The sequence below is a fragment of the Mustela lutreola genome, chromosome 12 (assembly GCF_030435805.1).
Source record: "Mustela lutreola isolate mMusLut2 chromosome 12, mMusLut2.pri, whole genome shotgun sequence".
NCBI lineage: Eukaryota > Metazoa > Chordata > Mammalia > Carnivora > Mustelidae > Mustela > Mustela lutreola.
This window is the reverse complement of record NC_081301.1, coordinates 96,897,963-96,959,499: the sequence shown is the minus strand read 5'-3', so window position 1 is coordinate 96,959,499 and position 61,537 is coordinate 96,897,963. Positions and strand designations below refer to the sequence as shown.

Genomic DNA, 61,537 nt, shown 5'->3' with positions numbered 1-61,537 from the left:
TGCCTTTGGCTTAGGTCATGATCCCAGGGTCCTGGGATCGAGCCCCATGTCAGGCTTCTTGCTCAGTGGGGAGTCTGCCCCTGCCCCACTGACCTACCCCTGCTCATGATCTCTCTCTTTCTCACTCAAATAAATAAAATCTTTAAAAAATATGAAAACCGCTTATTGCATAGCATCATCTCCAGTTATGTTCTTCTGAAGTATATACTGTACTCACTGCTTCCCCGCCTCTCTGCACCCCCCCAGTGCAATGGGGGAAGATGAAGGGACAATCACTCTTGAACAGACACAGGGCTTGTATTGAAGCAGATGACCGTTAGCTCAGCTCCAATGTCCTCTTTTAGGTGGAATGAATGTCCTGGCACAGCAGTCATCCAAGCGGTGATTTCGTTTCCTTATAGTCATTGCAATTGTGTTTGAAATAGCCATAACGCAATTTCCTCAATTTAATATGAGCAATTTTTAGCAGTGCAAAAGCTCTGATTGCAATTTTTTTCATTTTATTTCTTTATAGACGATGGGCATTCATGTTGAACTCTATCGACAGACTACCTTAACGAACACAAATATGTCACATTATCTTTAAATACATGAATGTCAATATGTTCCAAGGCAAAATAAAAAAAAAAAAAAGTTATATCATCATGACACAAAAATGACACCATAATAGGTAAACTCTGCTCCAAGCTCTTGAATATAGTTTTTCTTTAAAAGTAGGAATACATCTATCTTCAATTATAAAATACATGTTCCTTGAAAAAAACAAATGTGGGGGCATCTGAGTGGCCCAGCCAGTTAAGCGTCTGACTCTTGATTTAGGCTTGGGTCATGATCTTGGGGGTCCTGGGACGGAGCCCCATGTTGGGCTCTGCACTCAGTGAGGAGTCTGCTTCTCCCTCTGCCCTTCCCCCTCTACTCCTTCCCCCACGCACCCCCCCGCCTGCTTGCACTGTGTGTCCTCAAGAGTGTTTTTTTCCTCTCTCTCATAAATTAAATCTTTATTAAGTAAATAAAGAAATTTCAAGAAAGGCAGAAGAGCATGGGGAATACACATAGAAGTTTATATCATCCAAGACGTTTTTTCCATGAACTGACTCAAACTTAAGTGCAATTTTAAAAATAAATAAAATTTCTTTATATTTAGAAAATAGCCATCCAGAAAGTTAATCCCATTATATTTCCCCTAAGAATGGGCGAGAGTACAGGTTTGTGCACATACTTGCCAACAGTGGCCTTATCCATAAATGTAAGCTTTGCCATTTTAATGGTAAAAAATTATATCTCATCATTTTCGTTTGTATTTCTTTGATTGGTGAGGTCAAACATGTTTATGCTTATTGGACATTGCTTTATGAACTGTCCTTAAATGACTTGTTCATTTTGCAATTGTGAAAGCACTTTGTTTATTTCCTAATTTACGTCACTATTTTGGGGAATCATTGGTCATAGAAAAGTTTTAAGCTTGGGACGCCTGGGGGGGCTCAGTCAGTGAAGCCTCTGCCTTTGGCTTGGGTCGTGATCCCAGGGTCCTGGGATCGAGCCCTGCATTGCACCCCCTGCTCAGCGGGGAGCCTGCTTCCTCCTCTCTCTCTGCTGCTCCCCCTGCTTGTGCTCTATCTCCAATAAATAAAATCTTTTTTTAAAGTTTTAAGATTTTCTTAGAAACCAGTTCTATTGGTCATTTTCTTAATGCTTTTTGCCATTGACGTCATGCTTAGAAATACCTTTTCCACATCAGAAGTGTAAAAATCTTCACACCTTGTGATTCTAAAATTCTTCTGGTTTCATGTCACATTTTAAGTTTTAACTGTCCTGGGATGATTGTGCCGTAAGATCGATTGCTTCAGTGATGACCATGACAAGGTTTGGGTTTTTTTTTTTCTCGAGTTATTCCAGATGAGCAACTCCAGAGCTGTTCTGAAGATGAGTCACTCGTGGCTGCAGATTTGTGGGAAAACAGAACAAATTAGCGCGGTGGAATGTCTCCAACATGTGGTCTCTGAGTAATTTGATTTCCAGTAATATGCACTTTTCCCTGAAATTTTATGTGTGTCACTTCTGCTGTAATAACATGAGGCATGAGGACACACTTGTTGACAGGACTGACAACAGGAATAAACCAACATGACAGATCAGGACGACCGGGGACAAGTACCAAACCACAACAGCCTTTCCGTAAGAGGCCAGGATGATCTTGCCACAGCACTACCGTTTTCGGTACTACTGAGACTGTCCGCGAACACGGTTATTTCTCGCTGCAGGGGGGAGCACTCTGCTGAGAACCCTGATTCTATAAGAAATTCTGGAGACCAGAAAGCAGCAAGAGCTCCTGTGAGCCTTGCTGCCTCTTAGATGCATGAATGTGTGAAAAGAAGGAGGAAAAGTGAATACAAAAGTCTGATGCTGGGGCTTATCTTCCAGGGACCCTCAGCACTTAGCGCCGTGTGCGGTCCCCCCGCCCCATCCTCCTGCCGGTCTCAGCCCCTGGCTCGCAGCTCCGCGACTGGCGTGTTCTTAGGCACTTAGTGAATGTTTATGGAATAAGTGATTGATGGGTTGAGGAAATCAATGTGTAGGTATTTCAAGAGGGAGCTTAGTGGCATTCCAACAATCAAAGGAGCCCATTTGTGGAGTGCCTGCTCCTTGACTAAGTGCTCTGCACACTTCATCCGTTCAGCCTCCACGAGGCCCCACAAGATAAGAATACTAGGATCGCTCCCTTTTACACAGACAGATGAAGCTTCCAGAGGAACCGAGTTATCCGATTAAGTGGAGGAATCAAGGTCTAAAACCCGGGATGGTCTGACTACAAAGCCCACTCGGTTTCCCGACGCTCCCTTACAGCCTCTGAAAAGTTCACAAATCACTGTGGCCGGGAAACTCCGGCCATCATTCAGCCGTGGGCACACCTGAGGCATTTCAGGAGGGTGTTCACGTTCCAGAATGGACAAGACCCACACCCACAGATGGTGCGAGACCCCGTGAGCCAGCAAGAGCCCCTTACTCTTCCGCGTTCCTTCAGCTCGGCGGCTGGCGAGGGTGGACCGCACAGGGTCGGTGGGCTGCTTCCTTCTCGGCCCCGTGGCTGTTTCCAGACACGGCGTGAACTTGACAGGCTAGCTTGGGATTCCGAGTGGCTGTGGGTGCTGGCACTCTCGAATTTAGCCAGAGCCTGATCCTTATTAAATCTGTTCAAAAGGCCACCAGCCAATACGGGGGAAACAGAATGTACTAGAAAGAGCAGTGGATGGGGAGTGGGAGGTCTGGGTGGGGCTCACTGGTTTTCTTACTAATGTGAGTGATCGCGGGGAGGCTGGGGGTGTCTCCAGGTCAAAGGATTCACCACACGCATGTAAGCTCGTCCTAATACAGAGAACGACCAAGACTGAAGTTTTTAAAGGAAATGAGCACTCTGAGTGAAGGCAGGAGCACAGGAGCACTGAGGGCCGTGACCATGGTATGTGCACACTGCGTGCGGGTTTTCTTCGAGTTCAGTATTTCCTGAGCTTCCTCCACTGGCTTCCATCTTCAGCAGAAGAATGTGCACCGGTGTCCACCTCCCGGGATGGGCTATGTGTTGAAAGGTATCTGTAAGGCCAGAGTACACTTCTTTTTCCTTTCTCGGCCCTGTTGCCTGGATGATCCGGTCACATTATTAAATCAACAGAATTCCATTTAAAAGCAGAGAAACATGGCTTTGGTTCTATTCGGCCTCGCAGAACCCCAGCTCTGCTTGTAGAACCCCATCTCACGTCTGTGGACAATTTCTCCTTCTGAACGTGGAAATGGCCTAACAGGTAGAGTAGCCGCTCCTTCAGGTGTAACTAAGGAAACGCGAGCCTGGGGCGCAGGGCAAGTCCCTCCCCCGGCTGTGCTGTGTGCCGTTTGCCAACTGCTCCCATCTCCGAGGCTCCCTGGGAATCCCGGATCCCGATCTTGGGGCCCAACTCCAGTCCAGTCCAGCGTTGTGGACAGAGGAACCAAGACCCGAGAGAAAGGTTGGGACCCCACTTCTGCCCTGGATCTTAAAATGGATGTCAGCTTATTTGTTGTCATTATACAGAAGCAGTTCACAGAAATCAGGCCCCACGCCCCCCAGAAATGCAGCGCAGCCCGGGGTGCGAGGGAGGGTAGCGAGGAGTGGCTGAGGGGAGGCGGGAGCACAAGGCTGGACCTGCTGGGCCACTCCAAGTACTCGGTCCCTCATTGAGTGGCAGGGGAAACCCATAAAGAAGGGCGTTGTTGGCTGAGATTTGGAAACACCTTCACAACTACACTTTAAATTTTGTATTGATGTCTGAAAGAGTCCAACACACTTTAAAGCTATGAACTATTATTATGTCATCTTATGGCAAGAAATTCATCGGTTGCTAATCAAGACAAGAACCAGAAGCAACAGGCTTCGCCAGACTAAAGAGACGGCGGGTTCGATGTGGATGGAAATCCTGGCCTGCAAGCCTTGTGGGGCGTGGGACACGTGACCGAGCCGGGAAAAGCATACGGGGGCAGTAGAATCCTTGGGACGGATGGTTGGGAATCAGAGTTTTCAAACTGAACCATGCAAGATGAAGATTTAAACTGTCTAAAGAACATTTAAAAATGTGCTTTTAATGTTGATGTTCCTCTTTCGTTTTCTTTTATAAAGAAATCCTGAGACATGAGGGTGGGCAGTTTGGGGAGCCCTGGATGGAGAGCCTCGCCGCACCAGCTGGAAGGCAGTGATCCCAGTAGTTGACCAGGGTGTCTTGTGAGGGCCGAGGAGGAGGGACCAGAGCAGGGAAAGAACGGGTCTGCTCTGCAGAACGAGCAGCTCCCAGGGAGACACAAGGCCAAGTGTTCCCCCAGACACGCCCGTGCATGAGCGATTTGAGCCAGACTGAAGCTGGGGGCCTGCACAGAAGTCCCCTGACCTGCCCTCCAGTTACTTTAGTGCATTACAACACTGGGACCTCCTCCTGGGGGCAGGGTTTTCCAGCCACTTTCTGATGTGGTCCTTGCCTTCTTCAGATGCGTGGATCACATCTCCAAGTCCTTGCTGCTCCCAGGCAACACGAGAAGGGCTTCGTGGCCTTGGCCTGCTCATGCCAGCACCCTCTCCCCTCCTGCCCATTCCCTTGTGCCCTCAGACCTGGCCGTGCCAACTCCAGGCAGTCTTCCAGGTGCGCGCTGCCCCTCCTCACCTTCGTCGTGCTGCTCTCCAAGCCAAAGACGTCCCCTCTCCTTTCCTGCTTCGTGATTCAGCTCCGTGACTGGACCTCTGCACTTGTGCGCGTGCTCCAGCCTCTGAAAAGGAAGGTATCGTTGTAGTGCGTTGCAGCTGACTGTATACTTTTACTTCTTTGCAAAGGCAAGATCGGGTGGATTTGTACCCACCGTGTGGGCAAGCTCAGGGAGTTGACCTGCCCACGGTTCCACAGCTCATTAGTGACAGGTCTCCCAGCGCAGACTTGTCCCCTCCCTGCTGTGAAACAGACCCCATCAAGGAAATGGGGCCGTAAGAGACAGCTTCTTTCTTGACCGGCTCTCACCCCGGTCTGTCCAATTTACTCTCACCTGGCCCAGCAGGAAATCTTTTTTTTTTTTTTTTTTTTAAAGATTTTATTTATTTGACAGAGAGCGAGCGAGAGAGGGAGCACAAATGGGTGAGAGGAAGAAGCAGGCTTGGCCCACCAGACAGCCTGATGCGGGGCTCGATCCCAGGACACTGGGATCATGACATGAGCCAAAGGCAGACACTCAATGACAGCCACCAGGTGACCCCAGCAGAAAAACCCTTCTGTGGCCCAGACCCAGATTTCATTCCCCATTTGAGGAATGCATTTGATGCTCTGAAAAATGTCATTTCTCCTGACATTTCTGGAAGAAATGAAAGCCAATTAACCAGTGACTTTGTTGATTACGTTGCTCACAACGTAATTAGTGTTAACAGATGAAAAAGGCAGCAAACAGAGTCTTTTCCTGATGTTCCAAAGTGGGAGCTTGGGTCAAAGTGTGTTCAGGACAGAAAATGGGGTGATGGGGAGAAAACCTTGCTAGATGCTGGAGCTCTGACCCGGTGGGTGATGGAGGGCAGAGGGGGAAGGCCAGGAAGAACCCGCCCCTCCCTGAAGGTTTCCCAACCACCTTGACTCTGGCCGCTTGAGAACAGAAGCACTGGACGGATTTCTTCCTGACCACGAAGCCCTTCCTCCCTGTACTTTGCTGCCACATTTATGGGAGAAAACAGGAGGATTTAATCTTTTTTGCCAGTGGATGGCCTTCTGTTGGCTTTGTGCTGTGTTCTCACATCTCCTACTTTAGCTACCGATCCGCGCTGCTTCCTAGAGCATCAGGCATTGCTGGGGACGCTGGGCCACGTAGCACATGCAAGCCACTCGAGGGCCAGGCACCACTCGCCTGGCTGCTCCTGCTCCCCGGTCCACCCAACACCGATCTGCCTCAACCACCAAGCATGACAGAGAGGGCTCGAGGGGAGAAGCGAAGACGCTGGATCTGCCCAAACCTTCACCGTTTGTGTCTCTCTGGCTCCTTCCCGCGTTTCCAAGATCCTTCTTTGTCATTTCAGTCTCGAGAAGATCTTTCAGAGCAATCTGCTGGGGACTGACTTGGGTCTTCCTTGTTTTGGAGCCCGTCTCACTGTCCTCTTGGTTCCTGACAGGTGTCCCCACAAGGGGGGTGGGCAGGATTCCGGGCCCCCAGCTGTCTTCTGTCCCCGCTCACGGGGAGACGCGCCGCATCCCCCAGTGGCCGCTGTTTCTGGCAGCAAGTCAGCCGGCAGGCGGCCTGTTCACTCTGCAGACGAGGCCTCGTTTCTCCGGCCGCCTGAGATTTCTGCTTCTGTTTTCCGTCTGATGGTGGTGGGTTCTGGTGTGGGTTTCACTGAGGTTATCATGTATTATCCTCAACTTCCCCCATTGCAGGTTAACGTTTTTTGCTAAATTGGGGGAATTTTAGCAAGGATTTCCTTGAGCATCTTTCAGCCCACCTTCTTTCTCCAGGTGAGATGCCAGTATGTCCCTGGGCGACTTTTGTCATCGTTCCGCTGGGGGCTCTGTTCATGTGTTTCTCCGATCCATTTTCTCATCGTTGAAGCCACGTAATTTGTCCTTCCACCTCTGACCTCACTGACCCTTTCCTCCGTGCTCTCCTGTCCACCTGCCACTGTCCGTCCGCTGAGTCGTTCATTTGTAGGTTTCACGCCTAAATGTCTCCTCTGTTTCTTCTTTACACCTTCTACCTCTTTACTTAGACTTTCTGTTTTTTCATTGGTCGCTAGCAGGTTCCTACTTGCTCCCTGGAGCATTTCTGCAATGGCTCCTTTAAAACCCTTGCTGGAGGGCGCCTGGGTGGCTCAGTGGGTTGGGCCGCTGCCTTCGGCTCGGGTCATGATCTCGGGGTCCTGGGATCGAGTCCCGCATCGGGCTTTCTGCTCAGCAGGGAGCCTGCTTCCGTCTCTCTCTCTCTGCCTGCCTCTCCGACTACTTGTGATTTCTCTCTGTCAGATAAATAAATAAAATCTTTAAAAAAAATAAATAAAACCCTTGCTGGATAATTCCAGCATCTGTGTCCGCTCAGTGTTGGATTCTGTTCACTGTCTTTTCTCAATGACGTCGAGATTTGCCTGGCTCTTGGTTGAACTGGTGGTTTTCTATTATACTCTGAACAAATGAATATGTTCCAAGACGCTGGGTTCTTATTCAAATCCTTTGTTTCCGCTCTTTTCCAACTTCTGTGTGCCTTCTGTGTCACGGCCTAAATGGTTACGATGGGGACGTCTGGGGCGGGGGGTCAGGAGTGGTGTGAGGGACATGCAGGGCCAAGCCACCCCTTTCAGGAGCACCCGAGCACTTAGGAAAAACCACGTTTCCTTTTAGCCAGGGCAGAGCAGCCCAAGTCAGGGAAGGCAGCAGCAAGGCAGAGACAGCATCTTTTCCAGATCTGCCCTCAGGGGAGAGCAGGGGAGGAGAAGGTCACCTCCAGAGAGGGTGCTGCCCTTCCTCGCAGGGCTTTCTTTACTAAGGAGAGACTGCAGATTCGGGGCCAGAAATGAATTCTCTGGAGGCGGGGACAGGCTGGAGGGGCCCCACCTGGAGCCTTTCTTCCTTCTGGGTCCTGCCTTCATTTAGTTAGCATGCTCAGCCTTCCTGCTAAGTAAGTGTTGAACAAATACTTTAAAACCACCCATTTAAATGGTATCAGGTCATCAGCGCATCTCCACCCGGCCCTGTAATGTAGGACCACTGTTTTTGACGCTGTATTTGCCACAGTCTTATCAAGAAAACAGAAACCCCAGCAGGAATTTACACAGAAACATTCATACAGAGAATTGGTTACCAGTGAGGTAGAAGGTCTAGAAGAGCAAAAAGAAATGCTAACCAGGACCCCAGGGGTCGCCCTCACTCCTGCTCTGGGACCACCATCCACTCTCCGGACAGGTGCTGGGATGCAGAGTCTCCCTGCCCTCCCTGGGGTCCTGGGAGCACGGCGATGCCCCTCGCCCTGCAGAGCAACCTCCGTCAGGATGCAGGGGTGGGCCACAGTGACAGCAGCAGGAATCTAGCATCGTGACCACCCACCACCTGTGTCCAAATTGTGATCCACAAAGAATAGAAGCCTCACACTTTTCCAACAGGACATGGTCACGCTTTGTGGGGGACTGTCCCTTCTCACGCCCAGGAGGGGACGCACAAAGCCCCATTACTCCCCATAATAACGTCTGGAGGCTCATTCCTGTTCTAGCTCAAAGTCCTACCTGGAAATTTTGTGACTCCCCTCCAAAAGTCATGGAAATTCATCACAGCCGAAATTGCCGAGTAAACAGTAGGAGGAGGACAACTCGGTTTACACACCCCGCCCCAGAAGGAAAGCCACCAAGAGGTGTGCGTTGACGGTGCTGGTGCTCGTTTGAACGGCTGGTCCCGAAGCCAGAGTCAGCATCTGTCAGCTCCCGCCGCCCCGGGCATGTTCTCTGCTGTCAGCCGGCCCTCGGGGTGGGATCCGTGCCCCCTTATCGGATAGTTTGCATTCCTAGGAGTCTTGCTTTTCCTGAGGCCATCCTTTCCCGCTAACTTTTTAAAAAGAGCCTTATTGTGGCATAACTTACAGGAATCATATGCGCTCGTCAAAGTGTAGAACTTGGAGTCTTGAACCGGCAGGACTCTACGGCCCCGTCGCTCATCCGCTCCCCCGCCGGCCCGCACCGGCGCGGCTCCTGGGCTGGCGCACGCGTCGGGGCTCCTCGCTGCGCTGCCTCCGAGCCGCAGACTCACCCCGAAGCAGCTTCGCCGACCGCCTGGGCTCCGAGCGCACGTCCCCGGCCTGGGTGTGAGGTCAAGCCTGGTCAGCAGAGGGCGCCAGAGGGCCGGCGCTGGCCCCTGGGCGGCCGCGGCTGTATCCGCTTCTCGCTCCCGCCACAGGCTCCGGGAACCGCTACGGGGGCTCCGTCCGCCCCAGGCACACGCTCGGAGCCCCAGAACGCATGTCCCCGAAATCTCACGGCCCGCGGAACGGGCTTGGTGGCTCTGCAGCTGCAATTCACCCCGCATGAACGCCTTGCTCCTGAGACCATGTGCTGTGCCGGCAACGAGAAGGCGAACCCAGACCGCTGTTTCCTGCGGCCCAGAGACAGCAGGTGACCGCTGGCGGGGCAGCAAGCAAAACCCTGGGCCCTCCTGGGGGTGGGGAGGGGGTGCAGCCACACCTCCCCTGATGACTCTGAGCCCCAGGCTTGAGGAAGGAACCAGGACTCCCTCCGAGTCCGCGCTCCCCTGTGCGCCCCGTCCGAGAACAACGTGGCCTGTGTGTTCTTCCTGTGAGAACGGTGGTCTGTTTATCCAGCCATCCGGTTCCCTTTAGAGATCGCTTTTCATCTTTGCATTACGCCCTAATCACAGCTTACCAATTCCTCAGACTAAACTTCCCCTTTAAATCGCTATGTGGTTTCTGTGCCTCGCTCTGATCCAAACTGACAGAGGACTGGTGCTGGGACCGTACAGATGGAATCTGGAGGTCGCTGGGTGCCCTCGGGCTCCTGTGCAGTGCTGAGCTCCTCGCCCAGGGGAGGTGAGAGGCTGGGAACCATGATACACTGTGGACCACAGCACTGGACTCCGATCCCAGTGGCTGCTGGGTTTGACTGTTACAGCAGAAGTGGGTGCGCTTGAGCTCTTTCGGAGAGAAAACGGGAGCTGGGGAGGTGTTAATCTTGGCCCGAGCCATTTCTGAGAAGCACAGAAGTCCCATGTAAGACCCATAGAGCATCATTTCTTAGATGGAAATCGAGCACAGTATTTAGCGATGCAGGTTGCTCAATGTCGACAGTGGAATTCAGTCTTGTCAAGTTTCTCATGTAAGTTAGGGTATTGATCAGGAAGGAACAGGATCTTGAAACTTGACAGTGGAGGAAACTCAGAATGGAGAAATCTGGCTGGACCCGGAAGAAACTGGTGACATGGAGCCCACAGTTCCCTCTCAGCCTCCACCAGCAGCGGAAGTGACGCCTTCTGCTGTCCAAGGAGAGGCTCTTCTGCTTTATGTCCCTCTGCTAACTTTGCCGGGGCAAACGCCTCCAAGAGGGAGCCTCGTTCCGTTCAAGACACAGCACAGCCCCTCCCAGTTTCCTGTAAGCCCACAGTCAGGTCAGAGGTCAGCATGATCTCTGGGAACAGATACACACCGTGACCCGGAAGGGTACAGGTTCAGCATCATGGCAGGAAAGGCCAAGTGGTCCACCCGCACCCTCTGCTCCCCCAGGCTGGTGCACAGGAAGCAGACCCCCTCCCAGGAGACTGAAGAAACCAATGCTGCCCTCAGAGCCCCAAAGGAAGCCAGTGACACCCGCAGTGTTCCCATTGCCCTCGATGATCAGACGCATGTGGGAGCTCCTGAAGGACAGTGGGCTGCCGCAGACCCAAGTGGCTGGTGGCTCCAGTTCCGGCCACTGCCCCAGCCATGGTGGCTGTACTGGGCAGGTCCCTGAGGTTGCTGGCACCCTCTCTACCCGTCTGCGGGGCATCAGACACCGTCTGCGTTGCTGTATGGACACCTCGCATATTTCAATATTTTTTTCAGTTCAAAGTATTTCTGAGTCGAAGCCCTAAGCTCTGGTGACTTCTCTGGAAGTGGGGTCTTTACAGATGTGACTGCTTCTAATGGGGTCGTTAGGGTGGACCCTCACCCAGCAGGACCGAGGAGAGGTCAGGGCGCAGACACACATGGAGGGATGACTGTGTGAAGACACAGGGAAGACGGCCTAGGGAGAAGAAAGGCCTAAGGGGAAACCGACCTGCCGGCGCTGGACCTCAGACGTCCCCTCTGGAACCGGGAGACCACGGTCTCTGATGCTAAAGCCTCCTGGCGTACAGCGCGTTGTTACCACCACCCGAGAAAACCAACACAGCAGGGACAGAAAGAGAGGAGCGCACTTCTGCTCCCATTCCCTTGGCCACATCTACTCATGGGGTCACACAGGGACACAAAAGAGGCTGCAGGGTGGCTGTGTTCCAGTTTTGGTGGACAGCTGGTCAAGCCCGCCACCCGCCTCGCTCTCGGCTGAGGAATCAGGTGGAACCTGTGTCAGGAGAGTCGGGGGTAGACAGTGAGCTACAATCCATCACCATCGTCTGTCTGTCCTCTCTCAGCTCATACAAGCTCACTCTTCCCACGTCTCCCCGCTGCGGACACGAGTGTTGCGACCAGACAGTCTGGGATGGGCAGCCTTCTCCGAGGCATGCTGCCTGACTGGAACCTGGCTTTACCAAACCAGCTACACAGGGCATTTGGGGACCACTGGACTTTGAACCTGGGCTGGTGCACTTGTAGTCTGCTTGCCCATCAGATCCACTCTCCCTCCCTCGTGCCAGCTGTGCCCAGAGGGTGATACCCATTCATCATTTAAATTTGTTTTCAAGACTGGAGAGAGCAAAAGCTACAAAGCAAAAGCAGCCCCCCCCCCACCTTCTGTTCTTCTCTGGTCCCACAGTTAAACTCCCCAGATGTGGCCCCTATTAAAGTAGTATCATCAGTGTCCTTTCAGAAGTTTTTCTCTGAAAAAAAGGGATCTGGGGGAAAGACAGTTTAGCCTTGAGCCTGAGGTACTCTTGGACATCAAGGTGTGTGTGTGGGGGGAGTTCTCCTGGAGGCAACTGAGGAAAGAGGTTCAGAGCTTAATGCAAGCATCTGGACTAGATTTTTATGATATACCCTCAGAAAACTGACTTAGATTTGCTAGCAACGGTCCCTTGAGTGAATATTAATATCTAGTTCCTGGATATTAATAGGATAACCGTGTCCCTAAGCTTAGGATGCCTAGCAGGCCACACCCTTTCTAACAAGGCATTTGCATGTGTCATAGCGGTAAATCTCTTCTGTACAAAGTTGTTGGAGTTCAAGGATCCTGCTGCCTGGCTTCATTACAGGGTGGGGAGGGTCCTGTTCACGTTTCCAGCCTCGGCGTTCAGGAACTCCAAGTCAGCCTCGACTACAGGATGTTTTCAGGGATGTTTCATCACTGGGCACAGCCTCTGCCATCTCAGGCTCAAAAGATATTACTAGGAAGAAATCAGGGCTGAGTTTTATTTCCTGTAACAGTGAACCAGATTGTCTCGAACCAAGAACGACTATAAAAAGACAGACCCAGTACAAATAAGTGTCTTTGGACAGCATTGCAAAGAGCCCAGGGAGGGGAGTCCAACGACTGGTACATTTCCCCCTCAAGGTAAGTATCTGCCAGTTACAAACGCTGCTGCTGCTGCTGCAGAGGCTGTGAAGCTCACTGTTGGTGACTCCATGAGCCTGGGGACAATTGTCATTCGGAGGTCGCCAAGGAGGGGAGGATGTCCAATGCCCCAGGCTCTCTACTGGGTCCCTGGAGGGGTACACTCTAACCAAAAGGGTAGACAGGAAGCGGATCATCAATCACAAGGACAAAAGGCAGCTTCAAGGCAGCCCAGTGTCTCATATAATAAGGTAGCCTGTCCCTTCCTAATGGCCCGCTAGAAGCAAAAGTAAATCTCTGTGTAAGAAAGAATCCAAAGTCTCAAGCTGTCTTCATAGTTTGTAAACCACAAAGGTCTGGCACTTAGCCAGATTTAGGAAGGCACACAAAAAGACAACAATTGACCAAAAATTAAGAGAAAAAACCAAGACTGAAGACAAACCCACAGAACGCCCTGATACTGGGATTATCAGACATGAAATTTAAAATACTTAAGTTTTGTATTTCATGTCTTCAATACATCCCATAAAAACACGGAAAGTTCTTCTCAGAGAACTGGAAACCATTAACAACAATCAAACAGAAATTCTAGAATTGAAAGCCGTAATAACTGAAATTAAGAACTCAGTGGATGACATCTACTCCTGTCCATGAAGGATTAAACGTTATGGGAGTTGCCCTCTGGCCATACAAAAATAGAACACTTGGGAAAATGTCTGGAGCAAGAGTTTCCAGGCTTTATAAAGCAGGTAGCACAGGACTGAGAAGTGAAAAGTTGGGCGAGCCCCACAGGTGTCCCAAATCACTGCCTGGGGTGATGTCTGTGCAGCAGAGCAGGACTCAGAGGTCCCACTGCACTCAGAACACAGATGTCAAGAAAGTTAGACAATTCAAGACAGAGTGCAGAAGTGCTATAGACAGAGTTCCAGGCATCTACAGAGGCATTCCACCAAGTCTTTGTCAAGAGTCCTCGTGTGTATAGGGGAGGAAACTCTCTGAGAGCAATGGAAGAGATTCAGAAAGCAGTAGACAACAATTCTTGGGAGTTTAGATCAGGCTGGGAATAGTATTTGTTCCCATAGTCCTCATACTGCCTGGGACGCTGGGCAATGTGTTCTCAAGGGCCATCCCTAGTAGCAGGGCTAAATTATCCCTAGACCCAGAGCTGCTCTGAAATCCCTGTAGTAAATCTTTTTTTTTTTTTTTAAGATTATATTATTTATGTATTTATTTGACAGAGATCACAAGTAGGCAGAGAGGGAGAGGAAGGGAAGCAGGCTCCCCGCTGAGCAGGGAGCCCGATGCGGGGCTCGATCCCAGGACCCTGAGATCATGACCTGAGCCAAAGGCAGAGGCCTTAACCCACTGAGCCACTCAGGTGCCCCTCCCTGTAGTAAATCTTAAAATCAAAACTCGAAAGGATTGGATTCATCTGCAAGTAATTGCAGACAGAACAAAACGCAACACTCTGTAAAATAACATAATGCTACGCAGCACTGAACAGCACTGCAGAGCTGATAAAATCCTCAACCGGAGATGCAGAGAAGCAGGGAAAAGGACCCACAACCAAGAGAAAAATCAGTCGATACAATCAGACTGAGAAGTGACAGGTAATGGCGCTAATGGATGAAGATACTAAGCAGCTATATTAAAAATCTTGTAACTGTGTTCAAGGCTGTAAAGGGGAATGTGGACATCGTGAGGAAAGAAATGGAAGGCGTGAAAAAGATGAAGACTGTGACACTGAGGTGAAAAATAAACTGGACGGGACTGAGAGCAGATGAGATTCTGCAGAAGGAAAAATCAGCGACCTCACAGCTTGCAGTTTGGGCGTATCCAAACTAAAGCACGCAGAGAAAAACAATACTCGAAAAACCCAGGAATGTTAGTGAGCAGTGGGACAATATCGGGTGGTCTGACAGACTTGTAATTGGAGTCCCAGGAGGAGAGGAAAAACATAAAAATATTTGAAGACATTATACTTGAAAATTTCCACATTTGAGGAAAATGACAAGCCCAAACATCCATGAAGCTCAGCAAATGCTAAAGGAAGAAATATAAAGACAACTCCACAAAGGTACAGGATAAGTGAAGTCGCTGGAGACGGAAAGGCACATTGCAAGACTAGAGGTGACAGTGGTCTTCTGTCCAGAAACCGCACAGACCAGAGCCCAATACAGCACCACTTTTAAGAGCTGAAAGAAAAAAACATGTATCAACCCAGAAATCTATACCCCATGAACACATCTTTCAAAAAAGATGAAAGAAAAGCTGAACTATTCACCAGCAGACAGGAACTACAAGAAATGTTAAAGCCGCTGCTTCAAGAACTAATGGAACCAGGAAGAAACTGTGTTCCTCCAGAAAAGTAACGTAGAACATCTACACTGGCAAATTGTACATAAATTCTAAATACATTTTTCCTTTTTTTAAAATCTTCTTAAAGGAAGATGGATTGTTTAAGGCAAAAAACCAACAGTGTATTCTGCGGTTTACAGCATATGCAGGATTAAAATGTACAACAACAACACGCAGAGTGGGGGAGGGAGAACATGCAAAGTTGACTGTTGTAAGATTCATATATGACAAATGAGATAATATAGTATTATCTGAACATAGATTGTGACTGGTGTAAACCCTCGAGTGACTAATAAAAAACACGGAGACATACTGAAACCACAAAAATTTTTTGCAAATGAGATAATATTATCTGAACATAGATTGTGACTAATAAACACGGAGACATACTGAAACCACAAAAATTTTTTGCCCTAAAAGGAGGCAAGGATAAGTAAAAAGGCAATAAAGGGAAAAAAAAAATCTATATTGTAGATTTTAAATCCAACCATATGGGGGACCTTATTAAATGTTAGTGGTCTAAATGCTCATACTAAAAGTCAGAGATCGATAAAAAAGCAAGACCCAATTAAGTGTCATCAACAAAAAATCCATTTAGATATAAAAACACAAGCCCTCAGCCTGGGTCATGAGAAAAGAAAAAGAAATACAAAGCACGGAAATTGGAAAGGGAAATGCAAAACTGTCACTATGTGCAGAAACATGGTATTATATACAGTAAACCCTAAAGACTCCACCCCCAAATCTCTAGAGTTTGTAAATGAATTCATTAATGTTGCAGGACACGAAATCAATATACAAATATCTGTTCTGTTTATATACACGAATACTGAGCTATTGGAAAGAAAAATGAAGAAAACAATCCCAGGGTTCCTGGGTGGGACAGTGGGTTAAGCCTCCAACTCTCAATTTTTGTTCAGGTCATGATCTCAGGATTGTAAGATTGAGCCCTGCATTGGGCTCTGAGCTGGGCGTGAAGCCTGCTTACAATTCTCTCTCCCCCTCTGCCCTTTTATCTCTAAGCCCACTTGTGTGTGTATGTGTGTATGTGCGCACCTGTGCTCTCTCAAAGAAAAAAAAAAAAAGAGAGAAAAGAATCCCATTTAAAACGGCATCAAAAAAGAATAAAATACTTAGGAATAAATGTAACCAAGGAAGGACCCGTACACTGAAAACTATAAGATAGTGATGAAAAAAATTTAAAAAGACACAAATCCATGGAAACACATTCCATGCTCATGGATAGGAAGAGGTAATATTATTACAATGTCTACCTCCCATACTAATACGATGCTGCCCCGACACCTGTGGGTCTCCCCCACTCCTCTATCTGACCTCCCACAACCTGCCTGACAAATAACCTTGCCTCTGCCTGCACTCCTGCAGTGTTAGTGGGCCCCCTGCCATACCGGGCTTGCAGTTTCACTGGTACACCGTTGGTCCTGGGAACTTCAAGTCTGTTTCTGCCCGCAGTGGAGGAAGGGAGGCCTGGCGGTCAGGGAGCGCTGTGAGCGCTGAGGTTCAAGCTCCACGCTCACTACAGAGTAAACAGGCAAGTTACCAACGTAGCTCACCTCAGTTTCCTTACGTAGAAGGGGGAGAAGACCGTGCCCAGTCCCTAGGACTGTTGTGGGTGGCTGGCTCATGGACTGAGTAGCTGCAGGGAGGAATGGGTGGGTCCTGGACCATGACATCTGGGGCAAATATGACATCAGCACTGGCAGGCACCTGGAGGGCCATCCAATTGCAGATGGGGAAACTGAGGCCCAGGGGTGGAGGGGTACTTGGGCTGTGTAGAGAGCAGCTGAGAGCAGTGACGTGTGTGCAGTGGTGAGGATGTGGAACACGGCACACCCACATGGGACCCAATAGCTCCTTTCCGCAGCACGAGGATGAGTGTCTGTGGGCCCTTTTATGTGGGGAGGCCCACAGAGGGAACACAGTTGCTGTTCGGATTCCCGCCTGAACCCAGTGTCCGCGTGCACTGGGTCCCAAATGACCAAGAGTCACCCCTACAAGAGCGTTGGTAAGTACATCTGAGTGGGGCAGCTTTCATCTCTGGGGGCAAAGCTTCCTGCAACTTGTCTCCCTCCCGGGAACCAAACGCAGAGGCAGCCTGCCCTGACATTCGGGCCATGGGCGCCCCTGTGTTTACCTCGCAGATAACAAGCCCCTGTGTTTACCTCGCAGATAACTTTAGTCATAGCCTCCATCATGACAGTAAAGGAACTCAGTTGACTTTTTTCTGAACTACATGCCAGTAAAAAAATATATATTATCACACAAAATAGGAAGAAGCCAGTGGGTTGATACCTCTAACCGACTTGAATGCACTTTTTCCAAGGGGAAAACCTTCAACCTATATACTGGTCTGTTACGGTTTAAAAACCTTTGAATAGAATTCAAATAAGTGACATAATTTTAAAGGAATAATAAATCTCAATTTTAAAGATATCTGAATGCAGTAAAATAGTTCACATACAGAATAAATGCACACTACAAACAAAATGATTACGCTTTGCGATTTGGACTATTGTGGTGTCTTGCGGGGGGTTGTTTGTTGGTTTGGTTTGGCTTGGTTTCTGAAATCATTCTTGTCCCCCATTACCTTTTTAAGTTTTTATTTTGAACTATATCACAGATTCAAAGGTAGTATAGAGAGGTCCCTGAGTGCCTTCTGGCCATTCTGCAAGTGGTGACGACTGAGGTTGATTAACTGTAGTTAACCAATATCCACAGCAGGAAGCTGGCATTGGTACATGATGCTGCTCTTGGCCATTTTTTAAAAAAAGACTTTACTTATTTATTTGAGAGACAAAGGGGAGGGATGGTGGCAAGGGGAGGAGCAGGCTCTCTGCTGAAGGAGGAGCCTGATGCGGGGCTCGATCCCAGGACTCTGAGATCGTGGCCTGAGCCAAAGGCAGAGGCTTCACCAACTGAGCCACCGGGGGGCCCCCATTCTTTACCATTTTTTTAAAGGTTTTATTTATTTATTTGACAGAGATCACAAGCAGGCAGAGAGGCAGGCAGAGAGAGAGGAGGAAGCAGGCTCCCTGCTGAGCTGAGAGCCCGATGCGGGACTCGATTCCAGGACCCTGAGATCATGACCTGAGCCAAAGGCAGCTGCTTAACCCACTGAGCCACCCAGGCGCCCCCATTTAATCACAGGTTAGTAGCAACCACTGTGTGCAGGATATAGAAGGGTTACCCCTCACCTCACACCTTCCACCGTCGGAAGGTTTAAACACTAATAAAAACTCCCAGCGCTCTCACAGAACCGCAGACTTGAAGGAGCTCGAGGTTTATCTTTGTCTTTGTGGTCACTGTGCTTTCTGGAGGGACACTGACTACCCTGGGTGTCATGGGTGTGCAGTTCCACTGTGCCATGACTGCCCAAGGTCCCAAAGCCCCCTACCCTCAAGATGGATGTGAATGCCTGGGTGGCTGCAATGTCCCGGATCTCCAAGCAACTTCACATAGGCCACAGTGTTCACGAAAAGACAGAGACTAAGCATGTGCTCACCTGGAAACCCTGTAGTGATTGTTTAGAACTCAAACCAACGAGGGGCGCCTGGGTGGCTCAGTGGGTTAAGCCTCTGCCTTTAGCTCAGGTCATGATCTCAGGGTCCTGGGATGGAGCCCCACATTGGGCTCTCTGCTCAGCGGGGAGCCTGCTTCCCCCTCTCTCTCTGCCTGTCTCTCTGCCTACTTGTGATTGCTCTCTGTCAAATAAATAAATAAAATCTTAAAAAAAAAAAAAAGAACTGAAAGCAATGGAAGATTTGGGTTACCCTGTTTAGAATAGTGGTGCATGGTGGTAATAAAAAGCAGATCATCTTATACTCAGCTTTGTGATTGTTCTTAAATTCTCTGCAGATAATGTACCCCTGGCCTCACCTGCTGCAGACCCTGCCTTGGCCCCCTGCCTCGGCTCCTCCCTTGGGCTTCAAAACACCTTCTGGCCCAGGTTGAAAGTGAAATTCCAGTCTGGACATTTTACCTGGGATGGATGTTAAACCTATAAATGAGAGGTTCTAGAACAGGGCTGCTGCTTACAATTGTGCAGCGCCAGGGTATCAAGCTCGAGGGCAAGCAAGGGGCTCAGCCCCAGCCTGTGCTCTGCTGCTGCGCCATGCCTATCTGCAAGACAGTGTGTCTTGATCTAATTTGTATGAAGATGCTCTGTGGGCAGTGCTGGGTAAATTGTGTCCCACAAAGAGACATATTGAAGTCCTAACTCCCTGGGGCCTTTGAATGTCATTCTACTTGGAAACAGGTAATTTGTTGAGATGAATTCAGGCTGGATCAGGGTGGGTCCTGACCCAGTGACTGGAGGCCTCATGAGGAGGGAGATCTGGGGACATGGACTCATGGGAAGAAGGCCACGTGACCACAGACACTAGAGCGGCCACAGCCACCAGAAGCTGGAGGAGACAAAGACGCGTCCTCCCTTGGCCCTCAGGGGGAGGGCAGCCCCGAGGACACCCTGATCCTGCACTTCCAGCCTCCAGCTGAGAGAACAGACTGAGCCCAGGAAACCACAAAGCCAGTGACGGCCCTGTTCCAGAACCTTGCTTGCGGGCGTTTTTAAAGATCAGAACTACCCCAGCCTCCTAGAAACATGAGGTTCTCAGCTGAGACGGAGGAGAAGCTCTGGGTGCTCTGACCCAGCTGCACACGCCTCCCCCGGCCGGGCTCCTATGGGGTGTGTGTGAGCCTCGGAAGCCCTTACCCACCTGTACCCACCCTGGACCCTCCAGGCCATGGACGGAACATCCAGCTGCCCAGGGCCAGTTTCCCTGCGCTGTCTGTGTGGGATGCTAGTGGATATAGCGTTGCGCCCTGACTCTTGGACACACGTCCTCGGGGTGGCTCCAGCACCGCCCTCCCTACCGCGCTGCAGGACACTTGCCGCGAGGCTGTGCAGCTCCATGCCCCTCCCATGGCGAGCACACACGGCATCTACACGGCGGCATAGGGACATGGCGTACTCAGGGCCTTCTTGATGCCTCATGTGCTCCCCTGCACGGAGTGGGCAAGGCCCCCCAATGGGGACCGCTGAGCTCTTCCTCTGGCCAGGAGAACAAGGGAAGCAAGAGTGGGAAAGCCAGAGCGGCCGGGCTCTGGCAGAGGCTGAAGCCTGTGGCAACCAGGGAGGGGAGGCCTCCTGTGGGCAGGGCAGCGTCTGCAGGGCAGTGGGGTGGGGGGCTGAGACAGCGGGTAGGGACAGAGCAGGCTGGCTCAGCGCACCAGACCCGAGGTCGGAGAACAGACTTCAATGCCACGTGCTACCTTGTCTGGCCTCCCGGAGCCCAGGAGAGTCAACCAGCCACGGGGGACAGAGGAGCTGGACACCCCGGTCCCACGTGTGTGGCCGCCAGCCCTGCAGGCTCAGACAGGGTTGGGGGCAGCCCCCCCTTTCCAGGGAGGGTTTCGTCGGACTCACTCTTATGCACAGCAAGATGGCCTCTGGATAGCAGGGTACCAGGTGACCAGAGTAATGCCCTTTTTTTCTGCCCCAGGCAAGAAGTGGGAAGAAATCCTGGCCCCCGTGGCCAGCTTGCTGCTAAAGGTATCAGCCTGTGCATGCGGACCAGGCATGCGACGGTCTCTCAGCAGGGCGGACTCCCAGCTTTGCCCCCCGGGTCCCAGTCAGGGGAAGGGTCCCCGGAGTCCTGTTCTCTCATGTTCTGTCTCTCCCAGCAGAAGTCCTGTTGGACCACACAGGGCTCCTTACTGAATCGGAGTTTACTGCTGCCTAACAAGTTCCCGTAAACAGAGCAGCACGGGCTCGTCATCCCAGCGCGTCTGTGGTCAGGGGAGCAGGCAGGGTTCTCCGCCGGCGACCCACAGAGGCCCAGCTGCGGGCCCTGCTGACCACGGAACTACTCCAGAGCTCACTCAGGCTGTCGGCAGAGTCTACCTCCTTGCTCTCAACAACTGGAGGCCCCCTGGGGTCCTGGCCCCATGGCCCCTCCGTGGACCCCTCAGCATGTGGCAGCCAATTTCTAGGCCTGCAGAACCACTCTGACTTCAGGGAGGCCCCGTCCCCCAGGTAGGTCAGGTCCGGGATCATCTCCCCTTTGATCTATTCAACACAACCAGTTAGGGATCTCAATTACATTAGCAAATGCCTTTTGCCTGATAGTGGGTAGTGGACAGGCAGACCACAAGTCTGTACCCAGTCAGGGCTTACACAGGGCATGTCACCAGAGGGCGCTTGTGGAATACGGCAGGCTCTGGGTTTGTTCCTGCTCAGAACGCCAAGAAATACATTAAATTCTAATCTGTAATAGAAACATAAAACAGCAAAACATTTAAAAACGGAATTTCTGGGGGCGCCTGGGTGGCTCAGTCGGTTAAAGCCTCTGCCTTCAGCTCGGGTCATGATCCCGGGGTCCTGGGATGGAACCCCACATCGGGCTCTCTGCTTGGCGGGGAGCCTGCTTCCCCTTCTCTCTCTGCTGGCCGGCCTCTCTGCCCACTTGTGATCTCTGTCTGTCAAATCAATCAATCAATCTTAAAAAAAAAAAAAAAAAAACGGAATTTCCGAATGAAGGTAGATCCCTCAGGTGACGTGTGCTGAAAGGACGTTCTCCCCCCTTGTTTTGATGTGGCACATCATCTGGGAAAGGGGCCCACAGAACAGGATAAGCTGGACAACATCCGTCTCTCCAAACCCATTTTGCTCTGGGAGAACAGAGGCAGTGAATACCTGCAGGACTCCTGGACAGTTGTGTGGGTTGTGCACTGAAGTACCCTTTACCACGCAGGCAATGCACCCCTGAGAGCTACGCAGTTTGTCCATGGCCATCTTGCTCCAGCTTAAAGCAGAGGTCTCCGGACCTTCCCTGGGCCTCCAACAGCGGTCCCCAGGCACCAGAACGGTCTCCAGTTGTGACCCCCTGGCTGAGGACACTACTGTGTGTACCACTGAATGCAAAACCGTTTGGGAAGCGCCATGTTTCCAGAACAAGCCTTTCAGTTTCCAAGCAGGTGACTACCCAGACCTCTCAGGAGGGCCTGGACCCCTCTCTAAGCTTCCATTCCAGATGGGTTTCCAGCTCCAGCAAATGGTGCTCCTATGGGTCCTTGAGCCCACCTGATGCACCCCAACACCTGCTCAGCTCCCTCCTCCCCTAACGCCTCCTGCGATTCTCAGAACCAACCGCTCTTCCTGAAGCCACCATGTGTGGTCATCCTGTCTCTCCTGGACACCCCAGCTAGGCCCCAGTTAGGGGCAGCACAGGGCCTGGCCCAGGACCCTAGCTGCTGTGTCCCCTCCATGGGGTGCCCTGCCCACTGTGTGCTCTCTGGGTAGAATGGGGCCTGCCTCCCAGGGCCCCTGGCCAGCAGGGTCCTGCTGAGCTCAGATCTGCGCCTGCTCAGCAGATCTTCCCCACCCTGCCCGCCTAGGGGAGCAGGAGCAGCAGCCTGGGGAGCCTCAAGGGATAAGGGGTCCAGACTTCAACACAGTGAGTACCATGTGCTTTTAGACACCTGGCTGGAGGTGCACTTGGGCAGTGAGGGCCACTAGTCTGAAGCCCAGGAGCACTCAGGGCTGCAGAGAATATAGGGGTTAAGTCAGGAGGCGGAGGAGCCCCCGGAGGCCGCGGTGGGGCTCTGGAGGGAGCGCTGGCTCAAACTGTGGTTCTGCCAGTTTAGCAAATGAGGTCGCCTCTCTGTACCTGCTTCCTTACCTATAACTTTGGGGTAAAGGTGCCCTCCAGTGGAATTCAGCGAGATAATATTGGGGGCTGGTACTCAGAGGACATGCTCCTCAGATAGTCCCCAGGGTGATTCCAGTTAGGGAGCACACGCAGGAGCCCACAGCTGGGCGCCGAGATGTCCCTTCTCAGCAGCAGGGGACAGAAAGCATCCCTCAGGAGAGAGCACGGGGCATGGGGCTCCAGCCTGGCTGCAAAGGCCCACTGTGGCTGGCACTAAAAGTCTCCAAACATGTAAAAACCGGCATGCGCCGCCAGCCCACTGATTGGAACGTGAACGCCCTCCATGAACACCCTCACGTGAACACCGCTGTCTACCGCTCTCCATGGCTCCATGGATCCACCGTGCTCCTTGAGGACAGATAAGATGCCTTTTCCTCTGTCTCCTTAGCATCCAGTAAGCGTCTGGTACATAAAAGGAGAGAGTGCTTTGGCTTGATTTTCCTTTGGATAAGGAGACTGTCCTAGGGAGCCCAGTTAGGACTCCATCTGACCAGCAGAGGGCGCGAGAGCCATTGAAGATGCACGTGGGGGGTGGGGGGGCGCTGTGAGGCCCTTACCAGAATGAGATTTCTTGGAAATATTTCTAGCAAGAAACATTTATAATAGCTATTTCTCTGTCATATTCTTTCCCCTCGCCTATTCCTTGCAAGACCTGTCACTTGGCAGCTGCAAAGGCCTGTAAAGTCTCAGGGCTTGGGAAACTTCCAGAAAATCAAGGCTGTGGTCCCCTTGCCCATCCACATTTCAGCAGCTGGAGAGGATTTAGATGGAATTGAGCAGAGATGGGAAAGGACAGGCCCTGGAGGGAGCACTCATACCCACGGTGGCCTTTGTCCTTCTAGAGGTGTCAGGCAGGTCACTGGGCTCTCAGTAGCTAGGGTTCTCAGAGGATCCAGCTCTGAGTCTCTTAGGGCTACCACTTAAGAGAGTGAGCACCCTGTCACAAGGAGTATCCAAGGCACTGGAAAGTGGGCTGAACAATCCCTAAGGGCTACTGTGATAGTCCGTCTATTAAATGAGCTGACAAACAGACACATGAAAAAGTGCTCAGCATCACTCGACATCAGGGAAATACACATCAGAACCACAATGAGGTACCACCTCACACCAGTCAGAATGGCCAAAATTAACAAGTCAGGAAACGACAGATGCTGGCGAGGATGTGGAGAAAGGGGAACCCTCCTACACTGTTGGTGGGAATGCAAGCTGGTGCAGCCACTCTGGAAAACAGCATGGAGGTTCCTCAAAATGTTAAAAATAGTTACCCTATGACCCAGCAATCGCACTACTGGGTATTTACCTTAAAGACACAAATGTAGTGATCCGAAAGGGCACGTGCACCCAAATGTTTAAAGCAGCAAAGTCCACAATAGCCAAACTATGGAAAGAGCCTAGATGTCCATCAACAGATGAATGGATAAGGAAGATCTGGCACACACACACACAGGAATACTATACAGCCATCAAAAACCGAAATCTTGCCATTTGCAACGATGTGGATGGAACTAGAGGGTATTATGCTTAGTGAAATAAGTCATTCAGTGAAAGACAAATATCATATGATCTCCCTGATATGAGGAATTTGAGAGGCAACGTCGAGGGTTGTGGTGGGTAGGGAAGGAAAAAATTAAACAAGATGGGACCGGGGAGGGAGACAAACCATAAGAGACTCTTCATCTCAAGAAACAAACGGAGGGTAGCTGGTTATGGACAGTGGGGAGGGTATGTGCTATGGTGAGTGCTGTGAAGTGGGGCAAATAATACATTATATGTTAATAAAAAAAAAAAGAAAGAAAGAAAAAAATGAGCTGCCGATTGTCAGTCAGCCAGGTGTAAGACAGTATTGGCTTCGAGAAGACTTTAAATCCTTGAGAAGTCAAACATGGCCATAGGGGATGAACCACATAATTTACATATCCCAAGCTCCAGTGCTATAAAACAAATGGGTGCTTTTGTGGGGAAAAAAACAGAAATTTTTTTTTTTTTTTTTTTTTTTTTTTTTTGATCAGGTAACACTTCTGGTGTGGAAGCACGTGTTTGTGCGAGGAGATGGTAGGACTCCATCCTGCCAGGCTTCAAGCCGCCTAACAACTGACAACGGGATTACATTCTTAAATGGCCAGAACAAATAAAAATAAGAATAAGACTTCGTTACACGTGAAAATTAAATCAAACTCAAGTGTTGGTGTGCAGAAATGAAGTGTGGCGGAACACAGCCTGCATGCGTTCCCTCGGCCGTGTCCGTGCTGAAGGGCAGAGTGGGGCAGCAGCAACACACTGTCTGCGTGGAAAGCCCAAGACACTGACCTTACTGGCCCTTTACAGAAAATGCTGGGGAGCCCAGATGGGGCTATTAAAACTGGCAAGGAGGACGATTCATCCAGTTCACCCCTTTCTTTGTCTCATTTGGGGACACTGAGGCCTGCACAGGGAGTGGGCTTGCTCAAGGGCAGGAGCAAGGAAGGACCAGAAAACAGGGTCCTGGGCTCATTGTGGAGTCCTTTGCGCTCTGCATTTGGACATTTGAGAGTTAAGCCTCTGAGCCCCTTCTTGGCACCCAGGGACGGGTCCAGGATCCTGCATGAAGCACAGGTGGGGGGGGGCAGAAAAGTGGGCGCTCCTGACCCCATCCTCACTCAGACCAGCAGGAGGGAGGAGCACTGGCCTGTAGTCTGGGGACTGGAGGCCTGGCCTGGCCTGGTATCTGAGGTAGGGCAGCTGTGGCCTCTGTCCCCTGGAGCTCCATCCTCATCCTAAGTCTTCCAGGGAAGGGGTTTCTGTGTCAGGGATGAGGGCAGCACGTTGGAGTCCCTACTTGAACAGGACAACGCGATCTGGCCTCCCACCTGCCGCCTAACAGAATTTGGAGGAGCCAGCAAGCCCCTGGCAACCACCCTGGGGGTTGGGGTTACTTGACCTCAGCCCGGCCCCCTGGGCAGCCTCTCCACTCACTGGCTGGGAAGGAGACCCCCATCCAGACACACGGACCACGGATGCCTCCAACGGTTCTGTGTCTGTGTGTCCAGTACCTGGGGGGCCACTCGTGAGTGCGACACCTCCCCTTATTATTAGGAGGACAGTTGTGGCTTGGCTCCTTCCTTTTCACTAAAAGAAACTGGGAGAGGGAGGCCGAGGGGAGCCGAAGGTGGAGAAGGAAGAGCAGGAAGGAAAAGAAGGAAGAAAGACGGTAACTGAATGGAGGGAGGGGAGCGAAGCAGGAGAGCAAGGAAGGAAGGACAAAGAAAACGAAAGAAAGGCGACCTGGCCGGTGGCGCCCGAGGATCGGCTACCGTCCCAGGGCCTCTCCTATTCTTCCACCTCAGGGACCAGTGACCCCGCGAGTGGGTGACCTGGCACCTGCTGGGATGAAGCCACAAGGACCCTGGGCTGGCGAGCACTGACCCCCGCTCTCCCCAAAGGCGGAGCAGCTCTGAGTCCGAATGTGGTCTCAGACCCGCACCCCGCAGGAGTCAGACCCAGTCTCCTTGGGGCCTGGCGCTGAGTCCCCGGTGCGCAGCGCCCAGAGTGCCGCGCACATCTCGGAGTTCCCGCAGACGGCCCACATCTGGCCTCGCTGCGGTCGCTTGCGGAGGGGCCCCACCGAACGGAGGCCGCAGTGGCCAAAGCTTCCAGGCCCCCGGTATGGACTCCGGCGCTGATCAGCGCAGCTGGACTGCGCTCCAAGGTCCCTGCGTGAGCCAACCGCACCACGGGAGGGGTGGGCAGGAAGCGGAGGCGGCCTTTGTCTCTGCCTGTCCAGCAGGGTCGCCCTGGGTCTTCTCTGGGTCAGGCCAGTTATTACCTGCCTATAATCTTCTAAAATTCACACTTTTAAAGAAAACCACACGTTTAACAAAAATAACCACAAAACAAAAATAAAGTAACACATTCCAAAGGAGCAAGTTCTGTAAAATACCCGAAAAGGGATAATTTGAAGGAAAGAGGGAGGCATGTGTCTTAAGGCACTGTCTCAAAACCCAATTCGAGCCCCCAGCTCACAGCGATTTGGGACGATCCAAAACGAAAAGTCCACACTTGACATCGAAATTTTCATGAAGGAAGGTACCACAGAGACCGGCTTCTCCAGCGAGACAGTAACTCGGCGGTCCCTGGGAGATGTGACCTTCGAGCGAGAGCACCCCGAGATTTTCCACACTGAAGGCAGGCCAGAGGTCGCCAGTCTCGAACTTACGCATCAGGCGGAGCAGAGCGCCGGACGGTGCGTTCCTGCCGCTTCCCACCTGAGATCCGGCGGATGCGCGGGTCCTCGCCGCCTGCGGCCCCAGGCTGGGGGCCATCGGAACCGAAGACTTCCCGGAGGAAAGGGGAGAGGAGGCGGACCTGTGTGCGGGGCAGCGAAGCTGCGTTGCGCGCGCTCCGGAAGCAGGTTGGCGGCGGGGCGGGGGCGCGGCGCTGCGGAGGGCCCGTCGGGATTCGGTTTCCCGCTCTGTGGACCCGGAGGAGGTGTGGGACTCCCCGCACGCAGCTGCTGGGCGATCGCCTCGGAGGTGAGCCAGACAGGTCCAGAAGCCACCTACGCTCCATTCCCGCCGGATGCCGTTTTTGCCTCGTAAGATCCCAACGCGCGACCAGGAGGAGAGAAGCCAGGACACCGGCCGAGGTCGCGTGGGGGTCCGGGGGAAGCTGGTCCCAGGCCCCTCCCGGCGGTGCAGAAACACCGCCAAGGGCTGCCAACCTCGCCCGGGTCTGCGCACTCGAGTCTCCGCTGCCCCCGAGTCTCCGCTTCCCCCGGCACGTAGGACCCATAAGGCGAACGACTTCAGAATCCCACCGGGAGGCTCCGGGGGAGGAGGAGGCTTGGCTGGCGGAGGGGGAAAGTCTGGAACCTGCGCACCCGGGCCGAGGGGGTTGGTTAGGGAGGGAGGTAACCCCCTTCCCCCGCGTCTCCCTTGCAGCTCGGCTGTGGGGTCCGGAAGGGCAGAGCAGTGGGGGAAAAGGGCCCCAGACGGCGGGGCGGCGCCGGGACCCCCCTGCCACCCGAAGCCCCTCGCCGCCCGCCGCCGGGAGAGGGTGGCTGGCCTCGGGCGCTGAGGTCACCTTTTCCACTGCGCCCGCCACGAGCGGACGGTTTCCGGGATTTTCGCGGCGGCGGCGGCTGGAGGCCCCAGCCGGGTCCCAGGCGTTGGCCGGGCTGCTGCACCCCTGGGGTGGGGGCTGAGGGGCTCGTTCGGGGAGGAGGGACCCGCTGTGAACCCTTTACCGGCCGACAACGCTGCAGTTCGGGAGCAGAGGAGGCCCTGCCGCTGTGTGCGCACATTTTTTCGCCTAAAAGGGGTTATCTGCGGGTCTGCTTTGGGATCGCACCGCGCGGGTAGATCTCGTCTGGCGGCGGGGTGAAGCGGGGTGTCAGGGGCCTTCCCGCCCCTGGGAGAGTCTGAGGGGTGACCGGCCGGCCGGGCTCTCTCAGTACTTTGCGCCAGCCGAGGCCTCCGACTGCTTCCCCAAGGGCAATCTCCAAAGAGCCCCGGGGCCTCATTACCTGCGCCGCCACAGACCTCACTGGGCCTTTGAGGAAGTGCCCTGGCCGGGTCCAAAGAGCTAGGGGAGGCACTCTGGGCCTCGGCACCTGTGAAATGAGGTGCGGGCTGGGCTGCCCTGCTCTTCCAATTCCCCTAAGTCTAGAGATGAGGTCTCACCCTGAAAGTGACCTTTCCCCAAGCCTGACCTCGGAGTCCAACTAGGGGTCAAATGGGTTTGGTGACCGTTGCTCACTGTCCAATGTGACCCTGAAGGGGTCTTCATCTAAAGGACCTGAGACACCCCCCCTCCCCCAAGAGCAAATGCATGGAGAAGAGACTGTTCCAAGCTGGGCGGAGTCCATCAGGGGCCCAGAAGGAGTGAAGGGATAGAATGGGGATGGCTGGGCCTAACCCGCAAACGAAAGCACCCCCAAGTTATGTCCTTGGAAAGCCCCCAAAGTGGGCAGAAGCAGGAGGAGGGGTAGCGAGAGAAAGGGAAGCAGGGGTGGGGGAAGATGGCAGCGGCCAGTGGGCCCTACAGGGGTGGCGGGAGCTGAGAGGGGAAGAGTGTGAGTCAGATCTATGCCAGGAGCAACAGCAAAGAGGCAGAGGCCCTAGAGGCCAGTACGGTCCAGGCTGGGCTGTCCAGCGCCGAGGGAGACACCGGCTTTCCTCCCCGTCATGCAGCCTCTCACGGAGAGGGAGCCCTGCTCGTGTGGGTCATCCTCCGTGGGTCCCACACTGTCCCCTTCCAAACAGCTGCCGTGTGACTCACAGGACCACCCACACATGGAGCACCTGGAGGCCACCTCTCAGACCTGATGATGGCGATTACGTTCAGGAAGGGGCAGTGCCAGCAAAATGCACTCAGCCACTGTGGCGAGGGGCAGCTGGGACCTCAGAGCCTCTGGTAAGACATTCTCTTTGTCCCTGGGGATAAAGAGTCTTGGCCATCTACTTAACGAAAGGTCTAGGGCAGGTGCCAGGGCTTGGGACTGGCCTCAGGATCTCATTGCCAGCAGCTGGGGCTGGAGAAATTGCATCAGCTTGCAGAGAGAAGGGCCATGTCTATGGTAGGTCCTACTCTGGTATTTCCCAGAAGCAAACCCAGAGGATGGGCAGAGCTCACATAGTGGGAGAGGTGGGGAAGTGGTCCAGGACATCAGCAGAGGGATGAGAGGGGAGGACTGGCACTCTCCGCAGCCTCCAGAGATACCCATCGACGCCACTGGAAACCCATCCGCCTTGCCCAGACAAACTGTGCACTCCTCCCCAGCAGACCTGTGGGGCACATGGGTGCAGGACTCCCTGTTCAGTCATCAGGGTCTCCCTGGAGCCCCACAGCGGCAGCTCCTCAGGACAGGTCAGGAGGCTGAGGCCAAGAAGGGACAGTGACTTGCCAGGAGGGGCAGAGCCCAAGAGAGAGAGACTCAGCAGAGAGCTGAGGAGATTGTTCACCCCACAGCTTGGGTGTATATTTCTGCAGTGACTCCGGGGAGCCAGGGAAAGTCGGACCTCCCTCAGTCACGTGTGGGCACTCTACAGCTCAGAGACCCGAAGGGTGATGCCGCAGTTTGTCCTCAGGCTCCCAGGACAGCCTGTGGCCCTTCACCCAGCTCAGCGCTATGCTCTTACTCTAAAGCTGGGAAAAGGTGGAGCTACAGCGTTTCCTTCCCGGGTGTCCGTCTCTTTCTCTAAGTAAGGGGACAGGACCCATTCCACCAGGAGGGGATCGCCAAGGAAGATGTGTCCCTGCATCACTTGGCCATATAAGCACATCGGGGCTGGACCACCTCTCACCGCAGCTTGAGACAGATAAGGCCGAGTCTGGTAAACTGAGGCGGGAGTGCACAGGTGCGCCCGCTGCTCTGAGAGTTGCACACCTGCCTGCGGCTGCACCCCACCATGGCGGGTGGCTCTGAGCGCGGGCCAGGAGGCTGCGCATGGCTACTTCTTTCCCAGCCATGCTGCGCGGACTTTGTCTCTCCTTTCCCGACCTCTCCAGGGTTCCTTAACCCCCGGCCAGGCCGCTGCCTTCCTAGCGGTCCGGTCCCCGGCCTTACTTTACTACCCATGCCCGGGCCTGCCTGCCTCTGTGCCCGCTGGTTCCCGCGCGTGCGTCGGCCTCTGTGTGCGCACGTCTCGGCGTCCGTGGCACCCTCTCCTCGCTGTCTCGCGTCTTGTGTGGCCTCGCCGTTTCGCGCTGGCCCCTGTCTCACCTCTCTCTCTCTCTCACCCTTCGCTCCCATCTCTGGGGGTCTGGTCTCCGTGATCTCCCGCGCTCTCCTTCCTGGGCGTGCGCTCCGCTGGGTCCCCTCGGTCTCGTCGGCCCGCCCCTCTCGCGGCCCCCTCCATCCCGCCTCCTTCCCCTCTCCGGCCTCCCTCGGGCTCGGCCTGGGGGGTGGGGGCGGCGGCGCGGGGCGGGGCGGCCGGGCGGGGCGGGGCGGGGCGGTGACGCGGGGCCGACCGGGCTAGAGGCGCGGCGGCGCGGGGCGGGGGCGCAGTCCCCGGTCCGACCCGCCGAGCCCCGCGCGCCCCGCCCGCGCCCTGCGCCTCCGCCCGGTCGGCCGGCGGGGGAGGGGGCATGAGCCGGTACCCGCGCGCCGCCCGGAGCTGCGGGCCGGCCTAGAGCCCCGCGCGGGCCCCGTGCCCGAGCCGCCACCGCCACCGAGCCGCGGGCGCCGCGATGCAGAGGCCTGGGGAGCCCGGCGTCGCGCGCTTCGGACTGCCCGAGGGTTGCGCCGACCACCCGCCGCATCGCTACCGCAGCTTCATGATCGAGGAGATCCTCACCGAGCCGCCGGGGCCCAAAGGCGCCGCGCCCGCCGCCGCCGCCGCCGCCGCCGCGGGCGAGCTGCTCAAGTTCGGCGTGCAGGCGCTGCTGGCGGCGCGGCCCTTCCACAGCCACCTGGGTACGTGCGGGGCTGGGGGTTGGGGGGAGCGAGTCGCGTTGCCTCGAGGACGCAGCTCTGGGCGCAGAGGCTCCCGGGGCGCGATCCGGCCAGGGAAAGGAGGAGCAGGCGCCCTGCCGCGCAGTAGGCAGGCCTGGTGCCCGCGGGCCGAGCCGGCTCGGAGGGAGTCGGTTCTGTCCTTCACCGCCGACCTGTGGCCTCCAGTCGGGCCCCGAGCCCGCATCCCTAGCGCGGGAGCCGACTGCTCATGTCAGACTGTGGGTCTAAGAGACCTCAGGCCTCGGACTCCCAGGCCTAAGCCGCAGAGGGCTGGTCGCGAGTGGCCGCGGCTGCCCACGGCGGGTAAGCCGGACCTTCGGCGCAGAAGCCCGCGTCTCCAAGGGCTGTTCTGGTAGCTGACGCTCGTCCCGGGGTCTCATTTGGGGGAACCCGCGGCCTCTGCCGCAGCGCTGACTCCTGTGGGCCTTGTCTCCTGAGAGAGGCCTGGCTGTGCGCTGCTGCCTGCCTGGCCCTTTCCGTCCAGGTCGGCTGGGCCTCTTTGTATCTTGAGCTGTCTGCTCCGGCTTTTTCTGCCGCCACCGGTTCTCTAACGTACTTGGCTGGTCCTGCCTTTTCCTGCCTGTGCTCTTCCTCCGCACCCCTTCTTCTTCTGGCCTTTTCCGGTCTCTCTCCGCCCGTCGGTGGACTTCTCTCCATGGGGCCTGTCTGCCTTCCCTCTCCCACCCTCCCCCAAGGGTCGCTCGTCCCCTCCTCACATTCGCCCGCACCTTGCCCGGCCCCGGACGACTCCAGCGGGGCGCGCACCCGCGGCAGTAAGATGCCTGCCCGGGAAGGGAGGCCTCCTACGTCCCAGCAGGCGCACCGCCCTGCAAACACCCTTGCTCTGCACCCAAAATCCAACATCCAGGGCACCGCCAGCGCGGAGGGCCACAGGGCCAGTTCGTTCGTTTTAACACAGTTCTGATGCAGCCCCTCCGCCGCTTTTTGCACTGTTGCTAACAATTCGTTTGAAGCGGGCAAAAAAATAATTATCATAGGACTCGTGAAAAATGGAAACGTCTTCCCGGGAAGGGTCTAAACAGAGAAAGCGGGAAGGACAATTTCCTGATGCGGGGGTGCTTGGAGTTTCGGGGAAGCGCCCACCCCCAGCCCCCGCTAGCGACCCCAGCCTGCCAGCCGCGGGGCTGTGGCGCCCGCACCGAGGAGCAGATGCGCTCACGCAGTTAACATTCGGGTTTCCGACGCAGCCATGCCGACTTGGCTGGGGCAAAGGCTCACCTTCCTGACTCACTGCCATTTCTTCTTGCTTTCCCTTTTCTTTGAAAGACACACTGTGCATCTTGGAGCCTCGACCATGTTCACTGAGAATCCAGGAGGCCGCTGGGGCATGGGGGACACCAGGCAGAGGCCCGGGTGGGGGAGGTCCCCCTCTTAGACTGCGGGAACTGAAGCTGGCTTTGAAGAGGGTCACCCTAGGCAGGCGGCGCAAATCTCGAGCTTTGTGGCCGGGCAGGAAGGTTTCACGCTGGGTGGCACTGGCCAGCTGCAGCGAGCACTCCCGCAGTGCACAGTGCGGGGGAGCTCCAGGAGGAGGAGCACGGCCCAAGTTCACCAGCTCCGCACTCTCTCTCCCTGCAGCGGTGTTGAAGGCGGAGCAGGCGGCGGTGTTTAAGTTCCCGCTGGCGCCGCTGGGCTGCTCCGGGCTAGGCTCCGCGTTATTGGCCGCAGGGCCTGGACTGTCCGGCGCCCCTGGCGCGCCGCACCTGCCTCTTGAGCTGCAGCTCCGCGGAAAGTTGGAGACGCCGGGCACCGGGGAGCCGGGTGCCAAGGCCAAGAAGGGGCGTCGGAGCCGCACGGTGTTCACTGAGCTGCAGCTGATGGGCCTAGAGAAACGCTTTGAGAAACAGAAGTACCTCTCCACCCCGGACAGGTAGCGGTGGGGCCAGGCTGAGCCCAACGGGTAGTGGGAGGGGTCTGCTTGCTCTGCTGAAGGTGCACCCTATTCTTTCCAGAATAGATCTCGCTGAATCCCTGGGCCTGAGCCAGTTGCAGGTGAAGACGTGGTACCAGAATCGGAGGATGAAATGGAAGAAAATAGTGAGTGTGCTTGTGATTTTTCGCGCCTCCCCCCCCCCCCCCCCCCCCGTCGCTCCCAGGCCCCTGTGCCCTCCCGGAGCTCCCATCCCCACCCCCTCCGTGGAGACTTCTACCCAACTCCTGGTTCCCTCCATGCCTGGTGCTCGCAGGGACTCTCTCTGCTCTCTCCCTGCCTCTGGGTGCCCTAGTACAGCCCACATTCCTTTGTGCTCCGCTGCACCCTCAGGCCTTCCGGCTGTCTTGAACCCCTAGGCTCGACCCTTCGGTTGCTTTTCCCCAGCAGCGCTCAAATGGCCGCCATTTCCCCGGACTAGGCGCGGCCTCAGATGGCCTCGCTGTGCCGGGCAGGCCCTGCCGGGGCACGGGGCGCGCTGACCGGCTCCTGGGTCCCAGCTCACGGCCGCGGGGCCGTCCTATACGCAGGTGCTGCAGGGCGGCGGCCTGGAGTCTCCCACCAAGCCCAAGGGGCGGCCCAAGAAGAACTCCATTCCCACGAGCGAGCAGCTCACGGAGCAGGAGCGCGCCAAGGACGCAGAGAAGCCGGCAGAGGCGCCAGGCGAAACCGTCGACAGGAGCCGCGAGGGCTGAGCGCGCAAAGCGTCGACCGAGGCTCCTTCCGCCCGCTGGAAGCCGCGAGCCGGCCCTTCTGCGGCCACGCCATTTACTTTACAAACGTTTTATTATTACCTTGAATGCGGACAGTTAGGGGCCAAGCAAGAAAGGACACAGACCTTGCAGCCAAGCCCGGCCCTAGTGTGCTCCCAGCCCTGGCCTGGAGACTCGTCCCGCGCAGCGGACGAACACCTGGTTCCGGAGCTCCGCGCGCATTCACGCCCTGCTCCTCTCCCGCACCCCCTCCCGCCTCGGCCGGCCCTCTGCGTCCTGACGCCGCGGGCACACACCAGCTTCCGCCTGTCGGGGACCCCGCCGCCTGGCTCAGGCCACTACCGCCCGAGAGGGCGCCCATAGAGCCCGAGGCTCTACCCTGAGTCCGGGTCCCCCACGTCGCTGGGGCTCCTACCCCTCTCTTGCGAAGACAGTGATTTTTTTCCCCAATAAAATATTTTATGACACAGCGGGGCTTGATGAAGGGGTTTCTGAGTCTGCGGGGCTGGAAGAGGGGGGTCGCGGCAACGTGAGGGGGACCCTCGCACTGGCTTCTGAAACATCCTCTCCCAGGGCTTCGTGGGAACGAACTGTGACCTGCCCCACGGGCTCGGACTGGCAGGGCAGGCGGACCCGTTGCCGCAGGATCTCAGGAATCGCCTGCTCTCCGTGTGGGTCAGACTGAGCCTCCTCCCCTAATTTCCCAGGCCAGGGCTCCGGCGGGAGCACAGGGCTCGCCCAGAGGGGCTGGAACCCCACGCCGCCACGGAGCTGGCTCAGGAAGTGTACCGGGGCTGAGAGCCTATTCCGGTTGTTGATTCGGTCTTTGGGGACTTGAAGAACCGCCTGTGAGGTCCTCAAGATGGTACCGGCCAGCTCTTCGTGAGGCAGAAGAGAACCCTGGGGTCCGAGGTCCCCACAGAGGGGCGCCACCAGCCCCGCCTGCCACCGCCATCTTCAGGTTTTGCGCGGTGCACGCCCAGCTGTGGCGCCTAGCCCGTTGGTCCGGCTGCCGGCAGCGGGGGCACCTGACCCAGGCAGATGACCCAGAGCCTCCCCAGTTCTCGCCCGGCGCCCTTTATAGGGGTGCAGCTCCATGGCGTGTGCCCGCGGGTGTCCTCTCCTCACGGGAAGGCTTTGGCTGACTTCTGTCCCTCTAGGTTGGACTGGGCAGACCTGTGTATCCTGACCTTGCAAATCCTACGAAGATGATCAGGGCATGGGCATGGAGAGATGGCCACTTTGCTGGTTAAGGCTCAGGGAGAGACCCCATCTTGGCCCTGCAGATTCCGAGGGCGACCAGGACATAACCAGGTCCTCCAGGCGCAAATACTGGGGACAGAGGAACAGCATACCCAGATTCAGGTTTGGCATCTTCCAATGTGAAAACGACGGTTATGGCCACGGCTTCCCTCCAAATTGCGGCCTCAGCGTTGCCCTGGGGGAAAATAAATGATTGGATGTCTAGTCCCCGAGCACCGCAGGTGTCGTTGGGTCAAGGCCGGGAGGAGTAAGAGAGTGGGTTCTTTCTGAGGGCTGCAGACGATTCTCCACACGCCCCAGCCCTGCCGGTCTCAGGGAAACAAGCTCCGGGACTTTTAGCCCCACCTTGCAAGCAGTTGCTAAGCCTCCTCGCTCTCAGCAGCCTGGGAGAAATACCGCAGCGTCCAGGCAATGGAGGGATCGGATCTGCAGTGTTGGGCTTCGACCCTGATCCCTCCAGCCCAGAGGGTTACCCTCAGGGAGTTACACGTGGCCGTGGCAGTAACCTTTCTGCCCCAGGCCCAGAGCAGCCCAGAGAGGCACGAGGCTGCGTGTCCTTCTCTCCACTTCGAATCCGAGGGAAGGGAAGGTCCCACAAGTTTTGTCCCGGGTGGGCGCCGGGTGCAGATTCCAGCCACAGCCTCTGTCAGCCGCGCGGGGCTGTACGGGCAAGGAGGCTGCAGAAGAAGAGAAGCGCAGTTCGGACCCAGCCTTGCGGTGGGTTCTGGGGCCGCAGGCTGGACTCACTCTGAGGGAGCGACCTTAGGCAGACTGCCCTGCGGTTCTGCGGCGTTTGCCCAAGGCAGCCCCCCTTCACTGGACTGTACCGCAGGGCCCGGAGGGAAGAGGTCGGAGAGGGCGGCGGCGTCCAGCGAATTGAGAGCCAGAGCACAGGGGCCCCAATATTCCAGCGAGGGCAGCCCCTCCAGACGCAGAGGGGCGGGGGGCTGAGTGGCTCGTGCTGTGGAGAGGTCACCAGCTCGTCAGAGGGGGAGCTGGGTCCCCAGTGCGGGCGGAGTGGGGGGTTCCCGAAACTGCCTGCTCCGCTGTGCCCCTCCGTGCGCCGGGGAAGGGGCGGCCGAACGGGCAGCTCGGGGTTCCTTGATCGGGAAGCCCAGGAGGAAGCTCAGCGCTTCCCGGAGAAGCCACGACGTGCCCACGACGTGCCCCAGACTTGGCTCGCTGCCCGCGGCCGGCAGAGCCGAGACTCCAGGAGAAGGGCCGCATCCTCCCCGCGGAGGGCACGCGGTGTGTCGGCGGGATGCCACCCCCGCGGTGGCCCGCCCGGCACTGCAGCACGCGCGCCCCTCACCGCAGGCCAGGCGGCGGGAAGGGCCGGTCTCCACGGCCCCTCCCCGTTCCCCGGCGGCACGAACGTCTTCTCCGCCCCAAGGTCCTGGGAAACAACCCTGGGACTGCGCGGGCAAACGAGGTCGCGGCTGCGCCCGGAGAGCGCAGGGCCGGCGGCCGGGGGAAGGAGCGGGCTCGGGCATCTCGCGAGAGCCGCGGCGCTGGGGTCGGGGCTGCAGGGCGCTCCCGGGGCGTCGGGGACCCTCCCGGCTGCACAGTCTGGGGCCGCCCGAGGGCTGAGCAGCGCCGGGTTAGCCTGGCTGCCGCGTCGACTGCCGCCAAATCTGCGCTTTCCGAGCTTCTAGGGCGGAGGGAAGGGAGGTTGGCCGGGTTGGGCAGTAGGGGAGGCTTTGGGGGAAGGCTGGCTGCAGGGCCGAGCCGGGGAGGGGTACTGTGACCACGAGCCTGTGCAAGTCGTTCTCATCGGAGGAAGCGGGAGCCTAGCTCGGCAGGCACATCGGAGCGTTTGGGAAGAGGGTGGTCCGATCCAGGCGGGCCTGAGGTCCGCAGTCCGTCCCCAGGTTCCGCCCAAAGCTGGGCAGCGCCAGGACGTGACAGGTGCAGTCGGAGTCGGGGGCGGGGGGGTGCTCCACACGCCACACCTCTTTGTAAAATATAAAGTTTACTCTGGCTTAACCCTTTCCCTGTTTCAAGTTCTCTGGTGGGAACTCATAAATAGGAAGAGAAGAAACTCGGACCTCGGATCAAACTATTCAGGCCTGTATGAGGTTTGTACCTCCTGGAGGGAGGGCGCTCGCTTCCTGTGCCCACGGTCGGGGTGGGGGGGGGCGGGGTAGGGAGGAGGGAGCCGCGCAGCCGTCAGGCACCACTGCCGCGCCTTCTGGGGACTCCCACGTGGGATGAGAAACCACGCATCTCCTTCATTGTTGGTCACCCTGCTGCCTGATTTTATTTCTACACTCAAGAGCAGCTCCTGCCTCCGAAGTAAGGACCACCCCCCACCACCACCACCAAGGTCCCGTGTCCAGAGAGGGTCCCAGCTAATCCAGGAAGCCTCTGTCCCCAAGGCCTCTCCAGGAGCCACAGCCAGGCTGAGGAGGACCACAAGTGCCTCACTGGCCTGTCAGTTCACCCAGGCCTGGTCTTAGAGCTGAAGGAAATGTCTCAAATACTACCTTCCCAGTTTAGGGAGTGGGGGAGCCTTACTCCTTCAGTGAGTGGGGCAGAAAGGTGACCAAAGAGACAGGGCCATCTGTTGCAGTCAGCCTGGCTCTGGGCCAGTCTCCTTGCTGATCCAGTCCCTGGGCCCTAGACACACAAAATGTAGTGAAAGACAGGTCTTCCTCCTGTCTGTAGTAAGGCCCAGTGGGTCACCTCATGGCCTAGCTCTGCAGGGGCCTCTCCCTTGTATGACTTAAAAAGCCCCCCTCCTAATTCTTATACAATATTACTGAACCTCATCAAGTTTAAGACGTCTTCCCTTTTCTGAAATCTGAGTTCATACAACAGTTTGGGGGGAGGTGTCCAGGGCACTGGGGACCTTGTGTCTGCAAGATGTGACTGTCCCCGTAGCAGGGGCACTGACCCCTCCCCCCATGGAGGGAGCCTGGAAGACTGCTAGAGGGGGGGACCTTTCTTGAGGTGCAGGGAGACATGGGGTGGGTGGTAGGTGCGGTGAGCTGATCATCCTCCAGGCAGAGGCCAAGGGGCTCAGGGTTTTGGCTGCAAGATGGCTCAGATTCTGAGGCAGCTCTGACCTCAGAGGAGTTTTAGGAACACCTCAAGCCATTGATTTCCCTAATAGTTTCCTTTTTATGTAAACTTACTGGAAATCTGTGGGGGAGCAAGGGGGGCACCAGCAGAATCAATGTGTGAATAGGTCCGAAAGAGGTCTTTGAATAAGTATAACATAAAAATTCTGGCGACATGAAAGCATTGGGTCATGACTATTGGCAGTGTCTTCACACGTTTTCTTTCTTAGTGCTTCTGGAAATATCAGTGTCTGACTTCGGTGGCGTCATGGACCCTGATACTTAACCAAGTACTTCCCTGGGCCACTGGTTCATTGAAGAAAGCAGTGACTGAGTGTGGCCAGCAGTTCCCAGCACTGTGACACAGGCCCTTCCCCTATGCTGATCCAGTGACAGCCCAGTAAGGTATGTACCTTACTCCTGTCTCACAGATGAAGATAAAGCTCAGAGATGTTAGGCAGCTTGCCCAGGGACACACAGCTATTAGCAGCAGAATTTGGATCTGACTTCACCTGTATGGGTCTCCACTGCCCCTTACCCAGCAGCCTTGAGGTTCAGCTTGGGGTGTCCCAGATGCCTTAAGGTCCCCAACAGCCTCTGCCTACCGAGAATGGGTATGTCCACTTGTTCACTAAGTATTTATTAAATGCCTGTTGTGTGTGTGTGTGTGTGTGTGTGTGCCAGGCACTGTGCTAGGTGTGAGGCATACAGCCTCTGAACCACGGAGCTCGCGTTGGAGGTGAGGGCACTTGGATAGGTCCCAAAGGAACCACAATTAACCCTACAAGATTATTTCAGAGAGTCACACATGTCTTACAGGAAATAAAGCATGTGATAGACAATGAGTAGGAGGGCGGCTTTACTCAGCGTCATCAGTGAGGACCCCTGTCAGTAGCTGATCCTGCTGTTGAGATCTGAAGGAATGAATGCCAGACAGCTGAGGCAGTTAGGAGTTTGGCCTTAAAGGCTGGTGGGGCGTGGGGCTGGGTCAGAGCGGAGCAAACAAGTGTGGAGAGGTGGTCAAGGGTAGTGGGCGAGGGGGCGAGGCGGTGGGCCCAGGCACTAGCTACCCGGAAGGCAGCACCCCTGGCTCCCCCTCTACCCCGCCCCACTGGCCGCCACCCCCACCCCCGCTGCCCGGCAGCCCTAGGAGCCCTGGGGCCGGCGCCTCCACCCGCCCTAACGGCGCTCGGCCACCAGAGCCCCGCGGCAGCTCCGCCTCCACCAGGCAATTTGCCTTTTTTTTTTTTTTTTTTTCATAAGGATGCAATTTTCTGCGTGCTTTAAGGACATTAGAAGGGCGTTTGACTGACGCGCCATGCGAAACGCATTAGCGGGGCTCTCGGCGCTGTGCACAGGAGGCGGCGCGGCGCAGGGAAGGGGCAGGTGGAGGCGGGGGCGGGCCCTGGGGACCGCGGGGGGCGGGGGCACGGCGACGCGAGGGGCGCGGAGAGACAGGGGAGAGGGACGTGCAGGGACAGAAGATGCAGAAACGGACCAACGCATACGGATGCGTGTCGGAGGGAGACGGGGAGAGGGCGGGTGGGAGTGCGCGCGGTGGGCACGCACAGCGGCGGCCGAAAGACCGGCGCGGGAGGCGGAGGAAGGGGAGACAGGAACCGGGAAGGGAAGGAGGGAAGGGGGAGCCCAGCCACAGGCTCTTCCCGGTCCCGACCCCAGACCGACAGGTGGTCTTGTGCACGAAAGTGGGGGGTGGTGTAGCCTGGTAGATGGAGGCGAAAATGGAAAGCAGCCTGGGCTCCCTTGGCCGGCAGCTCACTTGCGGCGTTTCAGTTCCCCAAGGGCGCGCAGCTCCCGCCCCCCCGGGGCCCTGTCTCCCAGTGCGCAGCCCCAGCTGCCTTGACGGCTGTCTTTCCGCTCTGCTTAGCTGCCCTGTGCGTTTGCCTGGGGTCTGGGCTGGGACTCGGGCTGCTCCCTATCCCTGGCGTCCTCCTGCGGGAGGAGAGGCCCTGGGTCTGCCCGTGCACAGGCAGACCTGGATTCAGACGTCCGGGCTTTCGCACCCACTGCGGGTGCTTGGAGAAACGCCCAGTGCCGGCCAGACGCCTGGCCGGGATCTCTCTCCTTGCCAGGGTTTGCGCAGTGTCCTACCTTCCGGTCTGAACAGGGGCGGGAGGGACTCGGGCTTCTCCTGGGGTGCTGCCTGGGAGGTGTGGGAGTTCAGTGTGACCTCTCCCCCTAGCCTTGGAGCCCAGCTGGAACCTCGGGCCCTTCCAGGCTTATACCTGGGCCGCACACCGCCTGACCCTTCTCAGGGCAACCACCTGTGCACTGCCTGGGTTCCTGCCTGCGGAATAACCTTGAAACCCTCAGAAACATGCCACGAATTCCATGTCACAGGTGAGGAACCGGAAGCTCAGAAAAGGGGGACTTGCCTTCAGGTCCAGGGGCAGAGCTCCTCCTGCTCCAGCTGTGTCTGGGAACAATGGAGGCAGCTGGCTCAGTGGTTAGGGGCATGGTTTGTGAGCCAAGTAGCCTGACGTCACCACTCATGGGCGGTGTGACCCATTCTCCCCATTCCTCAGTTTCCCTCTCCTTAAAATAATGACCAATAATAAAACCCCATATCCCCCTTGAGCGGAAGCTCCTCACAAAGGAGTTCTGGAACACCCTGAGGGTCGGTGTGGTGTCTTGGTGTGGTGTCTCGGGACTGTGGGAGCGACTGGGGCCCCTCAGGGAAGCAGCCCCTGCCCTGCCCCACCCCCACATGTCCTCATGGCACTTACCCAAGTGTAGGGGGATTTCTGAGAGGTCATCCCTGGATGGATTTCTGGCCGTCTCTCCTCAGGCACGTCTGCCCTGTCCGGCCTCTCACCCCTGCGCCCCTCTTCCTGGGACAGTGCCTGTGACATGCTGAGTGCCCCAGAAACACCTGTGGGCCACAGGAGTAAATGCCACTTAGAAGTTGGGAGACCCTGGGCCAAGCCCCAGTGTGTGCTGAGGAGGACATGAAGCTCTCACGTGACAAAAGTTCGCCTGGCTTTTGCTCCTACAGGCTCTCGACTGCAATGCCCCCTTCTCCCAGGGCCCGGTGGCAGCAGACCTCTGGCCGCCTGGGTTTGGCCCTGGGGGGCTCCACTCACTGCGGGGGTGGGGGAGAGACTGCCGTGCCTACTCTTCATCAACCCCCATACCCCCATCCAGGCCAGTCCACCCCTGCACCCTCTTCTCTGAACACACACCCTGCCTGGCTGGTTCCTGTCCCACCTGCTGGGGAGCACCCTGTCCAGGCCCCCACGCTTCAGCTCCTCCTTGGCTGGCCAGCCACAGAGACACAGATCCTTTCCAGAGAAAGTTTCTCCACAGACCTCCCTGACTTCATCCCTGCGGGCGTTGGGCTCTGGACTGTGCTCCCACAGCCCCCAGGCTTGCCGAGAACCTGGACACGATTTCATGTCCCCTCCAGGTTGTGGGCAGACACTGGCAGGGCTGCAGTGGAGGAATGAGTGAATGAATGAATGAATGACCTCTGCAAGTGCAGGCCTTGGGCTGGCCAAGGGCTTCTGCTCTCACCAGCCCCTGCCATGCAGGAACTCACACCCAGGCTTCCAGGGAGCAAGCGAGCATACGGTCCCCAGCAGTGACGGCTGGCACTGGAGGGGGAGCATGGACTCCCAGTTACCCACCGTGGAAGTTGCTGGAAATCACACCCTTTGTCTTCTGTGTGGCATGTTGCCTTCTGTACACAGAAGCCGCTCCCCTGGCAACTCTGGTGAGTGGGGATGGGGTAGGATTGTATTTGAGCAATGAGGTTGAGGACTGTCAGATATCAAAGGCGCTTTGTCTGGTGAGGACTGTCGGATATCAAAGGACCCTTCCCAGCTCAGAGCTTCTGGAACCCTTGATGCGGTCCACCTACCTTCAAGCACTGCGGGCTCTGCGTGCACCATCTGCAGCCCCCTGGTGTGTGACAGGGAGCGGGCAGGAGGCAGAGTGTGCAGAAGGGAAAGGAGGACCCCCAGGAGGGCCCCAGGGTCCCGGGCCATGTGATGCCAACGGCGGCCATTCAGAGGCTTCTGAACACTGGCCTGCCCATCCTGCTCATCCAGGAGACCGGAGCGGTAAACAGGGTCGTGAGAAACAAATCGAGAGGAGCCCTGTAAAGAAGGGGCATTGTGTATCTCTCTAGCCAGGGTCCTGTGGGGTGGGCGGCAACCCCGCTGCTTGATGGTGTGCCAGCCGGGGGTGGTGGGGGTGGAGGGCGGCGACGAGGCCACACCAGAGGGGTCTGTGGGAGCAACCCCAGCCTGCACACTCGGAGCACGCCCCATGCATGCACACCCATGCTCTCTGCCTCCTGGGAGGCAACAAAAACATATCCACGCCTGTTTGCACACCCATGTTCACAGCAGCATGATTCCCAGCAGCCAAAAGGTGGAAACCACCCAAGTATCCATCGGTGGAGGAGTGGAGAGGGAGAGTGTGGTATATCCATACGATGGAAAAATATCCAGCCTTAAAAATAAGGAGATCCTGACATCTGCCACAGCTCAGGTGAACCTGGAGGGCACTGTGCTGAGCCTAATAAGCCAGTCACAGAAAGACACAAAGACGCATCCCCAAGGATGGCTCTCCTGTGAGTGACCTACAGAGGTCAAAATCACAGAGACGGGGAGGGGGGGCGGGGAAGGGTTGGGGGAGGGGTGGAAAGCAGTGGCTCACACGTGCAGTTTAGTTCTGGACAGAGTGCTAGTGACAAGCGCACAACCACTGACCTGTACGCTTAGAAACTGAGGGAGGGGCCCACAGCGGTCGCAGTTGGCGGAGCATCCGAGTCTTGATTTTGACTCAGGTCATGATCTCAGGGTCGGGGGATCGAGCCCCGCATCACGCTCCGTGTTCCGCGCAGTCTGCTTGAGGTTCTCTCTCCCTGTCCAATAAGTAAATAGTCTTAAAAAAAGAAAAGAAATGGTTGATGGTAAATTTTCTGTTGTGTGTATTTTAGCACGATCAAACAAAATCTTCAGAAAAATACAAATGTGATAGCTCTTTGCACCGAATATTCCGAGATACTATAAATCCGGTCATGGCGAGCATGCCTGTGCCCCACTCCGGGCTCCATATATCACTTGCATGATACGGAGCCAGGGGTCCTTCTAGAAACGGCTGGCCTGTGTCTGGGGTGATAAATGGACAAGATGCCCTGAGCTTCTCGTCATAGGCAACAGGAAGGAATTGGTGGGACTACCAGGCCACAGGAAGAGGACCAAGGGGGAGCAAGGAGAAGAGATCCTGCTGGGCCAATGGGATACTTTTGCAACAATGGTTTGAAACACATCAAATATTTGAAAACTCAAGACTTTATAATGATACTAAGGAAAACCAATTAGTTGCTTTTGGAGGGAGCTAGGTGTTATGGACTGCAAATGTTTGTGTCCCTCTCAAACCCACAAGAGGAAATGCTAACCCCCAAAGTGATGCGTTGGGCCCTGGGCAGGAGCAGGGCCATCCTGGGGCTCTGTTCTGCTGCTAGGGATGCCAGTGAGGGAGTGAGCTCCCCGTCACTGGTGGTATGAGATGCGAGAGGGGCCATCAGAGGATCACTGTGCCGGGGACCGCCTCTGGAGTCTTCTCTGGCTACTAGTGTCAGGCTTCTTCTCTCCAATCCAGAAACAAGGAAAGTAAGGAGCCGAAGGAATGCAAAGCAGCCTGTCTTCCCTCTGCCCCAGCCTCCACGGGGCTACCGGCTCTGCCTGTGGTGCCTGCGGAGGGCTGTGAAGTACGGAAAGTGGGCCAGACTCTGGCTCCCACACCGATGCTTCCCTTTACTGTCCAGGTGGGAGCTGCGACTCGGTGCAACCACCAAGGGAATGCCAGCCTGCATGGGAGACACAACAGTGTCCCCCGCACGTCTGTGCCCCTTCCCTGCCAGGTCCGTGTCTGCAGGGCAAGCCCCTGTTCCCTGCCATCTTCACCACAAAGTGCTGTTTGTGAGTTTTTAAAAAACACACTCTCTCTGAGTGACTCATGCATTTAAAATTATTTTAATATATTTTACACACTTGTGTATAAATGGGGCCGTGTGTTTCTCTTTATTAAAGGCGTCTTATTTAGCTGGTCATAATATGATCAGGAGGCTCTCTGCCTCAGCCGGGGTGTTTATAGGGACCCAGAGTGGCAAACAGCAAGCAGGGCCGCTCCACTGCATGGGATCTGGGCAGTGTCCACACCCTGTGGGTTCCTGTCGGGTGCCGCAGATCCAGGGCCGGGACCTTGGGACCTGCTCCAAGGGCCGGCTGGGTCAGGCAAGAAGGGTCATGTCCTAGGCTAGACATTGGGGTGCACCAGGCAGCCAGGGACCTGTCCTTGTGGGGCCAGCTTGCTGCATTTTTGAGAACCTGCCAAGAGATAGCTCGCCGGGGTGCCAAGGGGTGTGTGAGCCAGCCCTGCCTCCCTCAGCCCCCTCCCTCTGTCTTTACTGCTCCCCTGAGGCCTCTGGCCCCTCAGGGTCCTGCTCTGTGGCTGCAGTGATGGCTTGCTGGGATTAATTCCCACTAGTGCCTTCTGTTACGGTGACGGCTGCTTGGGCGTCCCCTTCGGTGGCATGCTTATTCAGGACTTCTGTTCCATTTCCTATAGGGCCACCTGGTTTGTTTTCTGATTTTTTTCCTTATTAAATTGTGGGATACTGTGCATATTCTAGATGAAATCCTTGGTCACACTAGGGGCTTCCAGGAGGACCTGGCCTGAGGAGCGCCACCACGGCTCTCCTCCCACCCTTGGGCAGGATGCACAGGAATGGGCCGCTCTCCACCGTGTTTGCCATCATCAATGGTTATATTAACACAGTGTCTTGCAAATGTTGTTTGTAGGGAGGCATTTTAGAAAATGTGCTCAGGAGCATGGGTTCCCCTGCTGCAGCCCACCCCCAACCCTCCCTAGCTTGCCGTGTCCTTGACACGTTGCAGGAATGCCCCACTGGCCCCCTGGTCTGGTGAACTCCTGCTCCCCTTTCAGATTCAGTTGAGAGGCTGCCTCCTCCAGGAAGTCCTCCAAGATCTTCCTACCCTGGAGTCTCCCAACTCACTCAGCTGCACCATCCTTGCCCACATGCCTGTCTCCCAGCCAAGTGGGAGACCTGGGAAGACTGGACCAGTGCTTCCCTGGCCCTCAGAGTCTGCTGCCCACACACGATAGGCCCAGTGTATGGCAGGTGTTCGTGTATGCTGGAGAGTCTGTGAGTCTGCACCTTGGAGCCGTGTCCTCTCCCTGGTCAGCCAGCAGAGGCTACAGAATGAGGACACCTATGTCCCCCACCTCAGTAAATCTCTTCATTCAAAAAAAAATCATAAATTCTTGTTTCCACATTTCAGAATTTTTCAGTATGTTTTGTATTAGAATAAACATTATTTTTAAAGCAGTTTTTGCCTCACAGCACACTGAAAAGGTACTGAAATACCCCGCCAGGCACAGCCTTCTCACTGTCCACACCCCCTCCGGACTATATGCACGCAGGTGGGCACGTGGTCCTCACCCCAAGTCCCCAGGGCACAGTGAGGCTCACTGGGTGCTGTGTGTTCTGTGGCTCTGACACACTCATGATGTCACACACCCACCACCAGGGCATCACACACGGCATCCTTACTGCCCTAAACACCCTCTGCCCGTTCACAACCCGAATCATGTCGCTGCGTCCAGAGTGCGGCTTTCCTACGTGTCCTGCAAGCACAGGCCATGGCACGAGACCTCCCCCCGCGATGGGCACTCGAGGTCCCGGGCGTCCTCCTGCCTTGTGGCCCGATCCGTGTGCGTGCAGGAGAATAGTACCTCATTGCACGAACCGCAGATCATCGGTCCATCACCCACGGAAGGATGTCCTGGATGCTTCCGAGTCTTGGCACTTACAGGCCGGGCTGCTGTGGACCTCCGTGTAAACCCGGGGATTTGCGTGGACGTCAGCGGGCAGCCCCTTTGGGTGACCGCCGATCCTACGGTCACAGTGCAGTCAGCCTGCACCACCCGCACCGGCAGAGGGGCCTTGACGGGGACGGCGCTAAAACGAGGCTGTCAGAGTAGCTCTGATCCACTAGGACCCACATCCCTGTGAAGACGAGATGAGGACATGGACATGCACAGAGCCACGACCACGTGAGGACACGGGGAAGACGGCGTTTGCCTGCCCGCAGAGAGGCCCTGGGGGCACCCGGCCTGCCAGCGCTGGACCCCAGACTGCCGGCTTCGAGGTGGGAGAGGATAAAACACCCCGTCTGTGGTGGTTCGTTCTGACACGTCCCCCGGAGGCTTCCTGTTTGTATAGTGTCATGGTTCGGAACTGGAGGACTCTCGGGGCACTTTCACAAGCACATCACAACAAGTTGAGAGCCTCAGATCCCAGAGCCAGCGTTCCCGCGGAGCTCCCTCGCACCCCAGGCAGCCCAGCCCTCGGCGTCTCAGAAGTTCCCACAGGAACTTTCTGGGGTCTCAGGGACACGGTGACCAGGGTGACCAGGGCCCTGGTCATTCCCCTCGGGCTCAATGCCTGCGCGCTGCCAGGGGCCAGGCTCTGCAGGCCACACAGAGGAGAGTGTGGGGCAGCAGGCGAGACACTCACTCCCTCCTCCACTCAGTCATACATTCACTCACTCATTCATTCAATTCATTCATTCATGCACTCACCCACTCACTTGTTCACTCACTCACTCATACATTCCCTCACGAACATAGTCACTGACTCACTTGTTTGTTCTCTCATACTTTCATTCATTCACTCACTCAACTTGTTCACTCACTTGTTCATTCACTCATTTATACATTCACTTACTCATTCATTAACTCACTCGTTCACTCATACGTTCCCTCACTCATTCATACATTCCCTCACATACCTTCACTCACTTGTTCGTTCTCTCATACTTCCACTCATTCATTAACTCACTCACTCGTTCACTCATACGTTCACTCACACACATACATTCCCTCACATACTTTCACTCACTTGTTCGTTCTCTCATACTTCCACTCATTCATTAACTCACTCACTCGTTCACTCATATGTTCACTCACACACATACATTCCCTCACATACCTTCACTCGCTTGTTCGTTCTCTCATACTTTTACTCATTCATTAACTCACTCACTCGTTCACTCATACGTTCACTCACACACATACATTCCCTCACATACATTCACTCGCTTGTTCGTTCTCTCATACTTTCACTCATTCATTAACTCACTCGTTCACTCATACGTTCCCTCACTCACTCATACATTCTCTCACATATCTTCACTCACTTGTTCGTTCTCTCATACTTTCACTCATTCATTAACTCACTCACTTGTTCACTCATACGTTCCCTCACACACATACATTCCCTCACATACATTCACTTGCTCACTCATTCATTCGTTCGTTCCTTCACTCCCTCACTCACTCTTTGGGCAAAGGGCTGTCCCTACCTGGCATGGTGCCTTCCGGTACTGAAGACAAGATAGGGAGTGGGTAGCCAGGCTGGCTCTCCATCCCTCTGAACCCTTTGCTGGACCAGCTGGAGCCCCTTCCACATCCTGGGGCCCCCACCAACGTTGACAAGCCTTGTGTGGGGGAGCCTGGCTCCTTCACAGACACGGCAGTGATAAGGAGCCGTCCTGGTGCAGAACCACTAAGCTTCGCAGGTTTCTGATGCGGCAGTCGCTGACAGGTGCACTGCCATTGAGGGCCCCTGCTCCCCACCCCATCTCTCAGGGGAGACCCTGGCTCTCTGCTGACGCAGAACACCGAGCTCCTCAGCCTCCCTGGCGCCCTCTAGAACTGCCCTCTGTCCTGAGCTCTGGGCTCCCTCACCTTGCTGGGGCGACCACAACAAAGCACCACTGGGCGGCTTCAATCACAGAAATCCGTTGTCTCTCTGTCAGAGGCCAGAAGCCCAAGATCCAGGTGTGGGTGGGCTGGCTTCTCCTGACAGCTCTGAGGGAGTGTGGGCTCCAGGCCTGCACCTAAGCTTCTGGAAGTTTCCTGGCTCCCCGAGGCTGGGAGGAGCATCCCCCTAGGCTCTGCCTCCACCTGCAAACGGTGTTGTGCCCAAGCATGTCTGTGCCCACATGTCCCCTTTCTGTGAGGACACCAGTCGTGCTGGATTGGGGCTCTTCTGACCCCAAATCATCCATGATGACGCCAGTTCCGAATAAGGTCACATTCTGCTGTCAGGACTTGAACATCTGAGTCTGGAGGGTCCCCATTACCGGGGGCAGTGAGCACGACGGTTGGGGGTATTGACAGAGCCAGAGGCCTCTTGGCTCCGCATGTCCCCAGCTCAGCCCAGAGCACCGGACAGCACACGTGCTGCTGGGCTTCCCTGCATGTCTCATCTCTAAAGCACCCCAAACCCACCCTGTCCAGGGCAGACTCACCAACTTCTCCCTCAACCCCCCCTTCCCCTGTGCCCCCACTGCAATGGCAGCGCTCTCCCCAAGACCCCAGCTTACCTTCACCGGAGCCGCCAGCACCTCCACAGACACCTCGGGCTCCTCGTGGTCTCCCCATGGCCCTTGCTTCATCCCGCATCTGCTTCCCAAACGCTGGGATCTCCCTGACGCACAGAAAAAGCTCATCTTGTTCTCAGCAGCTTACAAAGCTCCAGGTTCTCCGGGCTTTAAGCCTGCGGCCGCACTCTCCACACCTGCACACCCTCCACTCAGCAGCTCTGTCTTAACACCCAATCTGGATGCTTTCCCACCCTGAGACCCTTGGACAGGCCGCCTCTGTCTCGAAGGCCTTCCCCGCGTCCCTCCACTGTGTCCTGGATCCAGGGCTCCGCGGGAAGAGCCCTCTCTGCTCAGCCCTGCTGAGCCGGACGCGGCTCACTGTCCAACCCCACACCCCGTCTGTCTCCGCTGGGGCTCTTACCTGTCACCTGTCGTGAGCCGACCCATCACACCAAGCATCGTTCGTTGTTCAGTAGTGCCACGGCCATGTCGTCGCGTGCCCTCCTGTCCTCAGAGCCAGCTGTGCAGGGGAGGAGGCTGGTGAGGAAGGGAGGCCCCCTGGGAAGGATCGAGGGGGAAGGGCAGAGCAGGGACAGCCAGGCAGGGTGTGGACAGGGGGTGGCCGAGGCTTGTCCGGTGCCCCGGGGTCTTCTGCTGCTTCCTCCCCGATCTCCTCCTCCTCCCCCTCCCTGATGCCGCCCCCCGCCCCTCCCTCCTCTACCCTTCCCGAGGCCCGGTCGGAGGCCCGGAGCTTTCTCCCAAGCCTCCCCCCGCCCGTGGTGTGGTCATTGTTCGCCCAACCACGTCAGTATTGAACAAACAGATGTTTATAGTTAATCCCTAATTTTGCCATCAAAAAATATACAATCTTGGGTAGAAACCGAAGAGGAAAGAATTTTTTAATTTACAGTGTCTCCCCACTGCTCCACTCCTGAAATTTGAAATTGCTGAACAGCCTCCAAATTCAATATTCCAAGTCAAACAAATCTATGTGTTCTCCAAAAGGAAGTATTGAATGTCACACCAAGATGGAGCGGGCGGGAAGTCGGGAGAGGAGGGAGAAGCCTCGCTCCGTGGCCCCTCGAGCTGCTTCCCAGGACGCCACTTTTCCGGTGTTTGTTCGTTCCTCCTTCTGGTGTTTGAGTGAAAGGAATGCCTCCGGCGCTGGCCCTTCCCAGAAGAGGAGTGGGCTGCGGGGCTCAGGGCAGTCAGGTCCGCCAGAGCCCAGCTTGGGCGGCACAGGGCCTTGGCCTGGGTGGTGTGGCCTGTGGCCCCTGGGGGACAGGCAGCTGGTGCTGCCGTGGATCAGCTCTGCATGGGAAGCCCGGCTTCGACTTCTGGGCGTCAGGAAAGCTCCGTGCTGAGACCCTGGTCTGGGCCTGGAGGAGCTGCAGGCACTGGGGCAGCTGGGTGGGTTGGGGGGAGAATGTGCTCACAGGGCTGGGAGGTGGGGGGCTCCCTGCTCTCACACTTCCCGCATGAGGGTGCAGCTAGGGGGGGTCCACCTCCTAGACCCTGCCCCAGAGCCGTCCCCACTTCTCAGATGCAACTGGCTTTGCCCTCTCCAATCCTGTGGTCCAGGCTGTTTCCAGGGAACCTGTTTCTGTTGGAAAAGTAAATGCCCCCTTTGCTCAAAGCCTTGGGCCAGGCCAGGTGCTGGTGAGGGACTGCAGGGGACACGCTCCCAGACTCCCAGGCACGGTCTCTCCTCTCCACTTGTCACCTCTCCCTGACCCCCTTTCTTGCTCAGTCTGGCTCCTGCTGGGCAGTGCGGCTCCCTGTCACGGCCTCTGACCTGGGCCACCCACAGGGCCACCCTCTCCTTGGAGCATGTAGGTGGCAGTGTTCTCACCTGTAGTAAATCTGGTAGAAGTCAGGGCACCGCCCGTTTCAGGGATGGGGAAGCTGACATTAGTCCAGGCTCTCCTGGTTGCCAGCGACAGGAACCAACCCCAGCTGGTTTGAACATGGAAGGGAATGTGTTGGCTCATGGGTGACTGAGAAGCCCAGAGGCTCAAGGAATCCAGGAAGAGAGCAAACCTTCTCAGCCGCATGTCGCTCCCCGCCCCACCCCGCCTGGTCTCCTGTGGTGGTGCAGCAAGCAGGCCGCAGGCTCGGACAGTCCAAGCGAAGGCGGGACCGGCTGTCCTGGGGTCCTGTGCTTGTCCCCGTAGCAGTCACCATGGTGCGTGGGATGTGGCCTCGGCTTTGCATGCATCCCCGCAGCCCAGGGCCTGGCTCGCCCCTCGAAAGTCAGAGCGAGCATGTGAAGGACGGTGGAGGGGGCGCCGCTGAGCGAATCCCCTACAGCTGCCAGACCACCCGAACCTACCGCGGTGGGGGCGGCCGGATTCAAACCCGAGTTCCAGGTAGGGCGCAGCCGGGCGGGGTTGCAGGGTCCATCCCGTCCCACCCCGTCGTGCTGCCTCGTCCCGCGGGTTCACCAGGTTGGAATGGAGGAGTGCGGAGCCCGGGCTGCTCACACGGGATCTTCAGAGTCGTGGACGGGGACGCACCGTTGACCCCCAACCTGGGGGTCATCGCAGTTGCACCACAGGGGCGGGGTTCTGCTGGCGAAATACGTTCTGGGGTCCTGAGGTTGCTCATTCACTCGACATTCACTCAGCAAACATTTGCTGGGCTCCACTGTAGCAGGCACGATCTGGGCCAGGGTGGGTTGCAGCTGAGAATCCGCTACCACGGCTCACGAACCGTGGGGATGCTCGAGCGACTTCAGGAGGGGCGCAGATCAGGCTCTGCATGAGCTGGATGGGTAAAAGCATTTACTCCTTTCTTTCTACAAACACATTTCTCCAACCTGTCTTCACTGAGCATGGTGACAAATGCTAGGCAATGACACTCAAGATCCTGTAGGGCTTGCAATCAGGAGCTGGCATGCAGGCTAAGGGCTTGAGCCTACTGAGTGTGACCCAGGCCCTAGCTGCCCACCGTAGCCCTCATGTACCTTTGACCCAAGGCCCCACAGCAGGGACTTTAGTAGCAGGATCCCCGAGACTGTAGCAATGAGCCAGAGTTTGGGAGACAAGGTTGGTGCCGGGCCTGAGCCCAGGCACAGGGCGTTCTGTGTGGCCCTGCTTGGGGGGACACAGGCAGATTTTCTCTCCAGAAGGACCACTGCAGCACACACCAGCTGGAGGCGTGAGGACAGTGCAGCCTTGCTACTGGCGTCCAGGAGGGTCCTCCGCCCCGGGGAGTGGGCATGAACCCAGCTGTCTACAGTGAAGGAAGCCTGTCTGGGCTCCACTCCCCAAGGGCTGCCGGGGGCTTGGTGTGCTCAGCTGGACAGGATGGATGTGTCAGAGCCACTGTGGGTCTCTTGTTGGCCCCAACCATGTGTAGCAGATGGTTCAGGAGACAGGGACCTCCAAGACACTTCATGTAAAAGGGCGCGGTGGCATCTGTCCAGCCGAATGGCCAGGCTATTCGTCAGAGTCCAGTCCAGGTTCCTCACATACAAAGATGGACTCGGGAATGCCCTGCAGTGCCACGTCCATTCTCATCAGACCACGCCCCCCAATATCTGTCCCCCAGCACCCCCCTCCCGTCATCGGTGTCTTGTCTATGTCTATGTCGTGGCTGGATGGCAGCCTGGCCTTCCCTCTGCACATGCTGGATGCGTCTGATTACCCTCAGCCACAGCTCCCCCAGGCTGTGAGCTGTGCTCCTGTGTATGCTCCTCAGCTGTCTTCTGACAACAGGGTTGGGGAGGAGAGAACCCACTGGCGGAGGTTTGCTATGGACAGTGAAGGCCCCAGGTTCCACTCCGCTTAGCAAACCCCACCAGTGCCCAGTTCTGGGGCCAGACTGTCTTCTGCTATGGGGGTGCCTGGGTCCAGGGCCCTGCAGGGTGTCAGACACATCCCTGCCTTCACCCACCAGATGCCAGTATTACCCCCACCCCAGCTGTTGTGTGTTGTCAGGTGTCACCTGGGGCACATGCTGATGTGGAGTCTAAAGGGCCAGGGGAAAAAGACCCGAGGGCAGGTTGCACATGCCAAAGGACTAGGAGGTCCAGGGCAGGGCAGGAAGGAAGACCTCCCTCTGGGGTGTGAGGGTTCTACTCGAAACTGGCCAGTAGGAGAGGAGGACAGAGAGCTGGAGAAATGCAGAAGTGTGAGGAGGGTAAGGAGGGGTGCGAGGGGAGAAGGCCAGGCCCAAACCCATCTGTGGGCTGAGGTCTCCACAATGGGGTGTGTACTGCCTAGGGGCCAGGAGGGGTCAGAACTCCTGCACCTTTAAATCTCATCCGGAGGGAGGCTGGGGTTCCCTCCCTGCCTCACCATCACGTGGTACAGGAGTAGGGGGCCTCCACGGCTCCAGGGATGAGGGTCAGTCTTTGTCTGCAGTCCTCTACTTTGTGGGTGTGGCGACACAGTGCTGCAAGCCCACAGTGAGGAGTTTCTGGATGGTGCTGTCAGCACTGCGTGCCTGTTACAAGCTGGGGAGACCATGCAGGCCAGGTTCCCACAAAGGCCAGCAAACCCCAGCTCTCGGCAGCAGCCCTCTGATTCCTGTGCACTAGTTCATCTCCTGCTGTGAAAATTAATAACAAGAAACCTCCTTTAGGATGGATTCAGGAAGCCCTGAAGGGGAGCTCTCATGTACATACCACCTGCTGCACATGTCTTCCCTGGCAAGACATAGCCTTTCCCACCCCAGAAGGAGGAAAGAAGATTTTCTCCACTCTGGCAACAGCCCAGCCAATGAGAGAGGGTCACAGCCCAAGCAATGAGACACAGTCACACTCCAGCCAATGAGAGAGGGTCACAGCCCAGCCAATAGGAAACCATCACCACCCTGAACCCTAGCTCTCCTCCAAGGGACTTTCATTGGAAGCAGCCTGCAGTGTGGCCTCCTCTTTCTCTATAAAGTAATGCTCTTCTCTTGTGTTGTCTGGACTTGCCTGTGGTTTACCACAGCCTGCATGTCCTGGATTGCAATTCCTCCGCTATTTCCAGGTAAGTTCACATTGCTGATAAGATAACTGGTCATTATTTACTTATTTCTTTAGCAGGGTCCATGCTGGGCTGGAGCTCAGAGTGGAGCTTGAACTCATGAGATCAAAACCTTAGCTGAGATCAAGAGTTGGCTGCTTGACTGACTGAGCCACCCAGATGCCCCTAGTTGTTTTACTTTTAAGGCTGACATTCCTTGGTGTCACAAGTGGGATCTGAAGGCACGAGCTCCCAAGGGACTGATATCCTGGAATCGTGGGAAGCACCCACAAGAGCCCTCTGTGCACTCTAGGTCTGGGAGTCTTTCCTTCCCATTCAGCCAGTCTTTATTCAGGATCTGTTTTTGTTTTTATGAAGACATTGTCCTTCCTGGTTAGGACTCTTCTGTTTTCTATTTGTTTGTTCTCTGTTTCTATTTGCTGAAACTTCTTGGTACATCACCATCCTGTTCAAAATGGATAAAACATGAGATTCCCTGTGATTTGGAGCAGCTGTTGGAAGACAGGGACTCTCACAGTTAGGTCATTTTGGGGAATCCAAAGGCAGGACAGATTCCTCCTGGTCTTTGGGCAAGATCCTGTACTTTTCTGGAAAAGTGGGTGTAATTTCCAATAATTTGGAATTGTAATGGCCATTCTGGGGACACTTTAATTTAGATAAGTCCACCTTAAAGGGCACCCATAAAAGAGAGGATCTCAAACCTCTCGGAGACAGTTAAATGCATGGTTTGATTGATATGAGGAAACTCCCAAAAGACAAAATGACTTCAAAAACAGTTCTAAAAGAATCTTTACAGCATACAAATAAAGAAACTTTGCATTGAGTAATAAAATTGTTGAGTCAATATGTGGTACATCTGAAACTAATATAGCATTGTATTTTAATTATACTTCAATAAAAAAAAAAAAACACTTTGGTAAAAGTTTTGGCCATCTGAGCAAGTAACCTTAACTTACCCATTGGCCAGAAACACAGTTTAGATCCAACTATTCTTTTAAGTTTTGCACCTGAGACATGGCTGAGAAATCTATAAGATTACTATATCTGCCTATATGTTTATATAAGATATTCTTTATCCCCAGATAATATTACCAAAATTAATTTGTGAAGAGCTCCATTCAATGGGCTTAAAGAAAAGTAAGTGCTTATATAAATTAAGTGAACTAACCAAAATGTTTCTCAAGTTCACATGATCTGGGATAATCTTTGATAATGAAATGCTAGTTTAAGTTTGTTGCTTTAATTAATAGAGACATGACTTAGGATTATGAACTTTGAATATAATGCAAGTAGAAAACTTTTATTTTCCTTGAGTTTATTACTCACCTAAGTACATGTCAACTCTGTTGCAAAATTTGCCAGCAAGAAAATTTGCTTGAGATGATGCTAACTTTGTCTAGTATCTCATCAAGTTTTTGTGAATGATCTATACATAACTGTTGGGAACAGACTGCTTTAGATAGATGAATACAAATGGGATAAATGTTTTTAGGAGCTTTGTGATATGTGTGCTTAAAACAAATAGTTTCCCTAAATCTTACTGTGGTAACTCAAAACTTCACAGTTTTTCTAAGTTAAAGTAAATGCTGTAATTTCTGTAAATATCTGGATGACTTTATAAGCAAGATAAAATATGAAAACATTAATTACAGAACATAGGTTTATCCAACTTTGACTTCTTATTTCAGAGAAACTAAAGATATTTGAGTTCTTTACTAAACTTTATGCCATGCTGAGAAAATTTTGTATCTAGAATTTATGAAGTGTATTTATAGGTTTGGCAGTGCACAACTGCTGACTTGTTAATTTTCACAAGGAATTAAGGTTTCTAATCAATATATTAAAACTACTAATAACAATAAGGATGAAAGAAAATATAGAATATGTGTTTTCAATAAAAGAAGACTTGAGGAATGGAAATACATTTTGTTGAGGAAAATAAATATGATTTTGTCCCTGGTTATTTTGGAAAGGGAAAGAAAACAAGAAATAAGCTAAAATGGACATAGAAAATTGTAGAAGATTTGTAGGAAAGGAATCTTGGGAAGGGAATTTTATGTATAAACAAACTGGCCAAGATTAAAATGAAAAATGAACTTCAACACAGAAAGCTCATAGTGCAAAATTAGAATTTGGTTTTATCATGTTACTTTCAATTCCATTTTGCATAATTATTTTTAGGTTATGCATTTTATTGCCTGTCAAACTTTTGCAAAAATGATGTGCCCAACAAGGTGACTCTAGCTCATGCTTCAAGATGATTTCCAACACTTATAACCTTGAGAAGACAGAGACTTTAGATGGGAAGTACCTGAGTGTTTCTCCCTCTTCACCTTCCTTGTTACTCAGCTGCTGCCTTAAGTGCTTACAAGCTGCTATGCGCCTTCCCTCTGACGTAGGACAACCAGGGAAGGTCCTCCTGGCACTGAGGGACAAAATGACTAAATACAGAAAACCTGACTCTGGACCAGCGATAGTTTTAGGAAAAGATCTTGATTAAAAGGAGGAAACATGGAAATGAGTGAAGGAAACCTCATTTAAAGTGGAGGCGGGGTGTCACACAGGGGAGCTCTCATGCCCACCACTCTTTGCAGCCCTTTGCAGATGCAACAGGAAGAGTCCTAGGTTGCATTCCCACAGGACCAAATCCATTTGATCTCTCCTGCCAAGAGGAAGGATGATTTTCTCCTCACCTGCCAACAGCCCAGCCAATGAGAAAGGGTCACAGCCAGCCAATGAAAGAAGGTCACAACCAGCCAATGAAAGGGGATCACAGACCAGCCAATGAGAAAGGGTCACAGCCCAGCCAATGAGAGACAGTCACGGCCCAGCCAATGAGAGAGGGTCCCAACGCAGCCAGTGAAAGAAGGTCGCAGCCCAGACAACGAGAGATAGCCCAGCCAATGAGAGAGGTCACCACCCTAAGGTCTGGCTTTCCTCCAATGGACTTTTGTTCAAAGTAGCTGTTGCTCCTAACTTTCTCCCTTTTCTCTGTAAAGCGGTGTTTCTCTGCTCTCCAGACTTGCCTGTGGTTTGAAATAGTTTTTGTGTCCCAAACTGTAGTTTCTCTGCCATTCCTGAATAAACCAATTTTGCTGGTAAAATGGCTGGCTATCTTATTTCTTAATTTATTTTTAATTTTAATTTTTTTATTTCAAGTTTTAATTTCAATACTAGTTAGTGAGCATATATGGTGAAATTGGTTCCTGGCTATCTTATTTTTAAGGTTAATACTCGGAGCAGCTCTGGAAGGAAGGTATGATCACTAGCAGTCTGCCACACAGATGGGAAACTGAGGCACAGAGTGGTTAAGCAACTCGCCCTAAGTCTCCAGTAAACCTACTTATGGGCGTCCCCAAGTTCCTTTCCTGGAGGGCTACTACTGGACAAAAGGAATTTGAAGGTGAGGGCGTCCCTCAGGGTGCAGATATGATTTGGGCTTTAGAAAGTCTGGGGTCAAGGGGTAGGGGCTGTGAACTCAGTGGGGTGGGGCTGTGTGTGGGGAAGTGGGATGGGGTCCACACAGAAACTCCTGGAGGATTTGGGGAGGGTGATGTTGTGGCAGAAAGCCCAGGCCCTGCAGCCCATGGTGTAGACACCTCTGAGTCACCTGTCCCAGGGGAGGGGGAGACGAGGTCACCCTCATTGGCCGTCGCCATGGAATCCTCCTCACCAAGAATCCAGGCCCCCTGTCTAGGCCTCTGAAAACTGATGTGTGAAGTCTGTTCCTAGGAGCCCAGCCCTTTCACTTCCTGGTGGGTGAAAGGTGTTGGCAAGTTGGGAGGTAGAGGTCTGGCCAGTGGACAGTGTTCTGGCCCCGGGGCTGGATGGTGACCTCAGATGCTCACCCACCTGCCCACCAGGCTGGCCTGAGCCAGAGTGGACGGTCTAGGAAGCAGAGGCTCCTGATGCTTTGTGGCACTGCCCAGACGGGTGCCTGGAATCTCCCTCCCCCATGACTGGGATGAGTCCCCTGGCTCCCAGTGCACCCTGAGAACCAGCGGTGCAGGGCAGGGGGGCACCCGAAAGCCAGACCTGCCACTGGACACCTGCTCTGGCTTCTGCCTCCGTCTTTGGCAATGTCTGTCACAGCTTCCTCTGCCCGGGGGTCCCGGCAGTTACAGTGCACACACCGCTCACTCTCTCAAACGCACACAGACTCGCTAGCATACACAAGGGCATACCTTTCCAGGGCCTCTGGGAGGAGGGCTGTCCGGTGGAGGACAGCACGTGGTGCCACATACTCCGAAGTATATATCCGCTCACGTGGGCACAGCGGAGGCACCAGGCTTCCTCGGACTCAGTGCTCCCGTCTGCCAAATCCCGAGTCAGAGGGCAGAGTGTGCAGCTGACTTGCAGGGGAGCAAGGTCTGTCTGCAGGCACAGCTGGGCCCAGAGGCTCCGACATGGCGCAACGGCCGCACTCGGGTCAGCTCGGCGCTGGGGCAGTGGGTTGTGCTGACGGACCTTGCATCTGTGGGGGCCGCCCCGCCAGGACCAAATGGACCACAGAGGGGAACAGACCCCAAAAGGCACCATAACCTAATCTGCAAAAGAAAAAACTGAGGTTTAGTGTTTTCAGTGCTGTGTCCAAGACCTCTGAGGTAGGAAGTGACAGTAATGGTGAGCCACAAGAGCCTGAGCAGGGAAACACCACTGGCCAGTGTGGAGGACGTGGAAGAGGTGAAGAGAGCAGTGTGGAGGAGGCATCCAGGAGTGGGGGGCGGCAGGGGGGTGGAGGGGCCGGGAGGGCGGGGCCTGGGGGGGCAGGGCCTGGGCAGGGGCAAGGTGACCAGGACCTTGATGGGGTGGGGCCTGGGTGGGGAAGGGCCTGTGATGGGGCTCAGAGAACCTGTTTCACAAAGGGACTGTGGGCCCACCCTCAAATGCTGGCCACCAGTCTGACTGCTGGTCCAGGAGGTGATGTGGCCAAACCCAGCAGAGCAGCCCATCCTCAGTCAGGTGTTTGTTACACAGCATCACTACAGAGTGGTCCCTAGAGATGGACCTCATCATGGCTCTCCCTGAGCCATCTCTAAATAATACCATTTAGCGGCTTGCACTGAGGACGCCCAAGTGCCAGGTGCCACTATGCAGAGAAGCAGACTGACCCCAGAGAGGGGAGGCCACCTGGCCAAGCTCACACCAGGGAGGTAAGTCCTGTCCAATCCCAAAGATTTGCCCTTAACTAGCTTCCCGGGATGTCTGGGTGTGTGCCAGCCCCCCCACCCCCCAGCCCCCACGGCTCTGTGTTAGCCTCCTAGGGCTGCCACAGCAAAGTACCAAAGGCTAGAGGTTTCCCAGGGCAGGTCTTTGCTCCCCCACTGCTCCGGAGTGGGGGAGGTCAAGGTGCACAGGGCTGGCTCCTCCCACCGTCCTGAGGGAGGCGCTGGTCCAGGCGCTCCCCTGGCTTTGGTGGTTTCTGTCATTGCCCCACACCCCACGTCTCCACCTTCCTCTTCACATCCTTGTCTGTGTCCCAACGTCCCCTTTTTGTAAAGATACCAGTCATATTCCAGCACGACCTCATCCGAACTGATCGCCTCTGCAATATCCCTGTTTCCAAACAAGGTCATGTTCCAAAGTACCAGTTAAGACTTCAACAGACGAGTTGGGGAGGGACCTAATTCAACCTACGGCAGCCTCTCAGTTTGCTGTGGCTGTCGCCTTGGCTGCTGGTTGGCCACCAGGGGACTGGGGGGTGACCCCTTGGTGGGGTATCCCCAGGAAGCCAGGGCGGCTCCCCTGTGCGCTGAGGGCTGAGACAAGGCGAGGTTCTCAAGGAGCGAGGGTGGGACAGGGCTGCGTGGAGCTGGGAAGAGGAGCGAGCTGCAATGCACATGCTCTCCTGTGATGACCCCCACCCCTGCTCTGGAGCTGCAGAAGACCGTGTCTCTGGGACAGGGACTCTGCTGGGGGTGGGGGAAGACCTGTCCCTGATCACCCGCCCGCGTGTGCATTTCAGTGGTGGACCACGAGAAAGAACTGCAAAAAAGGTTCTTTAAACTCTTATTAGAAATGACTTTAGACCTTAAAAAACAGGACCTACCTGGTAGGCAGTGGTGACCAGCCAGGGAGCTAGCGGATGGAAACACGGAGAGCCCTGTGCTATTATTAGCTCTGAAGCTGTGCTGGGCTCTGAGGTGGTTCCAACCTCCGCTGCCTTGGCGGAACAGAGATGGGCCAGGTCCTTCCAACCCCGCCCCGGGAAGCCCTTGGAGCCAGCCTGGCCCAGCCTGGCCCCACAAAGTTGGACATGGGGGACGGGCTGCTTCAGAGGCCTCCAGATGGGCGGCCTCCTCCCCGCCTGGGGGGCTCCTGCCGCCTCTGGACAGGTGTGAAAGCCCCAAGCCCTCCCGCCTTCAGGCAGCCTTTTCCGGCCCTGCCAGCCCCATGGTGAGGCCAGGCAGCCCTCGGGCCTTGGCAGCCTGGCGAAGCCTCCAGCTGGGCGGATGATGGATGGGACAGTGTCAGCACTCGCCCGAGAGTGGGTTTGGTGTGTGTTTGACATTTATTTACTGTCCATATAAACACTAACACCTATGAAGCATGCTCCCCGTGTGATAGCTTGGCTGAAGGCGGCTCTTACATACATAAATTATGCACACCTCGCTAATGAAGGGCCTGACAGCCGGGAAGGTCTATTTACCACGGCCGAGTTTCCATATAAAACTGGGCCCCAGCGAGCCAGGATTTGCCCACGATCACAGCCCTGTCTGTTCAGACTCCGGCTCGTTTCTTTCTTCTCTTTTAAAAAAGTCTCTCCTCCGTCTTCTTTTTTATTTCCCCTTTTAAAGGTCTGACATAAAACTGAAGCCGATGTGTGACTCTGCCGCCTGGAGCTCATGTGGGGAGCCGGCCCATCTGGCATGGGCTCTGCGGGCGGGCGTGTGCGCGAACGGCATGCGGTTTGACGAATCTCAAGGCAGGCGGAGGAAAAGCTCCCAGCAGCACCCCCGGGCCCGTGAGAGCGTGTCCACCTGTGGGCGCGGGAGGCATGCCCGGCGGGGATTCGGGGGCCCCTGTCCATCATCAGTCGCCGCACATGTGGACCTAACAGGGCCGCTGCGCAGAGACCTGGCCCAGGGCCGGGGTGCGGCCATCCTCAGCGGGACACGGATACCCTCAGGGAGCCTCAACACCCTGCAGGCGGGTAGTCTGCTGGCGACTCAGTCTACTCGTCTGAGGAAGGGGTGCGTGCAGGGGTTGCTGGCTTCAGATGGGCTCCGCAGCAGAGCCTGGCCCATGTGCCCAGTGCCGGGAGGCAGGGGACATGGGGGTTCAGTCCCCTGGTAGTCCTGCCCTGCAGGCCCTGGTTGGCTGCTCAGATGCATCCTGCGGCTGCCCCCCGCAATGTGCCCACTGTGTGTGGGGCTCTAGTCCTCCATGCGCGTCGGTCCCCTCACAGGAAAGGTGGAGGCAGCCATCACACCTGCTCCGATGGCCCAGATGTCGAGTTGCTGGAGTATCTGCCAGGAGTTCTGGGTGCTTCTGTTGCCCAGGGGCTCTGCCAGGAGCGAAGCAGGGAGGCTGTGGCCTGCCGTGTGACCATCCTCCGTCAGGGCCCTGTGGAAGCCTCTGAGGTGCGTGGAGGGCAGGGCTCCGAGGAGAGACCTAGGAAGGTCTCCCAGTGGGAGGGCCAGCGTGACCAAAGCCTTGCAACCTGAGCACCTGAATGGTGGCAGAGGCTCTGGTGGCCATGAGTCCGTGGACAGGGTAGTGGCAGGTCTACAGCTCCAGTCTTGCCCAGAGAATTTGCAAACCCCTCTGAAGCTTGGAGGGGATGCAAGTCACCACGGTCACAGAGCAAGCTGGTGGTGGGACAGGATGGGAAGCTGGGCCGCCCAGCTGCGCTCTGAGTGGCTGGCGCTGCTGCCATGGTGGCTCTGAGGC

At 55.3% G+C, this 61,537-nt stretch overlaps 1 protein-coding gene and 1 long non-coding RNA gene across 2 annotated transcripts; one reads left to right on the top strand and one right to left on the bottom strand.

Moving 5' to 3' along the window:
* Positions 1 to 961: 961 nt before the first annotated feature.
* On the bottom strand, positions 962 to 27,376 carry LOC131812861 (uncharacterized). Its single transcript, XR_009346521.1, has 3 exons — positions 26,996 to 27,376; positions 5,181 to 5,283; positions 962 to 1,938 (listed from the first exon to the last, which is right to left on the bottom strand). It is a non-coding gene; the product is annotated as an uncharacterized LOC131812861 (long non-coding RNA).
* A 3,436-nt stretch (positions 27,377 to 30,812) lies between these two features.
* Positions 30,813 to 34,367, top strand: BARX1 (BARX homeobox 1). Its single transcript, XM_059142813.1, has 4 exons — positions 30,813 to 31,195; positions 32,834 to 33,125; positions 33,208 to 33,292; positions 33,716 to 34,367. Exons 1-4 carry the CDS (start codon positions 30,970 to 30,972, stop codon positions 33,878 to 33,880), a joined length of 768 nt encoding a protein of 255 aa, XP_058998796.1. The 5' UTR covers positions 30,813 to 30,969; the 3' UTR covers positions 33,881 to 34,367.
* The last annotated feature ends 27,170 nt before the right edge of the window (positions 34,368 to 61,537 follow it).

Coding starts and splice junctions, on each gene's coding strand:
- BARX1 (XM_059142813.1), top strand. CDS start 30,970: ATGCAGAGGCCTGGGGAGCCCGGCGTCGCGCGCTTCGGACTGCCCGAG. Junction 33,126..33,207: donor TACCTCTCCACCCCGGACAG/GTAGCGGTGGGG, acceptor TATTCTTTCCAG/AATAGATCTCGCTGAATCCC. Junction 33,293..33,715: donor GGATGAAATGGAAGAAAATA/GTGAGTGTGCTT, acceptor TCCTATACGCAG/GTGCTGCAGGGCGGCGGCCT.